The sequence below is a fragment of the Terrapene carolina genome, unplaced genomic scaffold (assembly GCF_002925995.2).
Source record: "Terrapene carolina triunguis isolate 2854851 unplaced genomic scaffold, T_m_triunguis-2.0 Scaffold238, whole genome shotgun sequence".
NCBI lineage: Eukaryota > Metazoa > Chordata > Testudines > Emydidae > Terrapene > Terrapene triunguis.
This window is the reverse complement of record NW_020664589.1, coordinates 13894552-13964999: the sequence shown is the minus strand read 5'-3', so window position 1 is coordinate 13964999 and position 70448 is coordinate 13894552. Positions and strand designations below refer to the sequence as shown.

The 70448-nt window shown below is 45.4% G+C and overlaps 4 protein-coding genes across 4 annotated transcripts in view; 2 read left to right on the top strand and 2 right to left on the bottom strand.

The window, feature by feature from the left end:
- LOC112111314 (protein CutA homolog) overlaps nt 1–942 on the bottom strand; it is a 16943-nt gene extending 16001 nt beyond the window's left edge. The window contains exon 1 of the mRNA XM_024206697.2: nt 859–942. Coding sequence (XP_024062465.2) covers nt 859–942 — 84 coding nt within the window. The remainder of the gene's footprint in view (nt 1–858) is intronic.
- A 2389-nt stretch (nt 943–3331) lies between these two features.
- On the top strand, nt 3332–12381 carry PSMD5 (proteasome 26S subunit, non-ATPase 5). The gene is made up of 10 exons (XM_024206680.3): nt 3332–3525; nt 4638–4782; nt 5040–5153; nt 5702–5830; nt 6595–6704; nt 7363–7505; nt 9021–9212; nt 10076–10185; nt 10932–11072; nt 11589–12381. The coding sequence occupies exons 1-10, from the start codon at nt 3353–3355 to the stop codon at nt 11844–11846; spliced, it is 1515 nt and encodes a 504-aa protein (XP_024062448.2). The 5' UTR covers nt 3332–3352; the 3' UTR covers nt 11847–12381.
- A 3481-nt stretch (nt 12382–15862) lies between these two features.
- LOC112111312 (putative UDP-GlcNAc:betaGal beta-1,3-N-acetylglucosaminyltransferase LOC100288842) lies at nt 15863–18415 on the bottom strand. The gene is made up of 2 exons (XM_024206694.2): nt 18318–18415; nt 15863–17192 (listed from the first exon to the last, which is right to left on the bottom strand). The coding sequence occupies exons 1-2, from the start codon at nt 18321–18323 to the stop codon at nt 16086–16088; spliced, it is 1113 nt and encodes a 370-aa protein (XP_024062462.2). The 5' UTR covers nt 18324–18415; the 3' UTR covers nt 15863–16085.
- A 10391-nt stretch (nt 18416–28806) lies between these two features.
- LOC112111305 (kelch-like protein 20) lies at nt 28807–43726 on the top strand. Its single transcript, XM_024206679.2, has 8 exons — nt 28807–28877; nt 30220–30311; nt 34135–34318; nt 38373–38516; nt 39174–39307; nt 39994–40202; nt 42036–42142; nt 43105–43726. The coding sequence occupies exons 1-8, from the start codon at nt 28855–28857 to the stop codon at nt 43169–43171; spliced, it is 960 nt and encodes a 319-aa protein (XP_024062447.2). The 5' UTR covers nt 28807–28854; the 3' UTR covers nt 43172–43726.
- Nucleotides 43727–70448: the final 26722 nt, after the last annotated feature.

Here is a 70448-nt window from a genome sequence, read left to right as displayed (position 1 = left end):
CCCTTAAATTTTGCAAAACAAAACCTAGGACTGGTTTTGGATCCGGGTTTGAAATCCCCATATCAATGTTTTTGATAAACAACTCTAGTGTTGATGCATCACTAAACGAAATCATCATGGCAGCCTTAAGTAGAGCAAGGATTCCTCAGCACTGGTGAAAGAAACTTTTTAAAATTGCCTTCCAATCAAATGAGAAGTCTGAAAATGTCCACAAGGGAATATTTTTCATATGTGTGTTTCTTCTCTCAGATCAATTTTTTGAAAGTCCCTCTGCCCCGCCCCCCAATCTCTACATCTGCATCTCCTAATCACCCACTGGATTAGATGTCTGGGCATCAGGAATTGATCTATATACAGACTGGCATGTGCATGGGTCTTTTTTCTAAACACTGAAAGCATAACTTGTCTTGGGATCTGCATTGTCCCAAGACAGAGAATTTTGTATTCTGCTAAGTGCATCTTTGCAGCTTTCCCACAGCTAGGGAGAAGTTTGCTGGGAAATGCACTCAGCTGGGTGCAATTAGTGTCCCGGAAAAGTGAATCTGTTGTGAAGTTACCCAACAAAACAGGAACGAATACACTGACTCGTCTGCGCTCTGCTCTGCAGCATGCGGGGAGTTGAACTGGGGTGGGGAGGGTGTTCAGGTGAGGTGCCGCTTGCTCACCGATTCATCTTCCCCTAAGCAGCTCCCCCGCTCTCCTTGCCTGCCCTGCTGGGCAGCTGGTGCCTCAGGGACCAGCGGAAACGATCCTTCCAGGTGAAATCGCCTTGCCCCGGGCACTGTCCCGTCCATGATCTGCACCCTGCCTGCGCCCACCGGGGCTCACAGCCGGTTGCAACGAAGGGAGCAATCTTACCAGCAGCCAAGTGAAACACCCCGGACGGGAGCAGCCCTGGGCAGCCGGCAGCTGGCAGCGCTGAGTTAGCCAGTCCAGCTTCATCCTGCAGGTCGCTCCTAGTCCAGGGCCAAGGCCGGTGCCTCCAGCCCGTCCCTCCACCTGCTCAGCCTCAGCCCAGAGCGCTGCTGGGGCCGGTGGCGGCGGGTCTGGCTGGGAGGGGTGTTTGCAGTGGACACGGAAACTCCTCCTGCTGCTGCTGCTGCTGCCAGGAGGGGCTGGTACCCGGCTCATGTGCCACCTGCCGCCCAGCTGGGCAAGGCGAGGGCACGGACCAGCCCGAAGTTAGAGCTGGGATTTGCTCCCTTGCAGGAAAGGATCATGGGCTGCCCAGTCTGTGCCTCACTCTGCAGAATGCATTACAGTCCCCCCCCCCCTTAGGGTGACTATATTTCCCAAAGGGAAAACTGGTGGGGCTAGGCTGAGGCCTCCGCTCCCTGCGCAGGGCTAGTGCCAGCCTCTCCCGGAGCACTGCTGCCCCTTCCCACACGGGGTTGGCGTCGCTGCTCACCTGCCTGCCCCCCACCCGAGCCCTGTCTGCCCCCCACCCGAGCTCTGCCTCCCCCACTCAGCGGGGCTGGCATCGCTGCCACCCCCACCCCCTGTTCCTCCACACTCCACCCTTGTGACAAAAGGGCATTTGTCCGGTTTGATCAAGTTGACAAGAGCAGACAGGACAAATGTCCAGTTTTGCCAAAAGTTGGGACGGCTTGGGCAGGGTTTATAAAAGGGACCGTCCCGGGAGGGATGGTCACCCTACTTACTGTGGGCTGGGGGCCGCTGGCTCAGGGAATGGTACTGAGGATGCACTGGGAGATGTACACGGCCATTCTTAGACACACAAGAATCGGATTATGGGGGAAGCTTTTGATTTGTAGTTTTAGGGACAGATCACTAATCTTTGGTCATTGGAGACTCCACAGTACTTTCCCTGAGTCCTGGCTATATTCCATGCTGGGAAAAGACATTCTGCCCCTTTAAAAATTCCCTTCTGTAGTTTATGTGAGTCATGCTATTGACTTCATTGACACTATTCAGGAGTAAATCAATCAGGGTTTGGATAGTTAATTAATCCTCAAAGCACCCTGTAATGTAGGTAAGTATTATTATTATTCCATTTAAAAGATGGGGAACTTGACACTGTGACGTTCGCTGACTTGGCCAAAGCCTATTATGCCCATCACTGCGATATCTGAATCTGAGTAAAACTAGGGTGTTTTTAGCTCCCGCCTCCCAGAATAAGATATTTGAATGTGAAGAATAAAATGTGCTGAAAGTGCACAAAACTAAGAAGCATTTAAAAAGAAAGTCTCCCTAGCTTTTAATTACAGCTTTGCCTGTTAACAACCTTGTAGGTTTTAAAAGTTATTTCAGGTTTAACAATCTCATACACTGTGTATCTGCAACGTTTCAGTCCGTTGGGACAACACATCTAGCCTGAATTGTTCCACGTTTATCTCTAGTCAGCTTCACTTTCTCCTTCCCATGCACAAGCGTCAGAAAGTGTTTTGGATTTTACCCTGCAAGGGATTGTTTTACATCTAATTATCTCAGCAGTGGATACATATTAGCTTCATTTTGCATTTATCAACACTTATTTATTTAAGAACCTGGTGCAAAGTGTCAATAAATGAGTACGTTAAAACAAAAGGCAGCTAGTTTGACTCTATGTCTGAAGGGAGATGATCAGGGAGCTGAGCCCGGGGAGGAAATGCTGTTGGAGGCTTTCCAGGAGGAGCTGAGTGACGGTGACTTTCCAAAAGTCCTTCCCGGGAGGAGCCGAGTAACCGGCTGGGGAGGCTGCTCTGTGAATACTTATTTTGTGTTGGACGGAGAGGATGGCAGAGCAATTCGGTTGTGGGGCTAAAAACCTGACTTTTATTGTTGAGAATTAAAAGCAGGGGTTTGTGGGGGGGGGGGGGGGGTTATTCTGAAGCATCCCGAGACGCCAGGGCGGGTGTGTTATGTGACCTCCCTGCGGGGGCTGCCATGATGGTGGCCACCCGGCCGCAGCCTGGGGTCTTTACCCCGTGTCTTTGCGCCACTCCCGGGGGCGGGCTCTGAGGGGGCTCCTTGCAGCCCCCCCCCCGGGAGGGGCCAGACACCAGCACGGCGTGATGTCACTAACACCCCACAGTGACAGTGGGTGGCTGTGAGACGTCTTCGTCCTCCCCGCACGGCCTGGCCACCGCCTCTATCGCCGCCCTCCCCGCGGCGGACGCTTCAGCCTGGCCCGGCCCGCTCCGCTCCCAGGAGGCCACGGGGCGGACTTGCCAGACTAGTCCCGCCCCTCGCCTTACAGCAGCCAATCAGCAAGGTGCAGGGGCCCGCCATTTTGTTTACATTGTGCCGGACGCGAAAGGAGCCTCTTAGTTACGCCCAGCGTGGTTGCTAGGGGGGTTCTCGCGATACTGCTAGCCCCACACTCCCTCCCTCGGTTGGGTTGGGTGCCAAGATGGCGGAGGAGGCGCTGGAGCTCTTAGCCCGCGTGTCCCGGCTGGAGGAGCCGCTGGAGGAGCTGCGGGCCCTGGGGGTGGCCGTGCAGGCCCTGCCGCTGAGCGCTCTGAGGGAGCGGGCGCCCGACATCCGCCTCGGAAGCCTCTTCGCTCTGCTCAACGTGAACGACAGGTTGGCCGGGCCGGGGGGAGGCCTGGGCCGGGGGGAGGCGGGCACCCGGAGGAGGGGGCTGGCGTTCGGGGTGAGCGATGCGGCGTCGCTGAGGTACGGGGGGCACCTCAGGCTGCCTCCCTGGAACTGGGGCGCTATGTGGTGGGGGCGGGGCAGCGCTGTCGGGTGGGGGGCCGGGCTGTTATGGGGGGGGGGCGTCATGGGGGACCAGGCTGCTGTGGCACGTGCTGTTGCCGTAGGGGTGATGCTCTGCTCCTCGCTGTCGTGCAGTCCGAGGTGCTGGGTGTCACTGGGTGATAGGGTCCTGTATGCAGAGCCCAGCGATGCAACAGCCCTGGGATCCTGGGGCTCCCTCTGATCATGGCTCTGTCACTGAATCATTGTTTGGCCTGTGGCAAATCTTTTCTCTCTGCCATGGTTTCCCCATCTGTAAAATGTGGCCGATACTCCATAAGGAGGTTGGGATTTGGTTTTTTTGGTGTGTGGTTATTATTTGTAAAGCACATGGGAGGAACTGTTTATTTACTGACTATAAACTATTGCAATTATCACTGCCAGGAAATAGAATCAGAACAGTACAAAGTTGTTTTGCACGTGCATAGGCCTGTAGTAGTAAAATCTAGATTATTCTGCAAAATTCAGAATGGTGACAAAACTCAGTTGGTGGGAAATAGCCACAGGGTTGTTTCTGTGTCACAGAGTTGTTTCTGTTTGCCTTAACTTGTTAAATTCTTTAGCTAAGGCTGAGGTCCCCAAACTGGGGTGTGCCCCCCTTAAAGGGGCATGGAGGAATGTTTGGGGGGCACGGTTGAAGCCTGGGCCAGCCCCCATGGGGAGTGCCCTTTGGCTGCTGGCCCCAGCCCCGTGCCCTGGCTGCTGGCCATGTGCCCAGGGCCCCAGCTAGGGCTCTGCTCCCAGTCCTGCCCACAGCTGTGGCCCCAGCCTCAGCTCCCTTACCCCTGTCCATGTCGTCCTCCCTCCCCGCTGGAGCTGCGGCCCCACTCCTGGGATGTGTGTGTGTGTGTCTGGGCGGACAGGGTAAGAGGAGGTGTGACTCTGAAATGTTTCGGGAACACTGATCTAAGGGGTGTTTTTCCTTCCCCTGCAAACAGAGAACAGGTTGCTTTATGTGTTTCTATCTTGGAGCGGTTTCTTCAGGCAGTGGATCCATTGTATGTAATCCAAAACTTCAGAGAAGAACTTCAAAAAGGACTCTTTCATCCTGATGATTCAGTTAAACTTCTTACTGTAGCTCAGGTATGGACCGTAACTCCTATATTCAAATAGTAGGTTAGATCTTTGACCATTCTTGGCTAGTTTTAATCTATTATCACTTTTTTTTATTACAGTTTAATTCTTTACTTCCTAGTACCAAAGTAGGACAAAAGCACCATATTGCTACTTGTATATGGATTCTAGTTAGAAATCCTACATAAACTTGTTGAAATTTTTCATGTTGGTGTTTTGTGTCTGGTGGAAACAGACTAATACTATATGTTCAACTGAATTTTTAGGTTGGAAGAATAGTTGAAAATTCAGATGCTGTTAGAGAAATTCTCAATAATCCTGAATTACTAAGGCAAATCATTTATTGCATTGGTGGAGAGAAAATAGCTGTAGCTAAAGAGGTAAGTGTTGCAAACAATAAATCCTTTTTTTCTTTTTCACACTAATTGAAAGGTTCAAAGTATCTTATGTTGTATCTACAGTGTCTGAGTTAGCAGCCTTGATTATTCTTGGATAATAGAGAATTGGGGGCTTGGATAGCCCAGGAGACCGGGATCAGCCTTGGTGTAAAAATTCCAAAAGCATCTAAATGTCTTAGGCTCTGGAGTCACTCTAGGTAAAATCATCTAACAAACCCGTGTCGTTGCTGTCTGGTAACTCTCCTCTGTGAAGTGAATTGATGTGGTCTCCTGTCTGATTCCTAAAGGATTTGTTCACGTCACAGAAACCAGCATAATTAGCACTTTTGCCAGTCTCAGCAGAGAGACCAATATTTTTCAGTCTTCTCCCACTGATAAAGCATAGCTCTAGATGTCTTATGTATTATTTAGCCTATTGGAAAAAAACAATTCAACTGACTCTTCTTGTCTTGCTTTTTCATTCTACAGTTGGTTCTGCTACTGTGTGTGTATGTGTCTGTATTATCACGAAACACTGCCTTTATTTGTAGGCTATCAAATCACTGTCGAGAATAGCACAGACTCAAGATGGGCTGGAGGCTTTATTTGCAAGCAATTTTTTAGTTGACTTGAAAAATGTCATGGCAACAAGTGATGTTGTACGATACAGAGTATATGAGGTAAGAGCAATGTACTTCTTGGTGTTTGTTACAGGGCACCACGACTCTAGTGCATTGTGATTTGGAATGAGATGGAACATAGCTGTCATTTTTAACTGACTTGCAAACTTTGTACATTTCTGGAGGGAAGAAAGATGGCGTGGGGGCGGGAAAGGAGCATACCATAATTCTTTATGAAATTATGAATCACAGTTTTCTTCCCCCCGCAAACCTCAAAGGGTTTTGAAATGGGGTGGGCTGAAGGTCTGGAGGATATTTATGGGCTGTCCTCTATTATATTTTGTTTTTAAATTATGGTGGATGGGGGCCCAGAGCCTAGGATGGACACCTATAGATATTACTATCAATCAAATAAAAAATACAGGTGCAACTCTTTAAAAAAAGAATGGGGAGTGGTGATGGTAAATCACTGCCATCTGTATAACTTCAGGTACGTGGGTGGCAAAGGAGCAGTCACAAAGCTTAAACGTGTGAGGAAGAAACAAAGGGAGTGGAGAGGCTGGCATTTTTAGCAGAGCAAAGGGGGGAAAAAAGCAGGATGTAAGAAGAAAGCAAAAGAACATACTGCAGTCTGAAGACTTATCAGCGAAATAAGCTTTTAAAGCAGGATGGGGGTTAATAAATAATGTTTTCAGGCAAAAATTCTGTTTGGAATATGTAACGTATAGGTCTGTATAACTTTATCAACATAATGCGGTGTGCAAGCACTCAAAGTCTTACACAAATGCTTTTATACACCTGTCCTTCCTGTGCTTACTTTGTAGTTAATTGTTGAGATTTCTTCAGTGTCTGCGGTTTCTTTGAATTACTGTGCAAACAGTGGATTAATATCTGAGCTAATTGAAGAACTGACTGGAGATGATGTGCTGGTCAGGTATGTTGACAGATTGTTTTCAAAAGTAGATTGTCTGGAAAACAATTTAAGTACAAGGATCCATAAAAAAATATTTAAAAGGCGTTGGATTACAACTGTATTCTAACTGGGGAGGGGGAAGAGGAAATCATAACTCTGTTCAAGTTTGTTTGATTTTGTACTGCTAGTCCAAACAAGCACAAGAGGCTGTACTGGAGAGAATTAAACACTGACAAAATATTGATTTAACTAAATTTGAAAGTAAAGTTGATTCTGGATTGGGGTCTCACTTTGATTAGCTTAGTTTGATCATTTAATCAGAGACGCATGCAGGTCCTCACGCCCCACACCCTCACAAGTCAGGTTAATTACTTTTAAAAATTTAGTTGGACAATTTTTTTTTTTTTAAGTGCTAATACTTCTGTTTTAAACTCTTTGGGATATGGCCATGTCTTACACTAGCACAGTACAACCACAGAATTAGAACTCTGCTCCTGATTGCAGTCTTTGGGTACTATTGCAATATAAATATTAGGAGCATGTTACCTTTAAAATGACAACTGTGAAAGATTAAAACATTATTTTCTTTATCGATCTCTTGAGATTATCTAGATATTTAGGTTACTTTAAACAGGATATGAAATAGGCCAGGTGAGCATTTATTCTTTATCTTCTGTAGAGCTACCAGTATAGAGATGGTGACCTCATTGGCATACACTAAGCATGGACGTCAATATCTTGCCCAGCAAGGAATCATTGATAAAATTTCCAATATAATCATTGGGGCAGATTCTGATCCTTTCTCAGGCTTCTATTTGCCAGGTGATGTTATGCATTGATTGTTTCCAACGTTGTGTAATGTTGTTCACCTCTAAAGAACTGATAAACTAAGGGCTTTGAGCCTTTTGTCCTGAGAGGAAATGTGTATTTTTGATAGTAAGAATGTTATAAATGTATATGTACCTGAAATGTTTATGAATGGTCTAAAACGTGATTGCCTTCTTTACATAAGGGCACTGGGAAAAGATGAGTTACAGGGATGCTGTCAAGTATAGTAGGCACGCAGTTGAAGAATTGCTGTTGTCTCGCTAAACAAGATATTAAAAGGACCCCAACAACTTGAAACCTAATCAGTTTAAAAAATGTAAATTCAAAGAAGTTTGAGGTACTCCACTGCCCAGATACATCTGAAAAACCACAAAAACTAGCGATTATATTTTTACTATTTTTTTTAAAATGTAAGTTTTCACCTCTGTTGCTGTGTGAAACTCCTGCACAAGTGGGAGAAACTCTGCATCTTACAAAATTTTGGCGTACAGTGTTTAAAAACAAAACAAAAAAACCCCTACTCCTTCATTTTCTCCAATATTTCAGTTTATAGTAATCTGAAGTGTTACTTGCAGTAAAAGAAGGTCTTTAAAAAAAAAATCTTCTGGTAGAAATAATTTTGTTTCTCTTAAAGTTGGGATATCCCTTTTAATAGAAATGTTCTCCTGAGCTTTTATTGGGAGTGAAACATTTTTTTGTGAAGGTTTCTTTTTTTTTTTTTTTTTTTGAGACTCAGAAAATGAGACTGACTAGTCCTGTTTTCATTGTCCAAGGTGATTGAAATGAGAAGCAAACATCATAAATAATTTTAATATCTAAGGTGTTAGTGACTTAAGTCACTGTTTTTTAAATATTACTTTTAAGCTGACAGTGTCTCTTTTAAAGGAGGTACCAGTCTTTTTAAATGGGTAGTGGTCAGGAAAAGAGTGGGGAATATGAATGAACTACATCCTGTTTGAATATTGAGCAACTGCAATTTGATCTGAAATTCAGGATCCAACCACCTATAAGTGTGTAACTTTTATGTGGAACTCGGTGGTGCTTGGGTCAGCCCATTTATTAGTAGACAGGTGTCTATTTCACACAAACAAGGAAGCCATTGCGCTGTTACAGCTTCACCAGAGAGGTGATGGAAAATGAGCTCTTGTAGAGCAAAGTTGAAGTATACTGTGGGGGCATGTCTAGGCTGGGATAAGAGGATTAAAAAAACACCACCACTTAAAAATCTCTTAGCCTTGTCTAGATATCCGTTGAGCATGTAGGAGTAGCTTGCACTACCTCTGTTTGTGCTATACACATTTGTTTTAAAAATACTGGCTTTATCTAGTGGTGTCCTTTCAGTCATATTACTTTTTTACAGCTGAACAATTTTATCTTCAACACATTTCTTTAATTATGCCATTCGTGTAAAAGTCTTTTTTGGTATCTTTTCCTGGTTATTGACTTGAAATTATGCTACTGACGTTATTTTTCTTTTCTGTTGAATGTTTCTTGCTTTGCTTTTGGTAGGATTTGTGAAATTTTTTGGAAATCTGGCTATTGTAGACAGCCCACAGCAGATCTGTGAACGATATCCCATCTTTATGGAAAAAGTATTTGGAATGGCCGAAGGCCATGACCCAACCATGATTGGAGTGGCTGTGGACACGCTTGCAATCCTGGGATCAAATGTGGAAGGAAAACAGGTTTTACAGAAATCTGGTTTGCATCAATTTTTTTTCCCTTATATTCTAATAGACAAAGGAGAGTTTACTGAGGGATTTTCACACGCAGGAGTGGGGAAAGGGACCTTAAAATATATTTACTTACCAAAGATTTCTATTTGTTTTAATAGCTGCAAAGCACCAGAATAATAATTTTTCTATTCACAGTCCCTCTTCAATTTTGGTAGGGTGTGGGAGAATAGGGGAAGAGGAAAGTACTACTGGTTCTGAAGAGGAGCCTAATATATATGGCATTACTGCCTGTGATCAAACCGTGTTCATGAAACACATGGCAGTATCAGAGCTGCAGCTTGGGCTGTCAGCTAAAATTCCTCGTATTGCAGTGAGCAGCATAATGCAAGTCCACAACCGCACTGTAATTTTAGGAGATGTTCATCTTTCTTCTGTGATATGCTTTCTTAAAAAGGATGAGGAAAATACAGCCATGTAATATACATCTTTTTGCCTACAGACATGGATGAATATGCTTTTTGTGTGTCTCCTGGTGACATCACTTTTTTTTGAAGATTATAGGACTACTTTTAGTATAAGATGAAATGGCTGACCAAAATGGCCCAGAGGATTCGAAATGTGATACAGAACCCTTTTCACTACTGGTTCAAAACTAACCCAGTTTGGTGAAAGTCCATACCAACAGATGGCAGCTATATGTATTGTCAGTATAGTATATCTAGAACTGCTCTTGCTCAGGCTGTGCATCCCAGCGCTCTTCTCTAGCATTTAATTCAGTCTACTGTAATACTGATAATTTGACATCGTACAGAAGTTACTGGAGATTTTATTAGTATGTTGGGAGTATGCATGACAAATGAAAATTTCTTAATGTTTTTAATTTCAAAGGGAGTAGATTTCAACATCTGTTAAACAGAATCGGGCACCAGGCAAAGAATCCCCCAGCAGAGCTAAGACTTCGATGTTTGGATGCCATATCATCGCTTCTTTACTTGCCAGTAAGTTGTTTGAAATGTAGAGAAATGACACTATTGTGTGTTTTGTAGAGGCTAAGTCAAGGTTTCTTAATAGTTTACTGTTTTTGTAATGAACTCTTTAAACTTTTATTTAAAAAAATACTGTATTTGCTAGTGGAGAAGAGTAACATTGTGGTTTTAATTCATGTAAGTGAAGTGTTTGTGCTTAGATACGTAACATTTCTGCTAAATAATAGCTGTTTTCAGTGTTCAGAATGCAAAGTTCTAAAGTTCCGTGAAATTGTCACTTTGCTCAGAATAGACAACTTTTACAATGAAAAGGAAAGTGCATGTAGTACAATACTTATGGCTTAAAGGGACATTGTAAAACTACTTGAAGACCAGAATGTTGTAATTGGGTTGTGTAACCCACCCCACTTAATGGAAATGGTTTCAAGATTTTTTTCACCTGAGTGAAGCATCCTCATTTAAACTTCCCCTGCAGCCTTGTGAATTCCAGCAGAAGTAGTAGTAGTGAAACTCCTAAGAATCCGTGAGAAAATTCTACCCTCCAAACTGAGTGAAATACAAAAAGTGAACTGCATATTTGGGAAAAGTAAATTTGATACTTAAAATTCTTTGTTTAAACTGCTGTTGGCTAGGTGACTTAGTTTTAAATTGATTTTTTCCTTTATAATTTTCCTGACTCTTGAGAACGAATATTAAAAATGCAAAAATTATTCATCACAATGTTTCTAGCCTATTTCATACTTTCTCTCCATGTGTAGCCAGACCAGCAAACAGAAGACCTGCTAGGAATGACTGAATCCTGGTTTGCTGCCTTGTCTAGCCAGCCATTGGAACTCTTCAGAAGTATTGGTACTCAGCCATTCCCTGATCTCCACTGTGGGGCTTTAAGAGTGTTTACTGTAAGTTTCCTTTTTTTTAAAATGAGACCAGAAGTTGTAAATTCCTTTCCTAGTGATAGCATCAAGTTGTAATAATGTGTGTAAATATTATCTTTGTAGACTGATTTCTGTATACAAATCTGTGTCCAACCCTCATACATCAGACCGGAACCCAAATAGAATCCAAACTAGGCACCAAATGAGTCTGGTCTGCACTTTATATCCTCTTGTAAACTAAAAAATGAATTAAGTTTTAGCCTCTCCTCATTGTTTGGTGCCACAAAAGTGATGATCCATAATTCATTTACAATCTAAAGGGGAAAAATAACTCTAGAATCTGTGTCTAGAATTAAAATACTACTGCTTGATTGGACAGCCACAATGTCTTCTTCTAGTCTCCATCCTCCGGTTGCCCAGACTGCATATCTGATTTCAGTTGTATTCTTGTCCCTGACTATTGCTTAACAATCAGTGTATTATATTAGCATATTAAAAAAAATCCAAACTTGATTATTTTTCTTCTTTCTTGATGTTTAGGCTATTGCAAACCAACCATGGGCACAAAAACTGATGCTTGACAGTCCAGGATTTGTGGAATATATTGTAGACAGATCTGTGGAACCTGACAAAGCTTCAAAGGATGCCAAATATGAACTGGTTAAGGCCCTTGTAAATTCCAAAACAATAGCTGAAATATTTGGAAACCAATACTACTTAAGGCTGAGGGCTTATCTGCAGGAAGGTCCTTATTACGTTAAGGCTGTTTCTACTACTGCTGTGGAAGGGGCAGAATAATATCAGCGTCATCACATTTTTTCCTTTTTAGCAATCCAGTGTTACTGGAGCAGTGGTTGGTCCAAAATGGCTCCAGTTTAGAGGCTCTAACCTCATGAAAGAAACTTTAGAAAGCATTTGACTCAGTTGTTTTAATCTGAAAACAACTACGAGTCAGGAGAGTAATTCTCAAACAGCCGTAGGGCACTTTAAAGCATCATGGTGTACATAAATCCGCTTCCTGTACATTTATAATGTTGTTTTGATATAACCTTGTCTAATGACTGACATAAGCAGTTTAGTTTATTACAATTACACTAGCTACTTTTGGGGGCTTTCATGCCTACAGGAGATGGTGCAAAAATAATTGTTTTTTTTTCCAGTTTGGTTTGCTGGATGTAAGTCTTGTATAAACAAACAGTTCTGAATGTTCTTTACATCTTATGGGGAAAGTGAACATGAAAAATCTTACATTTTTAAAGATACTGTCTGATAAAGTGAGTGTTAAATCAAATTGGAAGCTGCCTTTTTTTTTTTTTTTTTTTTTTTTTTTTTTTTTTTTTTTTTTTTTTTGACCTTCTTTGTACTGCAATTAAGATAATTTGTTTAAGAGGACATTGTATGAACCACAGTCTGTTAGTCAATCTGTTTGCTTAGAAACAAATTTTAAATAGATTTTACTGTCATTTTGATCAAAAATTGATCTCTCCATTTTAAAAGTTATCACTTTTAAATTATATCTGAACTTCGGTAATGTTAGTTATAGTAAAAGTGATAAGAGCATAAAGCCTTCTGTTTAAGGACATAAATTTAGCCGTGGAGGAAGTAACTCATGGCTATAGCCCAGGGATTGGCAACCTTTGGCACGCTGCCTGCCAGGGAAATCCGCTGGTGGCCCGGGACGATTTGTTTACCTGCAGCGTCCGCAGGTTCGGCCGATCGCAGCTCCCACTGGCCGCGGTTCGCCACTCCAGGCCAATGGGGACTGCAAGAAGTGGCGGCCAGCACATCCTTCAGCCTGTGCCGCTTCCCGCAGCCCCCGTTGGCCTGGCACGGCGAACCGCAGCCAGTGGGAGCTGTTATCGGCCGAACCTGCGGATGATGCAGGTAAACAAACCGGCCCAGCCCGCCAGCAGATTTCTCTGGCAGGCCGCGTGCCAAAGGTTGCCAGTCCCTGCTATAGCCTATTATAATTTGGTAAACCACATAGGTTTTACACATTCTCTGAAGAACAGTTTGACTACTATGGAGGACAGGATTTCAGACTAGATGGGCCATGTAATGTATTTTGGTCCACAAATCAAGACTTTTATATATATTTTTTCTTCTGTCTTATTTTAACCATGAATTACATATTATTTTAGTTCCAAGGATAAAAAATAAAATATGTGGAATACTCAAAAAATGTATTAAATGAAGATAACCACAGGAAGTAGTCATAAAAATATCAAGTTGGATATCTGTACAGAAGTAGCTTGTTCATTTCCCTGCCCCCCAAATCAGGCAAATGAATAGGATGCCTTGGTTGCACTGCAGCACCCCTCTGGCTGAGCCAGGGAGAAATGGCGTTGGGCTGCAGAGGAAACAACATCCAGCTGACTGCTGCCAGATCAGTGCTGTGGTGCAGGACCTTTTAATGGTGATGCGAGGTGCAAGAGGACTTCGAAAAGCTAGAGTGTTGGGGGCGGGAGAGGAAAGGTAATGAGTAATATACTATTTAAACGCAGAATAACTTTTTATGCAACATGTCTGTCACTTATTCTTATGAACTGGAATTTTAAAAAAGATTTTTTCATTCAAGATTATACCAGTAGCGGCGTCTATATCCTATGGTTGTAGGTGCCCAATAAACACCTTAGATAGCATTACCTCTGCACAGACTGTATTGGCCAATATTAACTGTTTCGCTTTTTACGTGGGAATGGCTAATGACTGTCTTCCACTGGCACAGTGCAAAAATGTCAGAAATCCTGCATGCATGGAAAAACTTTAAAACAGTAAAAATTATGTTGAATGTAAAAATACCTTCCACTTGCGCTGGCTAGTTTAACTTTAAGATGTTAAGTGGTTTTTGTATGCTGGTTGCTATCTGAACAGTGTACTGACATTTCAGTAAACTTTTCTACAATTCGTGAGTCTCTTCCTTTATGTGATAAGTGTGAACATTTGCAATTGTCACTTATGAAAACTACTATGTATAACCAATGTTTGGGAACGTTGGCTGCATATGCTACATTTGTCTATGCAACATTTTACAATGCCACCGAGGTGTTTTCATGTTTGTATATATACACTTTTTTTTTTTTATGTGAGCTTTACTGAAAGCTGCCACTCGCTTTAATTCTGAGGGGAAAGTGTGTGTGTGTGTGTGTGTATATGTATATGTATATATGACTATATATAAAATTTTATTTTTTTTCTCCCTTCTGACAAATGCAGAGACTGATCCTTCAGTGGGTTACCGCTAGCCACTTAAGCACTGTTCCATACTCCTTCCTCAAAGCCATGTGGCTTGCATGCTGTTGATAGCCTATAATGTGCACACATGAGATATAAAATAACTTTTTTTTTTTTTTTTTTCTCCTCAATGGTTAAAGCAATGAAGCAATCGGAATTCAGGAAAATGACTTGGCAAAATCTCAGAGGTTAAGAGCTTGTCTGCATAGGGACACTCTAGTTAATTCAGTTTAACTTTCTTAAGGTGTGAATTTAAAGTGGATTAATTAAACTGCATTAGGCCCCAGTGTAGAATTAAAATGGCCTTAATTCAGTTTAGTTAATTCACTTCAAAGTGAAATAAAATAAACTGAATTAAGGTCACTTTAATTTTGAAGTTTGTCCATAAAGGGGCTTAATTTTCTAGCATGTCCCCATGTAAATGATCCCTCAGTAAAGCACAAACTCCCACAGCCCTCTTCTTTCAACTGCTCCAAAGTAAACTAACTCCTGCTAGCCAGAGCAACTGCATTGAATTAATAGCTGAGGACTCAATGTGTTCTTTCACACGCTCTTTACCTGCTTATTATTAGAACTGTTCAGAAAATGTGTGTGTCTGAAAGGAGAGGAGTCCCCTTTCACCATCGAAAATATCAATGAAAAAAGAATCCATAGAACATTTTGACTTGGTTTAAAAAAAAAAAACAAAAGTTTTCGGCCCAAAGCAGATTTGTCTTGAAAATGTTTTGACAACAACCCAATTTTCTGTCAAAGCAGTTTCAGTGGAATTTTTTCACCAACTTATCATATAAGACCAATGTAACAAAACTGGCATTAAGTCCAACATATGAGTGCAGCTCTTCCATTAGCTTCACAACTTTTATCCTGCTGCTCTCTTTGGTCATCCCTAGGGCCCTACCAAATTCCCAGTCCATTTTGGTCAATTTCACAGTCATAGGATTTTTAAAATAGCAAATTTCACGATTTTAGCTATTTAAATCTGAAATTTCATGGTGGTGTAATTGTAGGGTTCCTGACCCAAAAAGGAGTACTTGGATGAGAGACTTCCAAAGAGAACTTAAGGCTTTACAGGAAGTGGTGGCAGACATTAGGTGGCATTCTTATTGCTGATTCAATGCTGACCCCCATATTCCAACATAATTGTGTTGTATAGGGCTGCTACAGGCTATGTCTTCTGAATGAAATATAAACAGGTCATGACTGCTTGTGTTCATTAAATACAGGGCAGTTAGGTTGGGTATTCTGTGTGAAATCTGCTTATCAAGCTGTTCCCCTGGTAGTTTCAACGGGGTGCTCTATTCTTCATTCTGTCCTACACTGTTAAAAGGATGCAGAGATAACTACATTTCACTGGAGAGTGATATGATTTCCATATTTTGCAAGGTAGTTTGGGATTGAATGATGCATCACTCAGTCAAATTGGATCAAAACTAGTTGCTGCATAGAGGGGCAAACAAGTAGATGACATGAAAAAACAGTGGATATACACCAATTCTTTAAAACAGTTTTTACTTAGAAAATAAGAATTGCATGCAGTTCTACATTCTTTATGTGAAAAAAAAGCACATCCGGTGCACGCATCATAAATTAAATCACTGAATTAAAACACACACATCCTTTTTTAGCATCAGGAATAATTCACTGTCAGAACAGGGTGGGGTGGGGGGAACTTTCACATGTTAAAAACTAACGTTGAGAGGAAATGTTCAAAGCAAAAGGTGAAAGATAAGATGAACTTTCTAACAGGAAAAATTACAGTTAAAGGTGTAAGTATAGAGTTTCTTCACATAAAGAAATGAAATCTTAGTTGGTAAAATGCAAAGCCTCATTTTTTATTGTTTCCATGTTAAAATGTTTAAACTTGTCAAAGTAGGTCAAGACTCTGCAGGACACCAGCCCATAATAAGTTTCCAGTAAAGTGCAGTCTCTTCCATCACTTATCTCCTTCCATTCTTTAAATAGCTCATCTTTCATTTCGGAAGAGGTGAAAATGAATTTGTAGCAACATCGATTGTATCTAATGTGCTTTTTCCCAGAAAATCTAGAACTTTGAATGGGTATGATGCCAGCGTTCTTAGCACAGATTCCAACAAAGACATCAGGAGGAACCAAAACTGGTGTTTCCTTGGCAACAATGTATATCTTCCGAGCAACATCCTGGGAAATGACAAAAGCCGTTCCACTACAGTAATCTGGGTAATACTCTTCTTGGTATTGACTGAGAGAAACAAAGCTCTGGCTTTGAGGGTCTCTGTCAGGCATATCTTGATGAATGACCCTTCCAAAATAAATATCCTCGAGATGTGTTCTTAAGCTAAGCAAGTATTCAGCCAAACTTGGAATGTTGACAAACATTTCTTCATTGGTTTTGAGAATAAACCTTGCGGTGGAACAGAATGTTACAGTCCACTCCATGCTCATCACAGTCTTCAGTGTCTGATTCTCAAAAGAATCAAGGAAGTTTCCTTCAATGATGTCTCCATGCTTTTGAGACTCTTCACTGATGTCTAACTGGATGGCTTCTGAAGCTGCCTTTCCTAAAGCAAACAAAACAAGCACAGCATACCCCCTGATGCCTGTCACATTTCCCCATGTTCGTCTGATCAGGTTACGCCTTGTGTTGTTTTCTGGGCTGCTGCACACAATAACAAGCAGAAATACCTCTCGATCTGAGCACACCTCTGAACTGCTGATGATGTAAGATTTGGACATATTGGTCTTTAGGGGATCCATGTCTAATTTCCTGGCCTTCTCCCTGATTTTGAGAATTTTCATGTCAGTGTAGGTGACAGGTAGCGAATGTAGAAAGTATTCCTCCAGCAAATCTCCTCCAAACAGCAAAGCATGGAAAAGCATGATGTTGAATATAATAAAACACCACTGATGTGTCCGAAGCCTGCAGAACATCACCTGGAGAAGAGATGGACATTCACTTCTACCTCTAACTGATTATACCGGTAGTCATTTCAGATGATACCGGGCTAATGTAGAGCCAGGACATCCTGGTTCTGTTTCTCTGCTCTGCTATTCTGGACAAATTACGTTTCCTCTCTGGTCTTTACTTTCTCCGTTTGTGAAATAGAGAATGATGCCCACATTTTGTGAAGGGCTAAAAGATCCATGGATGAAAAGTGTGATAAGCCCATTAGTCTGTCAGGCCTACTCTGTTCAGCATATGGAAATGGTAGCAACATACATTAACATGCTAATATTTTCTGAATTTGGTCTAATTTATTGGTGTCAGTTTTCCTAATGACCCAAGAGATTACACAATGTGCTCCAGCATAAGTTGGATAATTTTAAAAGCTTTATGCAGCAGAGTCTTTGTGACATTTAGGGATAGCTCAGTGGTTTGAGCATTGGCCTGCTTAAACCCAGGGTTGTGAGTTCAATCCTTGAGGGGGGCCATTTAAGGAACTGGGGTAAAAATCTGTCTGGGGGTTGTCCTGCTTTGAGCAGTGGGTTGGACTAGATGACCTCCTGAGGTCCCGTCCAACCCTGATATTCTATATTAAATGCCCATAACTTGAAGAATTATTGTGAACGAAAGAGGAAAGTCTCTGTGACTTGTTAATTATAGAGACTCATTCTCATTCAGAATGCCAGAAATTAGAGTTGGAAGAAATTGATCATTTCATCTAGATGATCTCCCTACTAATTAGGACTGTCCCCTGTTGTATGTCTGTTAATGTTTTGCCTGGTCTCATTTTAAATATTCCAAGGGATTGGGCTGCTATTTAAAATGATAAATGATTTTCCCAAGGTAGACTTCCACCTCGTAGTTTAACACAATTGTACAAGCTGTATTTAGTAGATATGGACTTCTTTTTTCCATGCTTTTTTGTAGTCATGGTTTCTAGCATAAATAACTAAAATTAACCGACTTTCCAGTTACTTTACTATAGGCATATTCATTAGTAAGTGGGTTGGAGTCAGCGCAGTCCTATTGTAGCTGATGACCCAAGGTAACATTTGCAATTCTAAATTGTCTCCTCCCCCACTGTATACCGTAGCTAAATGATAGAAAGCACTTACCTGCATGGTACCAGTAAATTCTATGTGCTGTCAGGATCACTGGAGCCTTTTTAGATGAAATTATTTTTTTACATTTATAAGCATTATTTCCACGTCTGAAACTGAAGCGGCAGGGTTGTATGTAGGTTTGTCAAGCTAAGGTTACCTGCTAGTAACCAGATCCACTGCACCTTTTACTTCCTCTGACTGTGAAAGGAAATACAATCCGGGACAATCAGTATGTTGCAGCTGCATAAAACCCAAAGTAATTAGAATTCTAGCCAGTCCCTTTATTAATTTCTGATACACAGAGGGAGGGGAGACCTGAATAGAAATATATTTGCCCTCTAAAAGGGACACCCTTCCTAAAAGAATAAAGCAACATTGACATTGATCTGCTTCACAGTGTTAGGCTACACTAGTACTAATACAATAAAGTTGTGTTATACATGCCCAACTTGTGTGGGTTTTATGTTTAGGGGGAGTCACTTGTACATTACTTTATTCTGCAATTTCTGTGATCAATACTGGGTCTGTGGAGGATGAGTTCATGAAAGGCCCATGCCTCTGTTCACACAGAGCTATTGTGGATCTGCATTGTGAAAACCCTTTTATGTTGGTGCTAGATTCTGTAAACAAGCTGATGTGGTCAATAAGATTTGCCCACCTGCTTTCTAAGCTTTACTCTGTGTAGTTGTTGCTGCAGAGCAAAACCTATGAAAGAAAGGGACCAACTTCACATTTCCTAGTTTACGACAATGCGAGCACAGCTTTGTGTTGTAGTTATCTTTTCTTACTTGGTGAAGAAGTTCTCAATTTCTGTCATTCCTGGGCTCTGGAGCCTTTGACATAAATGTCCACGTGTAGCTGTCTGTAGCTTCTGTTCTTGTCCTACCACCTGGTGCTGTGATCCTGTCTTACTTCCCAGGCTGGGCTGGGTCGGTGCTTGGACGGCACCTCTAACACACAGTGGAGCTGGTGACAAATGCTGAATAATACTGAGCCGATGTCCCAGAGTGGCGTTCAAGGGGCTCTGCTGCAGGTGCTGTTGTTTGATAAGACATAGAAATGAAACCTTGGCAGTTTGTGCTCATTGGATGATGCTTTTCACAAGGGTAACAATATTCAACCTTGTATCCTGGTCATAGTCCAACTTAGGGTGCCATGATTTCCTCGGCAACGTCTCTCTTTTCCTCAGCCCTACAGCTTGGGAATGTGCAGCATGGATATAAACTGGCTACTGCAGGCTTCATACACCCTATAAAGGCCAGCAGGTACCGTTCCTAACTATAAGCCAATTCTACACCCACATGCATGGATGCAGTTCCTAATGAAGACAATGGGAGCTGCATTAGTGGGAGGAATTTGACTTTAAATAATTAACTCCCCAACAATACTCAAAGGTACCATTTCTCGGTAATGCCATGTGAACAAAATGAAATGGGATTTTCCAGCTCAAGCTGCTCCTGAGAGGGGAGAAACCCAAAGAAAGTGAACCATCTTTTTTTTTTTTTTTTTTAAATCTTGGCTTCTCTTAACTCTCCAACCGTCTAGTTTGCTTCAAACCTTCCAGAAACTTGAGTCCTTCCCATGGTAATAGATGTTGCTTAAAGCGTGAACTAGGCACCAGCACTCTTGTCTATCCTGGTCCACTCTTGGCATGTCCTCTGTGTTAAGTCCCCATAATTTTTACCTTTGCTTTGAGTACTGTTCGATGGAGGGATACTTTTGATCGGCCTCTTCTGTGTGTTCCTCCAGCTGCCCAATGGCACTCCTACACATGCAGAAAATAATGTCTGAAATTTGGGGTGGATTTTTATTTGATTTTTGATAAAGGGGAGGGGAGCAGTCAAAATTGGGCATAGAATGGAAAACTTCCTGCAACATTAACTGTGCAAGAACTAGCATTTCTCCCTCATAATCTCCTCCAGTTTCTGGAATCTAAGATAATTGCCTTTGTGAGCACCACAGAAGTACATTACTTACTGCTCTCCTTGCAATTCAGGTGCCAATGCATTGGTCTCTCAGAATACGCTCTTCCCATGGCTATGAAAACACAGAAAACACAGAAAAAGACCTGTGAGGTGATTTGAGACATGACCAGCAGAGGGCAGTGTTTCATAATGCAGAGCAGAAAGGCTGTCTCAATGGAAAGCAAAGGTAAGCCCCCAGAGAGAGGTGAGGCTGGAATAACACCTAAGGCTGGAGATAAAGGAAAGTGTCTTACCTGGGTCAGAGAATGTGAGAGCGCGTCAGGCTGTGGAACCCAGGGTTTGGCTCATGGGAAGATGAAACTATAAGGATCCTAGTCAAGTCAGCATGGCTGGGATTGCTGCGGAGGGAGCTGTAAAGGACCCTGAGGCTATGTCTGCAACTGCAATTAAAAACTTGCAGCTGGCCCCGTCAGCTGACTCCAGCTTGCAGGGTGTGGGCTAAGGGGCTGTTTAATTCGGGCTCGGACTGGAGCCTGGGCTCTAGGACCCTGTGAGAAAGGACCATTAGATCAGCCAGTCTGGCCTCCCTGTAGAGCACTCCAGACTGACATGTCTCCTTTTAAAAATACAGCATCTCCTAGCCAGCATACTGTACATACTGCTTTGCTGTTGGGTTGCCTATGAGCTCTGGACTGTGTGCATCGCTCTGTTATCATAGGGTTGTTTGTGAGCATCCAGCTCCACAAATTGGTCAAAAGCCAAACAAACCCGAAGACACCACACAGCCTTTTTTCAGGCGGCAGGAAGCACGTTGTTACCCTAGTGCATGGAGAAGGGTCATCATCCATCTAGGAATCTGGTGCCAATCAGAAGGCCACTAGACTTAGAACAAAAGTGGCTTCTACTCCCACCTCCCTCAGGTTCGGTGTCTTGTACTAGAGGGGGGTTTCTTTAAATTTATAATCATCACAAGTTCTGTTACTGTGGCGAACCTCTTGCCCTGGGCTTGGAAGAAGGTCAGCTGGGGTATGCGAGCTCTCGTCAGAGGGTACGCAAGAAAAATCCTGTAATGGTGGACAACACGTTGTCTTCTCCTTTACAGATGCTTCTGCCCCCCCCCCCCGCCATTTTCATAGGTATGTTATGACTCTAGCTCAGATGTAGGTACACGGTAGACTACGTGGTTTGGAAGAGGTACACAGCCTAAGAAGTTTGAAAGCCACTGTCCTAGGAACTACATTGTGGAGGACATTCCAGTGCAGATCAGATATTTCTGCCTATGCGGAGGTGGATTTTGGTACTGCATGTGGGGCATCTCCCTGGCTTCTATGGTTCACAGTGCTTTGCAAATATTTACCATCACCAAGTCCCCTGGGAGGTAGGTCAATAGCATCCCTTGTTCTATAGATGGGGAAACTGACAGTGAGGGTGACTTGCCTAAGTCTGCCTGGTAAATCGGTGTCAGAGCCAGGATTAGCAGTTGGTGATTCCTAGAGTCTAGTCTTGTGCTCAGTGCCACTAGATCATGTCTCTAGATAAATCTGTAGTGACAAACTGAAGTGCAGCGGTAGCAGGCTGCCTCTCTACTGTCCTCTCTACTCACAGACATCCCTGTCTTACATCTCCCCAGGTTAAGCGCCATTGGGCTTGTATCCAAAGCTTTTAGCAAAGGTCAGGTTTTCCCCACTCACCCTTTTGGGGGTATTTTTAAATGGTTTGTCTGTTTTGCAACCATCTCTGAGACGGAGGGGAAAACTGACGATGGAAAAAGCAGAGACTGGCTCCAGCCTACAGTACTTCTCTTCTTGCTGGTGCCCTGTTTATGATGGGCCATTAGCCGTAAGAGAGAATTGATACATGGATGGGTTTTCCCCGCCCTCCCTTGTTGACTTTGATTTGATTTGACTGTACAGTTCACTGGGGCCCAGTGACCGGTACTCTGATTACTTCAATGCATCCTTGCATAGGCTTCAAGTTTGGCCTATTAGCCAAATCCAACAGTAGCACCCTGGAAAGCCTGCAAGGAAGGCTGGGCAAGACCTTTGCTTCCTTTATGCTAATGGTGGGGGAATATCCAGTTGCTCAGGACAACAAATGCCCTTGATTCCCACTGTTGCTAGCAGAGCCTCTGATGGCTCAACACCATCCCTCCTGATTTGGTCCCATGGATGGAATGGCTCGGAGAGAATGTCTGGGCCTCTTGGAATGTGGAAGAGATCTTTTCCCACAGGTGCTCTGGGTTTTTTTGGGTGTGCTCAGAAGCCTTGATGATTTGTACTTTCCAACAGCTGCACGGGGTCCTGTGGCATTGACAGCAGAGCCCCTGTTGTTTATAGTTATGACGAGCACAGGCAAATGGAGGTGGGGCTAGAACGACATGCCCAGTGTTAACAGTCTGAAAATACCTACATCTTGTGAAATGTGTTTTTATGTTGTAACAAGCTGCGCTGATTGCTTGATTGATCTCCCCAAAAGTGCTCTAGTGAATGATTCCTTCATGGTTCCCCCATTGTTAATTGCTATTTAATTAGGCCTATTATGTATTCAATCTAGGAACGGGGCGAGGCGAGGTTTGCAGGGGAGGAGAGGAGTGAAAAATTGAAAGTGTTTTAAATTAGGGGATGTCTTTCTAGTGCTTGTAAATGCAAGAAAATGAACCGGGGAGGAAGGAAGCAAGGAAAAGGTTCTCAAACTTGTGTACTGGTGACCCCTTTCACATCGCAAGCCTCTGAGTGCAACCCCCCCTTATACATTAAAAACACTTTTTCATATATTTAACCCCATTATAAATGCTGGAGGCAAAGCGGGGTCTGGGGTGGAGGTTGACAGCTCGCGACCCCCAGTTTGAGAACCCCTGGGCTAAAGCTTCACAATTCTGAGTATTTCCCAAGCACTTTCAGTCTTCAAAGCACTGTCCAAATATTAACTAGTTAATCCCCAGAAAATCTCTGTCAGGTGAATGCGTCTGTATTGCTGTCCCCGTTTATAGATTGGGAAACCAAGGCACAGAGGTCCAGTTATACTCAGTAAAGTGAGTGTAACCATGCCCCCCTCTTGCTCCTCTGCTCTGTTTCCTGGGAACATTCGGTCAGACCTGCTGACTTCAGCAATTTAAAAAAAAAATAAAGTGGGGAGGGAGTTATGCCTATTGTTCCTACCGAGCCACAAAGCTTCAGGTGAGGGAGCTGGATCCTGTTCTGGCTCGTGCATCGGTGTCACAAGTGGGCTTAGAACCCCAGGGTTGCTGGCTCCTAGCCTGAAACGGATCACACTCCTGTGGCTGTTTCTCAAGATCTATGGATTCAACATGCAAAGCACAACCTAAGGGCTTAGTAGCCTTATTTAATATTAATAAGCATTATATATCTTGCCCAATTCTGGGTAGAGCATTCAGGCAGCGAGTAGGGTACCGTGGGGCGGAGGAAAAATAGTCATTGTTTTCCCACCTTCAGCTGCATAGGGCAGGCTCCTGACTTGCCCTCCTTGCCGATTATGTGGGTGGATACTGCCATGCCCGGGCTCTGGGGAAGTCTCTTACCTACTGCATGAATCTGGACTGAATTTGTCCAAGAGACTTCAGTGGAGCTGCGATGAACTTGCACAAGCTCATGGAAGGGTTGCTTGAGGATCTGGGTAAGTTTAGCAGCTCCTGCCCCTCCACGTGGTTCTCGATTCCCTGCTACAATTGCCCCCCTTCCTCCCTCCACTAGTGATGCTTTCTGGCATTCGGTCTCTGATCCTTTCAACATGTTTTGACTGTCGCTGGTGGTGAGTTCGGTAACAGCAATAATACTCCCATACCATCAGCTCTTGCAAAGGGGCTGTGGGAACATGTCAAACAACCCAAAATGTAGTAATGTCAATAGCTAAATACATGTTGGCAAGGTCTTTAATGTATCTTTAACAGACTTCTTTATATCTGAGCAGAAGCACTTCAGGAGATAGGTTTCCCTCATTAGATTTGAAGACAGGCCATCAAGGATTATGGCCCATTCAGGTCACCTTCTGGCATGGAGAGTTCCTGCATATTTGATTCCTATTGCTGGTCCTTTGGTCTTGGATAACCCTGTGTAAACGTTAGGCCAGCTTAGCGGTACGTTCTGGTTCATGAGCTGGTGCTACACCAGGGAGGGTGCAGGGGCATTGGCAGTAAATGGATGATTAAACAATCTGACTCCTTTAATGGGGAAAGGGACAAATCTCCCCTTACTGCTCTACGCAAGGGAGCTGCATGAGTTCTGAGTTGGCCAAACGTGAATCTCTGTTGGCCCGATTATAGAGGTAACACCTAGGGCTCAGGTGGCTTTGTGGTTTACCATATTCATCGTTGGTCTCTGCAGAGCTGCCTTTGGATCTGGTTAGGCTTATAAGGCCTAATGAATTTGGGGGCTCGCTGTCAATTGGGTGTATGAACCCCTTACTAGGCAGCAGCCCCTTGCAGCACCCCCCGATCACAGGGTTAAGTAACACTTAGGGGCTAAAGGGGCCCCACGCCCTTGCCGAGCATGCTCAGACTGGAGGAGAGATTTAAAAGCCAACCAGGCAGCTCAGTCTGGGGCTGACAAGCCAGGGAGCAGGATGTGCCCTGGGAACTCTCACGTAGGACTGGAGCAGAGCCAGTATCGAGCCGGTGAGTGAAGGAAGCCACAGCACCTAATGGACGAGACACGGACCAGAAGCCTGAAGGCAATGTTCCCCAGGGTCGGGCGGTGGTCAGATGGGAGGCGGACGGGAGTGGGACGTGACCCAGGGAAGCTGAACACCACATGAAGACAGATGAGCAGCCGAGTCAGCCTCACAGGGCCCGGGGTCAGAACCCGGTGGAGTAGGGGAGGGCCCACTTTCACCTGCTTCCTCTGCGCCCACCCAGGCAGCAACCACTAGGCAGGACTGCTGCCACCTTGGACTACTGCCACTAGGTGGGACGGTCACTATAGTGAACCGTGACCACTAGGCAAGAGCCCCATGCAACACTCCCCGATCACAAGTGCCTAGTGGATGTGGGTCCACAGCACCAAACTGCCACAGAACTTGATAAGAAAGGCTACTGTGAACCTACCAGGCCTACCTGTGCTGCAAGAAGCATTTCCTATTGCCAGTCCCTCACTTCAATGCTCCTGGCCAGCCAGCCAGCCAGCCCACATGTTTTTCCTCTTGACTCTTAGTGGTTTAAATTGAATTAATTACAATGTAAAAGAATAGTTTAGAGAAGACGGTTTCTTACAGTGAGAGGGCATTGGCTCCCAAACATGGCTCTGATCGGGGTAAATTTCCTTAAACTTTACCAGCAAAGTTCTCTCTCAGGGATAGCAGAGGTAGTGGGGAGGGAGGACAGATGGAATTAACACACAATACAGAGGAGGTGGGGGGAAGATACTAAAGTACCAGGTAGGCAATGCTCCCCATGGAGGAGCTGCTGGTGACAAGAACTGCATGGGACCGTCACTAACACAAGGAGCGGAGGTGCAGCCTGGATGAAATGAATATGTCTGCTTTAAGCCATGTCTGAAAGATGGCACCCCCCAGCAACTCAGCGCCCCTTAATATGCAGGCACACTGGGGTCAGCATGGGCTCAGAGCAGAGCGACCAACACTATTTCCTGCCCGTAAAAGGTAAAACTCATAAAGTAAATGGCTCCTTCCCTGCTGCTTGGACCCAAGCAGTGATGAGGGCTTCAGAAATCCATGAGTGTAGCTCAGCTGAATCAGAATGTGATGTCCTTCTCGCATTTAGCAGCCAATAAGGGGTGAGTTTCCCTATCGGAATACCCTGGTGACCTCAAACCTCCTACTGACCTTTTAATTACTTTCCCTGTTTTGCAATGTATCATGTTATCTAGAGCTTGGGCTGATCTGTTCTGATGCTAATCATACAGTCCAGTGATCACTTGCTTTGCAAGTGTTTGCTTCTAAACAGCCTGATGTAGCTGGTCTGGAAATCCCCCAAGATTTTTATGGCTTTTAGCTTCTGGAATCTATTTGCTGGAATTCAAATCTGACACTCATAAACAGAAGGTTGAAGCACCAAGTAATGTGTTCTGTAGCCGCTGAGTAGAGATAATTCCATGCCATTTAATTTTATGTTCAGTTTTGTCCGTTAAGAGGTTTTGGAGACATTCACTGCAGTTTGACTCTTCTTGTGACACAAAGCCCATCATCTGCACTGATCTCTTACCTCTTAGAGCAATGAGTCAAACGGCTGGTATCTAATAACATTCATCATTGGGTAGTGAACCCCACCGTGACTTTCCTCTAGAATCTTCTCTCAGCCCTACTTAGGGCAGCAGGAATGTTCTTTTTCTGTCTTTGATGCGGAGATAATATTCTGCACTTGCACGATGCATTTCATCAGAGGGCTTCAAAGCATACTATAAACTTTACTTAAGCTTTCCAGATATGTCGTGCACCCCATTTTACAGGTGTTAGGAAACAGAGGCTCGGAGAGGATAAATGACTTCTCCAAATCCATAAAAGGCGGCAGTGGTAGTGCTTGGATTAGAACCCAGGAGCCTCCATTCCTAGCCCTGTGACCTAACCACACGTACTCAGTTTCCATCAGAAAAACTCTTTGGGATTAAGTGCAGCCAAAGGGCAAAATACAAACCCCAACAGGGTGAAAGTCCGTCACAAGTGAGTTTTAATAGGAAACTTACTCTGAACAACACATCAGCTGCACTCAATGGGCAGAGGGGGTAGATCAAATGACGCGTCTCTTTTGCTGCATTGGTAAAGTCTTCATCCTGCTTCTGAGAGTTTTTCCATTGATGGGAAGAGGGTCGGACTCTGTGACATCTTATGGAGATTCTGCTCAGTAATTCATAAGCTACGCGCTACCTACAGCAGCTATTGTGGGGAGGGGTTGGGGAAGAGAAGAACACGAGTGTCACAATATAGTGTCCTGTCTATAAAGATACTGACAGCATGTGAAGAAGTAGGTTCATGCTAGGCTTGGTCAGGAATTTTTTTAATGAAACTTTTAAAATCAAAAATGCTAGTTCGTTGAAACTGAAAATTTTCACAGGAAATAGTCAAATTTGATTAATTTCTCAACTTGGAAATGTTTACATTTTTTTCTCTTTAAATTGTCTAATCATCTTGTTTCAATATTTTGAAAATGAAAAATTCCAGTTTTCTGGTTCAAAATGACTTTTAATTTTGAAATTTAAACTAGTTACAGTAAAACAAAATATAAAAATTGGTCAAAATCTAAACAAAACTTTTTGATTTTTTTAACCACATTTAAAAAAAAAATTGTTTTGAATTTTTGGTTTGTGAAAAATGTTGCGATTGACTTCTTGACTCATCAAAATATATTGAAAATTTTTGTGGGACGGGAAAACTGTTTCCCACCCAGTTGCTGTTGATACCCAGCCACTCTCACGATGAGCTATGCAGAGAAACTGGATCCTGGATCAGAACCATCTCTAATCTTAGTTTTGACTGATAACATTTTGCTAAACCATAACTTGGCGTCCTCTGCTAGTGCGAGTGGTATACGGGAGTAACTCCACCAGAGTCAGTGTGGTTACATTGGTGTGAGCCAAATCATGCTGGGGGTTGCAGTGGAGTACAAGCCAATGTTTGTGGGTGGGGGAAGTGATGAGATCTTCTGTATTAGCACTTCAAAAATGCTCCTAGCTCAGAGTGATTTGTGAATGTGCTTCTTGGAAGAGAAAACAGTAAGGAAAGAATATATTTCAGTCTTGGTACATAGAAAATAGGCGACTTAGCAAATTTTCTTCCTTTAATATTCATTCAGTTCCAAGGATTCTTGAGTCTCCTGCACTGAGCGACTTGGTGTATGCAAACGTTTGCACAATTTCATTCTTTACCAGTTTGGATTTTGATTGTGTTTCACCCTGGGTTGGGCAGCAAATGTCTTAAGGATTATTCCTTTAAATAGTGTCTCTCTTTTTGTATGCTATAGTCTTGGAAACAAGAATTCCCAAAGTTCTAGCACCTTGACAGTGGATGTTTAACAGCGTGTGTTTGCAAGTGTTCTCAGTGGTGACATCATCGGTCACTTCTAGTCTGATCATCCTCCGAGGTTCTGAAAGCCCTCAACTCAGAGCTTGACAAAGCCCTGGCTGGGATGATTTAGTTGGGAATTGGTCCTGCTTTGAGCAGGTGGTTGGACTAGATGACCTCCTGAGGTCCCTTCCATCCCTGATATTCTATGATTCTATGATTCTATGATTGATGTCAAGCTGAAATAAGCCAATTTAAGCCATTCTGTCTTTCATTTTATGCAATGTATTAAGCATTGTTCAGTTCTCCCCTGCACCTGACTTGCTTAAAGGAGAGAGGAAATAATTGCAGAGCTCGGTTAAGAACTAAATTAATGGCAAATGAGGAAAGTAGTTGGGATGGATACTGTTGCTGCTTGATGCCCAAAGTCATGGTGAGCAATCTTCCTGGGGTAGGAGGACATCTGGTTTTGTTGCAAAGGGGAACAAAGGATTGAATGGAATTTCAGTGCCGTCACATGCTCTATGGTCTGAAGCATGCAAAGTATTCCTATTTTTGGCTTGTGGGTTGACATATAAGTCTCTAGGCTCCATCTGGACTAGATGTGGTCATCCCAACCCTCTTCTTTGTGCTAGGAGCTCCTTCAGTGCTCAGGGATGGGTGTGTATGAAGACAAAGGGTGAGTACCGTACATTTTATGAAAGGCTAATGTGGGAGAGGAGCACACAATTTGCACATTATTAATTTGACTTCAATACTTGCCTTTAAAGCAGCCATAACCCTTCCCCCTCCCCCCCGCCCAATAATCTTCTCTTCTGACCCCACTTACTACAGCTCTGCACATTTGAAAGGCACTGGTGTTTTAGCAATAGTAGAATAAACTCACCTGGGGTAAATTTGAAGCCACTCACACACACTGTTTGAAAGTTTGTCTTGGGTTTGAATTTTGTTGGGTTCCTATTTCTGCTTAGGATTAGAGGGGAAAAAATCAGTGGAAAAACAGGGTGAAAAATGAACTGAAGACTGGGGCTGAGTGACAAACTACAGAACAGTTGTGACGAAGGGAGTAGGTAACCAATGCAGTCTATATAGTGTTATATAAGGCCTTCATTCATACAAACCTAGTTTTGGGGTTGGGGAAGATTCTTCTCTCCCTTACTACAAAAACCGGGCTTCCTTTTTGGTTAAAAAAAAGTTTTAAAAAAAGATCAAACCCCTTTTTGGAAAGGGAGGACAAGAGAGATTCGTCTACAAGACCAAAGAAGACATGTTAAAGTCCTGTGGAACAACAGAGAATGGGAACCTTTTTATAGGCTTCCATTAAAATGCTATCAGATGGTTGAAAGCGAATGATCTCCCTGCTTTAGAATTCTCTAGGAAGGATCTCATTTTCTATACAGTTCTATAGGTTTTTGAACAGACTTAACAGGTTTTTAACAGACCCCTGTTAAATTTCCATAAATTAATAAACCATATTAGTTTCCTCCTTACTAAATACCATAGTGAGTTTTCTAGAAAGGGTTAAAAAGGAACTCAAACTCTTAATTAATTTCGCAATCCTGAAAAGAGCTTTAGGTTCAGAAAACCTCAAACTTGACAAAGCTCACCCCTCAGCAACATTTGTGATGCAGGCTTCGTTGTCCAGGTCAGGGATTTTCATGGACTTCGGTTTGCTCGGTCTGTGAGAGGGCACCTGACTCCAAAACTCACCATCTGCAAATGAAGCCAGTGAAATAAAAAATAAACCCAGATCTATAGTCCTCAGAGAAGTTCTCCCTCCTGGATCCTGCAAGACACTTTAAGCCCCTCTCTGGATCATTAGGGTTGTTTGTTTGTTCTTAAAGCAGTATCCGAATGGATGATGCAGCAGCTGTTTTGAAGGTCTCCTAATGCTATTTTAGCTCTCCTGTATCGTGTGCTTGCCCAGCACTAAAGTTTCCCCCAGGATGTGGAAGTGCCCTGTCCCCATTGCAGAGCTGTTCTGGGATAATGTTGTGACTGGGGAATTTGCATTGCCTCAGGGAGCAGCTTGAATTGCAAAGGAAATCGGTTACCCAGGACTCTCAGTCTGGAGCTTACAAAGCAAGCAGGCAAGTCGATCTCATTTTTGCTGGTAAGTTTGTCCCTGTTGAATTTGTCTGAGATGCGTTGAGTTGGCCACGGTGTTTTGGGAAGGCATTAAACCTACAAAGGCAGAAGAGGCCTGGAGTCGAGCCAGAGCTGAGCATGTAGGGTGAGGTGTCAGTGTGAGGCTACAGAGTACAGCGTTTCTGAGAGTGGGAATGGACCTTGTATTCTAAGAGCCTGATCCAACTCCCACCAGAGTCAATGGTGCTGAACTGAGTCCTAAATATCCTAAGCTCTAGAATGGGGGTGGCCAACCAGCCTGAGAAGGAGCCAGAATTTACCATGAACATTGCCAAAGAGCCGCAGTAATACGTCAGCAGCCCCCCATCCGCTGCCCACCGGCAGCCCCGCCAATCAGCACGTCTCCTGCCCGCTGCAGTCAGCTGTTTTGCCGTGCGCAGGAGGCTCTGGTGGGGAAGGGGAAGGAGCGAGGGCATGGCAGGCTCGGGGGAAGGGGCAGGAGCCTTGGGGGAAGGGATGGAGCGGTGGCAGGACCTGGGGCAAAGCAGGGGGTTGAGCAGTGAGCACCCCACAGCAATTAGAAAGTCAGCATCTGTAGCTCCAGCCTCGGAGTCGGTGCCTATGCAAGGAGACGCATGCGGCTCCGGAGCCACAGGTTGGCCACCCCCGTTATAGAAGAAAAGGTAGTATAGGGACATGGGGTGCCATAAGGAAAGGGGTTTCTATCTTAGTGCGTGTATATCCCTAACTCTACAAATATAGCACCAGGGACTGATGTGGCTCATAATCTGCATTGTATATAATCATACTTGGTACTAAATATTATTACTGCTTTTCATGTCCAAAGTTCTCCATAGCCACGAAAAACTTCCAGTGCTTAACTACCCTGACAGGAACAAATTGCCTAGGGAAGTTGTGAAATCTCTGTCACTGGAGGTTTTTAAGAAGAAGTTAGACAAACAACTGTCAGGAATGGTCTAGTTATTACATAGTCCTGCCTGGAGTGCAGAGGACTGGACAAGATGACCTCTCAAGGTCCCTTCCAGTCCGACACTTCTATGATTCTCTGACCTAACTAGTACTCCCCCTGCCCTCCTGGAGGAGTTGGGTGTTTGTTTTCCTGGGGAAACTGAGGCACAGAGTGTTGATTTATCTAAGGCCACAGAATGGGTTTCTGGTGCCTGCAGGCCTGAATCCCAACATTGTCTTCATTTGGATTGTGAGCTCGTAAGGGAAGGGACCTGATGCAGCCACTTGCACTGTCAGGCACCCAGCATTGTTCTTGGCATGTAAAAATAAACATCATCTCAACTGTGGGTGCATTCAGAGTGGATCTGGCTTTGGAGCTCCCCAAATTCTGGGGTGATTTTGGATCCAGAGCTCAACTGTTGATCTAAAGCTCAGGTAGGTCAGTCCTGTGTCTAACTTCTGTAAGCACTGAATGTGTTCATCCTGCTTATCTAACTGCAAGGCAACACTTGTGTGCAATTAATGTGCCGGTGGAGTTGGTGTGCAGGTGAGTCTGCCTATTTAGGAACTTCAGGAGTGGGCTTGTGATGTTGCCTGAACTGTTTTGTTTTTTCTTGATTGATGTAACAAATCCCCCAATAGGTGGGTAATGCCCAGATCTCTGCACGCAGAGGACCTGTAACATCTCTTGGGGAGATATTTTAATCCTAAATGAAGGACCGTAAAGAACAGGGTTTCAGGAAGATGCTTTCTCTCCATCTAGCTAATTCTTCTGCTCTAAGAGTTATCTGTGTCCCAGGTTCCAGAATGAAGAGATGGCTCATAGCACAAAAGGGTGTAAAAAGTTTATTAATGTAACATTTCCCCTTGGTTTTCTGAGAGGAGGCAAAGTGTATGCAGCAGCTATATTGTTTCAATGAAGGTCCACTTTAAAGTGGAGATTTCCTAGTTCTAAATACTATTTAGATACATCTGAGTTGGAATGGCTGCACTTAATAGCTCAATCTTAAAAACATTCATAATGGTTAGAGAAGTTTCACTTTGTACCTTGGCAAGCTGGCAATCAGCATGAAAAGTGTCCATTAAATTCTGTCATTAAAAATAAGCAGCTAATAGGAAAATCTTTTCCCATTTAAAAAAAAAAATCAGAATATATTCTGAAAACCTTTACTCCTCCTTGCAGAAGTTCCAACCCCCTGCTAAACTACGCGTTGAGCAAATGAAGAGTAGCATTCAAAACCATTTCCATGAAAAAAAATATTCACACTGCAACTTATGTATTTATAAAACATTAATAATCAAACTCACGACTGAATCTTCCCGGTTGCAATTGGTTCCAATTATGCTCAATGTGGTGTTTGCAGTACTCAGTGGTGAAATCATTTATTTTAAATTGCCTTGTGATTGTAGTAATCATTCCAAACAGTTACTGCAATAGTAATTTAATAACCCAAGTGAAGATGCTGCTTCAGGCCTGTCAATAAACAGCTGCTGATGGCCCATCAGAAAATGCTGTAGATGTAAAAAGTCAATAAACTGACAATGTTTCCTACCTGTCTTTGAATTGTCCCTGGCTGTATAGATGGGAGCCAAACTAACAGTCAGCAAAACCCACCCCAAAGCCCCACATCAAAGCAGTATTATTGCCTCTATGCTTTTCCCTAGCTGAGGCATCAGTAATTGGTTTAATTTGGGAAAGAGAATGTTAGTGTTGTGGAGTTTTTATGTGATGGTTTATTTTCCTGGGTGATGATATACCCATCCCCATGACCGCTATGAACAACAGCAACACCTTTGGGAGCCAATGAGGCCCCTTTGATGACAACAAGTTTTAAAGCTGTGCATGCGGAACCTAGATACCATGGCGGTGGGCATGTTGTAAATGCATAAGAAAGCTAGGTGACCAAGAGGTCAAGCTGTGCATTCAGAAATGGAGAACAGTGGCACCTGCAGCTGTACCCATGGTGCGTACCATTGGCCCATTGTGATGGGGTGGCAGGACCAAAATTCAGCGAGTGGCATTGCGACCTGGTGCATGGGGGTCGCAGAGCCCCTCAGGTTTGGCCCCTGGCCCCTCCATCATGATGGGGCCAAACCAGAGCCACGCTGCAACTCCCGTGCACCAGATCACAACGACACTCACTCCATTTTGGCCCTGCTGCCTCCCATCATGATGGAGAGCCGTTGGGCCAAATCTGAGAGGGCAGTGGGGTGGCCAGCACTGCTGCTCCTCGCCTCTGCCGTGGGGCCAGCTCCTGCACCAGGGCTCCTCCTGGGGGCCTGCCCGGCCTCCCCCCGCTTCCAGCAGCCAGTGTCCCCTCTGCTCTGCCCGCAGGAGTCACTCAGAGACAGCCTCAGCCTACAAGTATGGGGAGAGGCGAAGAGTGCTTGCTCAGGGGAGCTGGCCAGGTGGGGAAGGCAGGGAGCCCTGTGGTGCATCGGGTGAAAAATGTCTGGGGGAGCCCCCGATGGAGAACTGGTGTGTGTGTGTGTGTGTGTGTGTGTGTGTGTTCTGTATATGCCCTGTTGATAGCTGTCAGTAACAGGTTGAGTGTGAAGTGCATTGCATGCTGTACGTTTCAGGGTCAACTCACTTGGACTGAAGAGCGTGGATTGGCAGATCGGCACTGCAGTGGTTTGGATGCGATGTTCATAGCCCGTACTGTGATTGGTCGGCATGCTGGCGCGAGCTTTGAGGTGGGGAGGGGGAGGAAAGGGAAGTGAAACAGAGGGTGGGAAATCCATTACAATGCAGGGCTTGACGGTTTGATGCAGGCCCTGCACCTCCACTACGTAGATCATTGTTTAATTCTCAGACTTTTTTAATCCTCCTCAGTCCTATTTCTCCTGCTCCTGTTGTGCCATGTCTCTCTTTCCAGTTGGAGGCTGGCTCCCCAATGACCATATCGGTGGTGTGGAATGTTATAACCCCCTGGAGCATGAATGGAAAGTGCTGGGACCTGTCTCTAGACATCGCTGTGGTGTTGGTGTGGCTCCTCTTCATGACTTCATCTATGCAGTCGGTGGCTATGATGGCACAACCTGCCTCAGTAGCGTGGCGAGGTAACCCTGCATCCCGCAGAAGTCCTGTGCTATGAAACAGATGAGTAGAATAGAAGGACTGGGAAACTTCGGGTTCTGCAGGGTTAAGACATTTTAAACTTGTCTGTGCAACAGAAAATCTGCCGTGTTAGGCACAAAAGAATGTATCAAAGGGCTGAAGCCTTGTGTTTGTTTTTGCAGATACAAATGGCCCCCTGCAGATTTTGCCCCTATAATTCTGCAAATGAATTTCTGGTGCAAACCAGGCTATGTACATCTTGCATTCCCTGCTGGCACCTGACCCTGTGGTCAGGTAGGCAGAGGAAGCACTCGGGCTGCCATCCACAGTGCACCTGCATGTGGAAAAAGGCAGGTGTCCATTATGCCAGAAAATGGAAGGCTGCCCCTTTTTGAAAATGTGACCCAAGATGTTTGTACATCAGGAAGGAGACAACCTTGAGCCACAGAGTTCAGATCCAGATTTGGTCCTGAGCTTTCCCAAAGTTTGAGAGATGCTTGACTCTTGGTTCAGCCCCTTTCACAAATGAGGTCCATCCACAAAGTTCTGATCCAGACAGACCCAAATGTGGTGGAACTTTCAGATCTGAGGGTTTGATTTGGGTCTGTCCCTACAGGTCATGAATTCAAATCCTGCTGCAAATTAGAAACGAAAACTGTGTGGCTCTCAGACAAAACAGGCACTAAATGACATTCCAAGTCATCTGTTGGTTTGAAGTCACGGTCTTTTTTTACTAAAATATAAAATAAACACACATCTGAGTGTCTTAACTCTTCCTTTCACTCTCTGCTATTTATTTGAACTCTATTTAGCAGTCCCAAAAATCTTAGTAGCAATTCACTTTGATGCATGGCATGTCAGGTAGAAATGTAAACATTAATTTGGTTCTTCCTGGCTGGCTTCTATATTTTCCACTCTCTGTAAAGAGGCTTCATCCCAATTGGCTGAGAGAAAACCAGAAGTTAAAGTACAGTTCATTTCTCAGCTCTCAAATGTCTCTTTCTCAAAGCTGAAAGATGACGCTAGGAATCTACAGCTCCTCTTGCTCACATGTTGAGCTCTTAGAATGTGGCGATTCTGTTTATCTAAATAGTCTGGCAGAGCTAGTCCGTTAGAAATCTGAGGAAGAGCAGAAATGAGTGCTGAAGGGTAAAATAACTGTTCTAGTATGATACCAATAGTGTTGGCTTCTGAGGATTAGATAGTTTTGAAATCTCTCATGCCAATCCAGGGTTCAGACTAATGGAGCATACAACTCACATGCTTATTATAACAATAGCATCTTGCTTTTCAGCTTGCAAAAGTGAAAAGCCTTTAGCGTTAATGGAAAGACTTTGATCCCATTAAGATTAATGGAAATGAGAGGGAACTTTAATCTGTGAAATGGACAAAAGTCAGGCCAGTCTGGAGCCTGAACAATCTCAATTCCCACAAGTTAACTCAAGGCCTGAGCCACTTGTGGTGGTTCTCAGGATTAGGGGAGATGGAACTGGAATCTCTTAGAATGCTCCTCCTGCAAAGTGGAGTTTCGATGTAATATTTGAAAGTTGTTTTGGCTCAGGCAGGAAGGTGTTAGCTGCTATATGTAATTGCCCTGGAACTCTAAAGCCTTTACTCTGTTTCACTTTATTTCTGGGACTGAGTAAGCATCCACCAACAACAGATGGGTTGGCTCATTAATATGCTGCAGTGTTGGAGCAATCCCTTTGCACCTCGGGTATGTCTACACGGCCCCTTTTTATCTATTTGTATTACAATGGTGCTTAGAGCACTCACTGAGATTGGGGGCCCACATGCACTAAGTATGCACATAGTAATAGACAGTCCATGCTCAAAGAATTGACAATCGAACTAGACAAGACAGACAAAGGGGAGGGGAAAGAAGGGGCTATTGCCATTTACCCAGGGGGAGCTGAGTCACAGAGAAACTAAGCGACTTACCAACAGGGGCGGCTCCAGGCACCAGCGCAGCAAGCGCGTGCCTGGGGCGGCAAGCCGCGGGGGGTGGCCTGCCAGTCGCTGTGAGGGCAGCAGTCAGGCGGCCTTCGGCGGCGTGCCTGTGGGAGGTCCGCCGGTCCCGCGGTTTCGGCAGCAACTCGGGCGGCGGGTACGCTGAAGCCGTGGCACCAGCATATCACCCGCAGAAACGCTGCTGAATCTGCGTGACTGTGGACCGCCCGCAGGCATGCCGCCGAAGGCCGCCTGACTGCTGTGCTTGGGGGGGCAAAAAGCATAGAGCCGCCCCTGCTTCCCAAAGTCCCACAGGGCATATAGATCATTAAAAATCAATATATTTCCCCCTGCAGTGCTTGCCGCCCAAACTTTGCAGCATGTTGCTAGTGGATAAGAACCAGTAGGTGGAATGGACTTAGAAAGTGACATGTCGGAAGCTGTTTGCTACATTTTAGAACAGTGGTGATAAATACACTAGACAGTGAAAAATGATTTCACTTGTAGTCAGCAAAGGTGTAAACTCCTTACTTAGAACTGTGACACCGCCTCACTAAACAGTTCTGAACACACAGTTCTCCAGCTGGGTTGGGAGACAGTGGAAGGAGATGGCTTAATTAACTGAATTTGTACAAAATTTGTCTTTCTCTTGCAATCTTTAGAATTATTTTTAATGGAAATTGAAGACTTTTTTAAAATGTATCATTAATAAAAAGTGCTGACATATGAAAGACGAGTGAGTTTGAGATTGGTAATATACAAAGGAGATATTTCTTCTGTTTAATGAGTGGCTAGGGCTGAGCTGACAACATGCTTTTATAACCGCATGCCTTGCATTTAACTGCACTTTGCATACAGGGTTCTTGGGAATGGAGAATCTCCCTCATATCTGTGATGGTTGTAGTTACTACTTGAGTTTAATGACAGCGTTGACAACCAGTTACCGCTTGTTAAAGACTACTTTAAGCCCTCTGCTCATTCCATAAGTGCTACATTCAGCTTCTGAAACACATTGCTAAATATAAGTTGAATTGAGAGAGTGCTAGCATGTGAGAAATGTGTTAAGTTGTCTTTCCAAGGCTGCAAAACCCTTAAGGTGAGTTTATTCCTGACGGGCTGTCTCCTTTTTGAGATATCAGTTTGCCAAAAAACCAGCCCACCTAGTGATATACAGTGAGAGTTTTCTACTTCTTATGTTAATTTGCACAACATACCAAGCATCCCACTTTGCACCCTAATTTCCTCATCATTGCCTTAAATTAGATCCATACCATATGCTATTAAATCTATATTCCATGTAAGTATCTTCTTTTAAATACAGGATCATTTCTTAAATTAAGAATTTTTAAATTAATAAAACTGAGCTTTGTTGATAAAATAATACCACCTAGCTCTTGTAAAGGGCTTTTCATCATCAGATCTAAAAGCACTTTATAAAGGAAGTCAGTATCCTATCCCCCATTTTACAGATGGGGAAACTGAGGCACAGAAAGGTTAAGTAATATGCCCAGGCCTGATCACTAGGGCACACTGCCTGCATTATAGATGCACTGTTAGGGACAGCAATATACCCAGCACATGTTAAAACAAACATTACATTCCCTGTGGAAAATGTTGCTGTATGCATAGCAAAGAGATGGACACCTACTGACTGGCTGCTTCATGTACACATGTGACCATCTCCCAATCAGCACAGTACCCAAGCCCTTCGCAAGCTGTACTGAATTCATCATTCTCACCAACCCTGTTTTTCAGATCTAAAACTGAGGCACAGAGAGATGAAGGGACTTGCCCAAGGTCACACAGGGAGTCTGTGGTAGGGCTGGGAATTGAACTCACATCTCCCGACTCCCAGTCTAGGGCCTTAATCCCAAGGCCATCCTTCCTCTTGAATTCCCATTCCGTGCAGGCACCTACACAATGCTCAGAATAGTCAGTGCAAGAGACTCGCTCCCGTCTGAAAACAGAGTCCAAACTCAGGCACTAATTAGTCTTGAATGTGTCGTTTCTAACCCCACCTTTCCTCGCACGGCATGTGAGACGTTTGCCACCTTGTCACCTTTAAAAAACAAAAACAAAAACAAAACTTTCTTCACCCTGCACAAGGTACGACCCCACGACGCAGGAATGGAGACGTGACGTGGCCCCCCTGAGCGAAGGCAAACGAGACATGGGCGTAGCGGAGCTGGGAGGCTATCTGTACTGTGTAGGAGGCCGTGACGGGATCGTATGCCTCAGCACCGTGGAAAGGTATCATAACCCGTGTGCGGATGCACATCACTTTCATGGACTGTGCTCCGTAGGACTGCCAATATCTGCGTTCATAGTGAACCACTGGGGTTAGTTACAGCCACCGAGGTTGCCGTCTTGGCTTGAGAGGTTTTGTTTAATATGGAGAGAGGTGCCAATGTTGCCTCGGTACCCTCCACAGGCATGAGGCACCCCGGCTCTGCCAAGCAGGGGAGCCGGGACCTGGAGGTTTCTGGTTTGTAATTCACAAGATGGCCAGCGGCCTGCTCTCCTGTCAGGGTGCGGAGCATTGGAAGGGGGAGTGCGGGCGAAGTTCGCGCTGCCCGTGTCTAGTCGGAGCCTGTTCTGTAGATGGAGGGCTTCAGTCTCTAGGCCTCTTCAATCTGACTCCTTTCGCCAGCGCTCAGTTCGCACGTTTTGATTTGTGAAAGGGCCCAGATCTACCAGCCAAAGGACCGAGGAGGGCGAACGGGACTTGTCTGATAAGGGTTGTGCGTGGAAACGGGTGTGTCGTGTTCTCAGGGAGCCTTGCATAGAGACAGGCTGAATCCCAGACAGCCTGCTCGTAACTTAGCCCGGAAAGCAGCGCTCGTGTGCCGTACCTGGGACAGTCCGTGGCATTCTCCCGCACTCCTGACTGCCTCCCCCTGGCTTTAGGTATGATCCTCGTGGGAACAGGTGGTGCAGGATGGCACCCATGACCTGCCACCGTACAGGCTTAGGGGTGGCAGTGCTAGACGGCTACCTCTATGCTATCGGTGGCTCGGATGGCCAGTCTCCGCTGTATTCAGGTAACGGAAGAGTGAAGTTGGCACAAAGATGAGCCCCTGTCTAAGATGAGTGTACGATTCCCACACCAATATATTCGGCCTTGGGCTCTATGGCAGGTTAGATTCTCTCCACTGCTCTGCCTCCCTCCCTTACCAAAGCAGAGGGAGCCCTCTGCCATCTGGAGAGAATGAGGAAGCTGTCCCAAGCAAGCAGAGCCCCCTGCGCCACCCCCACCTTCCCTCCAGTGACACCTCCAGCATGGAGCCGGAGAATGGTTCCATGTTGCCCATGCTCAGACCCGGCCACCCTTTGCTGCTCCCCAATCATGAATCCTTTCCACTCTTCAATCCAATTAACTAAGGCCAAGGCGGGCAGCCTCCTAGCTGTCTGATCCGTGGAGGTGTGACATTTTTTTATTAACTTCTCGTGTATCAGTAACAAAGCTCAGCAATTGGGTGCTTTTAATCTTCAAAGCATTTTGCCGCCATTATTGACTCAGCCCTCACAGCACCCCTGTGAGGTAGGTGAGTTTTATTTTCCCTGTTGGATACTGGGGAAACTGAGGCACAGAGCGATTGCGAGATTGGCCCAAACTCACAGAAGTAAATCCAAGATTTACCAAAGGGTCACAAAGGTCAGAGGTGGGATTAGAACCCAGGATCTTGTGGCTCTTTCCTGGGCATCTTTCTTCTGGTTTCTCTCCCAGTGGAACGTTACAATCCTGAGGAGGATTCATGGTCCTCTTGCCCTCCCTTGGGCACCTGCAGAGAGAATTTTGGCTGTGCTACATTCCAAGGGAAAATCTATGCTCTCGGTGGCCGGGATGACCTCACGGAGCTCTGTAGCGCTGAGCGGTTCGATCCAGTCACCAATGAATGGTCACCGATGATGCCCATGAAATCAAAGAGGAATAAGGTATTTCATGCGAACAGTCTTTTACACGCCTCAAGCTTCCATCCAAGGGTTCTGTAGTGCTTTACCATGGGGTCTAGTTCATTATTCCTCCCACATCACAGTGATGGGACAGTATAGGAACCTAAGTGCAACAGATGGAGAAACCAAAGCACAGAGCAGGGAACTGACTTGCTCAAGACCACACAGAAAGTCAGAACCAGAACCTCTGTTTCCAGCCCATTCGATTGTAACACAAACACAAGAAGACAGACACAAAACTGGATCAATGTCACCCAACTCCGACGCCCCTCCTCCTCCATCCACCCTGCCAGACATACTCTCCTCCTCAGGAAAAGGCTGGGGAAACAGACAGGGTGTGCAGCATGATCTGAAGGTCTCCAGATCTGGTCTGTATACCAAGGGAGCTGGAGGAATGAATTCCAGAGTTGGTTGCCCCTCACCAAGAGCACCTTCTCATCTCTCATTGAATTTGGAGACATGGTAGCTCAGGTAACCTGGACCCAAATAATTCAGGGTGCAGATAAACCCCCAAGTTCTCAAATTTCATTCAGAGATCAATGGTCAGCCAGTTTGGGACACAGAGGGCAGGTAGAATGTGTTCCCAATGGGAAATGCAACTGAAGAGTTGGGTATGGATTACAGTGCCCAGGAAGAAGCAGCAAGAAATATTGTGAGTTTAATTATTTATAAATTTCTTTTGTATTAGTTACCTCATCCAAATGAGGTTACTTTGAGGTTTTCTCCCTGCTGGGGAAAGGATATTTGTTCCTGTGTATTTTCTCTTCTGCCTTTCCCCTGCTGATGGCAACATATGCAATGATGAAGTAAAACGAACTCTGATTAATGTACTGTAGCGAAGATGAGAGGCTTTGTCGTTCTGAAAATAGGCACGGCATCACCCTCATGAGCACGTTCTTAGCGTTCTCTGCTAGTTGCATGTTAATTGTGTTTGAAAGTGCCACCTTCAAAGAAGCATAATCTCTTTGCAATTACAGAGCTACACAACGGCTGGAATTTGATTATTTAAAAAACCCCCTGAAAAGTGAGGGGTGGGAAGGGAAGAGGCATCTCTGCATCCAGGGTCATCAGAAGATGGGCTGGGCAGGCATTCAGTGGTACTGTCTGGTGGCTTCTCATCAGCTTCTGCAGAATTTAAGCTTCCCTTTTCAGAACCAAGAGGGTCTGCCCACCTGTCTGTGAAGAAGCAGGGTTGCTTTGCTGAGGCTGCAACTAGATATAACCGTGCTAAGAGATGGATGAACTGCCCTATTCTGCTCAATGGAGTCGAATGCCAGTAGTTCTGATGTTAATGATTTTACTGCTGATCATCTTAATAGAGATGCCAGATTACACAGGCACTGTAGGCAGATCTCGAGTAGATTCTGCCCCTTTTCCTCCATCCCAATCCCTGCCCTTGTCACTTCCGCACCTTTTTCCATGAGCTGAGTGGTTTGGGATATTAAACTCCATTTACTCCTAGCAAATGCCAAGCCTGTTTTGTTTTCCTTTTCAAATTGCCAAGCCGGCTTTTGGATGATTTCTTTTCTTTCCGGGCAGAGAAGCTCGAATATACCAACAGAGCCAGAGTGCGTTGCTAGGCTGATCCCGGGCACAGCACTGACAATCGTAATGCGGAAGATCAACAGCTGTAAGAGTCTCTAAGGATGGAAACAGCCCAGTTTTCAGGGTCTCGTCCCCTCCCTTTCCATTTATTGTTGCTCACAGTGTGAAAATATTCTAGAGCTCTTCAGCCCATGAGACCAGATTAGTTTTAAGCCCCTCCTGACTTGTTCCTTTCATCCTCAGTTCTGAAACCCGTGGATTTGTGTTTAGGTGAAAGCTGCTGCAGCCAATGGATACCTACTGGCCATCGGGGGGTTCGATGGTGTCACGCACGTTACCACTGTGGAAGCATTTGACCTGGATGTCAACAAGTGGAGGTAAATCGATGCCGCATTGATTATTTAATCAGCCTTTGCTGCTCAATTAACTGCCCTTGCATGCACTCAATTGCATTTACAGCCTGGGTTTGTTAATCTGAATCACTCCGGAAACCCCGTGGGTTAATGACCCTGCAACCCACAGATTAAAAAATTAATTACAGCCTGTAGATGGCCCAACACTAGCTCCAAATAAACTAATTAACTATCTGGAGCTGATTGGATCCACACTGGATTTTAAAATAGTCCCACGATGCACATGGGTCATTATTTTTAGTGGTCATGAAAGACACGTAATACAAGAACCCTGGAGTCTTCTCTGTGCAGAACAGGTACAGCACGGGCAGTGGCACATAGTGTTCCCCAGCACAGGCCTCCGCCTTGTTCCAGGTGGACCCTTGCAGCCGTTGGAGGAAGCTTCACGCTCCGTGTGCCATCGCTCTGTGGGCCTTTCTGGGGCCCCACTCACTGGAACAGCCTGGCGCAGTGCAGCAGCTTTTGAATGCTATTTATAAGGGCCAAATATGAACTCTCGTAAACGTGAGCTGCATGGGAACGTGGCCTTGCCACCAGTGGTCATTTAAACCGGGGTGAGAGAGAAGCACCATCCTGACTCACTCCATTACAATGATGCGATCTGTTTTAGGACAGACGTACCATCAGCTTGACACCACGTTGATTGTGATAACACACAGCTGAAAAGTAGGTTTCAGGTGCGGGACTTTGTAACCAATTTGGGAAATAACATCAGACAGGAGCCACTTATTCCAAGAGCTGCCCAGAACAAATCACGGCAAGCAGAGAGTGCCGTTCTCGCTGAAGGCCCTGGTCCTCGGTTGCTGTGACTAGTCACGGCTCCATTGACCTGAGCTGAGGTTTCTCACTTTACACAGGTTGAGGATCTGGCCTGTAGTTTCTTGAATAGAGCGTCTGTAATATCCTACGGCCTCTTCTTGTTGCAGACCCTTTGGAAATACCAAGACCAGTCATGCTGGTGGAGGTGTGGCTGTGCTGAAAATGACCATCTAGGAGCTGAGAACTTTCCAACCATCCTGTGCTGCACTGAACACTAACGATGAAGTCTGGTTTTGTGGGATGGTAGTGTAAGCCGGAGAGGAGGAAAGGGAGCAGCAGCAGAGTGGATAAGATGGGGAATGGGATGGTACCTTCAATGAGTTACTTAATCCTTTTGTGCTTGTGTGAATTCCATAAGACCTGGGGAGTTTATGCATGGGGACTGCAGAGCACAGGGTCATCTTGTTATCTGAATGTGAGCCTCCATTTAAAGAGTTCATGCTTTGATCACCATGCCAGGATGTGGTGTTAGCAGTTTCCTTTGCAATGTATCTCCTCATATACGGAGTGTAGCTGTTTGGTAGGAAGAAGAGCCATGTGGTTAAAGCTCTGGACTTGGTCCTCAAGTTCTGGGCTTGGTTCCCAGCTCTGCCACAATTTTCTGGTGTGATCTCGGTCGTTACTTAATTTCTCTTCAGCATCTTATCTGTTGGAACCCCTGATCTTGGCATGGGCCTCTTGGTGCTACTGTGATACAACTAATAAATAATACCGACTGGAGCGCTTCAAGAGCCCCCTCCCCCCACCCCTCTCCTCTTCTGTTTAATTTTTACAAGGAAAAATGCCCCCTCATGCTTTTTATACAAACAACTATTTAACACGCTTGGCTTTATTATGGTTCAACGCTATTCTGATTCCGCGGAGAGCCAGATTTTTTTAAAAGCAGGGAGATGTTTCAGGAACAAAAACCTAATGTATCACTACCAGTGTGTGCGAATATCTATCCATCTCTCTATACATGTCCCTGCCGGGTGGGGGCGGCTGGATAATGTGTAGCAGGGGGAGGCTAACCTTGCAGTATTGGCACAGCGTGGAACTGGTGCAGGGACCGCGGCAGAGGTTTTTCTCCCTGCAGAAAATCTCTACCTGCTTCACTGTCACTTTCGTGGACATGATTAACCTGACTGAATGCCCCAGGCTGCTGTCCAGGCATGGAGTATGACTTTGAGGAAACAAATCTTCCTCTCTCAGGAGACATATGAGCTTCCTGTCCCCCATTCTCCTTCAATGACATGCTGCAGGTAAATGGTGCTTTGGAAATTCATGTTGTAAAACATGTGCCTAGGGAGGCGGAAAAGATCTCCTTGGATCGCTGCTGCACTCATTAGTTAGCTGAAATCGGAAGCCCCGCTGAGCCCAGCTAAGGAACAGTTCCGCTGGCCTTTCCTTCTAGCAAAGCCTCAGCATTAAGCTCAGAGTTAGTGGAAAGCTTTGTACTGCTATTCGAGCCAAGAGCTCATCTGGCCCCCCCTCCCTTTGCACGAGACTGGCACGTCTTTCTCCTGTCAAACACGATGGTCAGACACTAGCTCCTTCCTTGTGAGAGGAGAAAGGACAATATGGTATCTGGGTAAGCTTCACCATAACCCCCCACAGGAATTAATTACACCAGAATTAGTGAGGTTAATGAAACCATCCCTATACGAGTAGTTAGCCAGTTCCAAAGAACTCGAAATCTGCATTTTCCAACAGCATTAATTAGCTCCCCAGAAAATTACTTTCACTCCTTCCCTGCTGCCTCTGACTCATCCTGACTGTTACCTCCCACAGGTTTATCTATTTCTCTTCCCATACATAGAAATGAAAAAACACTGTCCCTGCCACTCTGCATGAGGCATAACCTAGTTGGACAGCCTGGGTGAGGGGATGACCTACTTGTTTGAACTAGAGGGAGGCCGTTTCTTTATTATCACAGCTCTGCTCTTTGCCTTCAGAATGTTTTACAAAACGAACTCCTCTTTGACCCTTCTCCGAAAGCTGCAAGCACGTGCCACAGAACTTGTTCCACCAACCTTCCGTGGACAAGCAATGTCTAACGGGAACCCTGTGACCTGGGCTTCCATTGTGCCTTAGCCCGGTTATATTTCAAAAGTAAACACAGCTGGGAAATCCATCTCTGTCTTCCTGAGAAGCCGGGTGTGCAGGGCTGCATTGGGCTGCCCAGTTTCCCATTCGATTATCGTATCGGTCCTTAAAGAAAGGGCCAGGATCTGTCCCGAACCCTGGATTAATCCTGCTGGCTGCTATGCGGATTTGAGCTGGGCTGCAGTAGTAAATGAGTGAGGTTCGTTTCTGGAAAGCGGCTCACCTCCTGATGCAATGTGAACCCCAGTTCTGGAAGCGGACATTGAAACTCCAGTTAGGTGGCAGCAATATTGTGATCATGTACCATTATTAGCTATACGGGGGGTCCCTGGTATACGTCTCCCCTTATCCGTCGTCTCGCGTATCCATTGCTCATCAATAGGGGAACGTGTTCCGAATCACATATCCGTCACTTCACCTTTTGCGTGGCTTTTCTTTGGGTGCTTCCCCCAGTGTGCAGGAGGTGCTGGGAGGGAGGGGGAGGTGCGGGGACAGGGTGCGCTCAGAGGTGGGGGTGGAACTGGGCGGGAAGAGGCGGGGCAGGAATGGGGGGGGGCACTATTTCTTACGGGGAAAACTTGCCCAGTATCTGTCGTTTCAGTATCCATTGCCCTTTTCAGGAACACAACCCCGATGTATACCGGGCACCCCCTGTAGTAACCAAACAGACCCATTTTAGAGAGCTCAACCAAAGGGCAGACCCAGAGAATGAACCCCTATGTTGGTGCTAAGTCTAGTGCAGGGACGGAGGGGAGAAGACAGTGCAACTCCCTCATCCTGGGGGAGTGGGGAGGGGGGGGGAAGCAGCTTCAGCGACTGCTGTCTTTGTGCCTTAGCTGCACTAGCCCCTGGGGGCTCTCTGGCAGCTAGGATGTAGGAATGCCCCAGCTGTGCGCTGGGGGGTGGCATACAGTTAGCTACATTGGCTCTACTCCGGTTGGGAGGCCCCTGTGCACCCCACAACGCACTACATCTCTGCTGTGTCAGTGTGACGCCAGAGCAGCTGGTTTGCATGGAGTGAACCTGGTGTAACCGTAATCGAAATCTGGCTCTTGAGAGTTCAGATATTAGCCTCACCGTCTCTATGCTCCACACTAGCCCGGTGGAGAGCTGTGCCTTGTTCACCCCACCCTGGCTCAGCGTCGATGCAAGGAATGCTGCACCAGCATGGCTCAGGCTTGGTGCAAGGTATTTCACACTTGGACTGCGATCTGAAACACAATCACATTTTATGCGGCTGTGATCAGTTGTAAGTAAAGTCAGAGGGCCAGATCCGCAACCCCTTTCCAGAAGGGGTGGAGCAGGGCTGTGTTGGTAGATACTGTTGCCCTGGGTCTACTCATAGCTGTCACGGGCACTAAGTTCACTGGGCGGGGGGAGGGCAGAGGCCTCTCTCTCGGGAGAGTTCTAGTGCAAGGGTTCTCATAACAATGTTTTTGGTGGCCTCAAAGTGTGGCTACCAGCTCTTGCTGGTGGCGCCACTGACAATTTTTCTTAAAATACTTAATTAACTTTAGGAAAAACAAATGAACGTGCACCTAGACATGTTCAAATCATTGTAATTTATGGCTGTAGGATTTCTTTTTGCAGACTCAATAATAAAAAGAACGTGCAGTTGTCTCTATTCTTTGCTGGACCTAAACAAAATAAAAACACAAATAAGGTGCTTTGCATGTTCCTGTCTTTTTTTTCTTATCGTTTCTTTTGCTTTGTTGTTGTTGTGTTTTTTTTTTTTTTTAAAGACTTGCTAGCTACTAAGGGTATGTCTACACTGACCATGTTACAGGCTGCCTGCTTCTGTCTCTCCAGAGAGGGGCCCCTGCTTTGCCCCACCCAATAACAACCCAGGAGGCTGTGGCCACAAGAAAAGCCTCTGATGGCCTCCTGCAGCCACGGTGGCCACCTTTGAGAAACGCTGTACGTGGCAGCTTGTCGCCTTCTGATACTTCATCAGTTTAAAGACTCTTAAAGCGACGGTGATGCCAGGATTAGTTCTTCAAACAAAAAGGTGGATGTGATTCTGGAAGGGGTTGGGCTCCTTCAGCTCCTGCTGATCTCAGTGGCTGCTGAGGGCGTTGGCACCTTGCAGCCAGTGCTCAGCATCTCTCAGGATGGGGCCCAGTGTTTGCTGAGCTAGGTTCAGGAAACAGTGCCTACCGCAGGGGAGAGGGCTAAGAGCACGTGGTCTTGATGCTTTACCTGGCTATTCATGTGTGCACCTGACGTTTAGCACTGGGGGCATCAGTCCACAAAGAGCAGATTTCCTCAAGCCTGCTGCTGGGTTGAAGGGCAGCAAATCCTCCTCTCTAGCGGATTCAGAGGTGTGCTGAGAAGGGGTTAGTTACCTCTGGGGTGTTGCCCTCAGGAGGGGCGACTGCTCCTGCAGCGGAGAGGGCAGAGCAAGTTCTTCCAGCAGGCTGTAAAATGGCTCATGTTGCTCCCAGGCCCTCGGGACGCTGAATACCAGAGGGGGTTTCATCTGAAGTGCAATTGCGAGGCTTCATTACAGAGCAGGGAACTATGCCAGCAAGAACCCTGCTTTCATTGCAGCAGCAGAAGTACTACCTGCTCCTCCACTAACCCTTTAGTGTGGCTTTAAAGCATAATGGAGCCCGCAGAAGTCAGAACAATAGTAGCTAAGGCTCGTGCCATGGCTATGGTGGACAGCATGTGAATCCAGTAAATGGCTGTGAACGATTCACCCAGTTTACAGCGATCCGTTTTGAAAACTATTGTCCTACAGTGACTAAACTCTGAGTATAATGAACGCTGGCTGCATGCAATACAGCTCCCACCGCTGGTGGCTGGCTGCACATGCACACACTCATGAGAGTGGGTTTCCAAAACATAGGCCTCTACTTGGGCAGCTAAGCCACAGAACAGTCAAGGAAACTGATTAGCAGCTGAGCAGCCCTGGCATCTTCAGCCCACGAGAGGGCAATAGTGCCCTTACACACACATCAGTTCTATGGGACACATCGGTACAGTGGGACCCAGAAGGACAAGCTGAAAGGGAATGGCCGTTAGGCTCCCAAGAGCAGATATCTTCTCTGTGCAGCTACTCGACTGGTTTGGTGTGATTTTTCGAGCTGGAAAACCAATCTATTCAGGCTCAAGAGAATTTCTGCTAATTGTCATCCAAAAGAGCCATGAATCTCAATGTTTGTAGCTCTTAAGAACCAAGCTGGGTTTGTTTTATGGGGACTGAAAATATTTGTGGCTGTGTGTTGTACTCTGAAGATTTTTATGAACTACGCTGCATCACAAGGGTCTGTATTAATATCTTGCATGTCAGAGTGCTTTACTTAATGATGTTCAACGACTCTTTCTAAGGTGGCATAAGTATTATACACCTGAAAGTGAATCAAAGTGAAGCTGAAATACTTTAAATTAGCAATATTATTCCTTTCACCCACTCCAAATGGGATTGCCGATTCACTCTACTCTTTCCAGAGATGTTGCTTCAAATCCCAGTGCAGGTCACAAGTCAGTATGAGTGAGCCAAGTGGTTCTATGCTACTCCACGTTGCAAAACCACTATTCAATTTGGCAGAATTGTCTGTCTTTAGGCAGTAGACGCCTAGGACTAAAAATTGTAGGCACCCGTCAGAGCAGCGTAGGTAACATTTGACCTATCTCTGGCTGTAGCTACTCTCACTTTTATGAGTACTAATTTTATACAGTAATTATGTTTTATGTATATTTATATAAAAAGATTCGAACTATACTTTAATTCTGAGAGTAAAAAGCTCCAAAGGCAATAACTTTTTTGATCGTGGTATTACAAGCAAACATATGGATTTATTGCAAGACTGTCAATGTGGGTAAAGTTAAACTGCTGTCCTTTTGGTTAAACAAACCCAGTAAGAAATTAAAAGTGCTGTTAATGTCACTGCCCCCTCCAGAACAGCCTGTTGCTTCCTGTTAATCGAGTACCAGTTCTACCCAAGGACATCTTATAGGATGAACAAAATGTAGTGGTTAGAGCAGGGAAGATGCTTGGATTCGACTTTCCCATTGGCTTATCCAGTGTTGTTGGACAAGTCTCTATGCCTCAAGTCCCTAATCTGTATCAATACAGAGGTGTCTGAGATCCACTGAAAGGTACTCTACACATGCAGAGTATTGCTAAAACTAGCATTAGCTATAATGTCTGGGAAGGAAGCCGAACATGAGTTTAATTAGGTCTGGTCCTAACTAGCAAGAGATCAGAAAAAACAAGCTAATACACTAGGGGGGGAAAACATAATGATCCTACCTTGAAAATTTAACTGCTCTAGGTCTGGAAACAGCTGATGTAGAGAACCAGCATCCAAAGCTTGCTCTTCGGCAACAGCCAAATATCTAACTGGGTCATTCTTTTTTAGCACTAACATGATCCTTACCTGAAGCTAAAAATAAAACTATAGAGCCAGTTAGTTATTACATTAATAATGAGGAGCTGAAGGAGAAGGAAATGAGGTTAGCACAGCAAATACATTTGAAATCATTTTAGGAAACACTGATTCTATAAAGCTGCATCTACAGGAGACAGCTAACATTGCTGAAGCACAGCACAGCTTAGACATCTGTCTCAAATTCATTTTAGCTGAAAGTTCCTACGAAGAAAAACAACATGTTTCATTTGATATTTATACACCAGTTACACTGTTCTGGGCTTAAAATCTACAGCAACCAAAAGTAAATAGTGTCAATGTATCCAAAGCTTGCAACTTGCTAGCAGAAGCTGTTTGTTCTAGTTTCCTGAACAGATCAACCAACTGTGCAAAGTTTACCTGCAAAGGGCCAGATGCTGTTTGACTGAAGTCAAAAGAAGAATTAGAAAAGCAGTGTGCAATTTAAGGGAAATTGGTGCACTGCTTAGCAATCATTCTACATCCCTCATTTGGCCCCCATATTCCCAAGGTGATGAAGAAATCTTATTTTGAAAAGCAACTGGACAAACCTCTCTCTAAGGGGCCTCTGATACCAAGTCCTGGGCCTGCATGGATAGTCTGCTATTCACAGAAGCTGCTGGGGTATGACTTCTCCACTTCTTTTGCCTGCACAAAGATAGAAGTTGGCAACAGGTACTATTTTAGACCAATTTTACTGTGGCTTCCATGTGAGACTATTCAGTACATTTTAAGGCGCAGGGAACTTGGGAATTCCCAAACTCAGGAATTACAATATCTCACTGAACTCTTCAATTTATTTTGCAAAATTAAATAGCTCCAAAAGTGTGTCCAAAATCGTTATAACATTAGCTTGCTAAACTAAATGTGATTTACTGTGCCCCGTGGATTTTTACTGTACAATAAGAAATTCTTACTAGTCATTGTATAGAAAAGTTATACTCACCCATATGTATTTGTTTTGGGTTCTCTTCCATCTCCTCCTGGAACGGGTTTGCCAATATTGTCAGTCATCAGCGTTCTTTGCAATTTATGACACATCTCCTCAGAGGGAGCTAAAATCTGTCATTTAAAAATACACATAATAAAAGTGAGACCAAGGTGCTAACAGAGCCTGTCTATGTTAGAGAAGAGCAATTCTTAGCACTCACATTAGCACCGTGTCCTTGAAGCACTGCAAAAAGGTTAATTGTACAAAGGTGTCTAAATCTTAACATTTTCCTTGCTCTAACTACCGGTAGAAGGTCGTTATTGCCCAGTAGACAGTTTGTTGTCCATTGCTTTGCTGCTGCTGAGCAACTCCCTGTCCTGCCCCATAGCCTAGAAGGGGCTTTGCGTGCATGCAGGCAGCCAGTTGTGTTATAGACTTGGGGTTCAGAGGCCTTTGCTGAGCATAGGGGGGTCTGAGTCCAAAGAGTGGAGACCCCATTATAACCGATTGCTTTTGTAAGGATAAAAAACCAAACCCCAACAAGACCAAGACACTGAGGCCTCATCTACTTTGGAAAAGTGGGACCTGGAATTGCCACATGGTGTTGCTCCTCTGGGGAATGGCCAGCAGTGGAATGGCAATGGTGAAGCTGCAGGGCAGTGAACGTATGTGCGTGTGTGGGGTGGCGGGAGAGGAGAGGAGTGGGGTGGTATTGTTGCCTCCTAGGATTTTATTTGCTAGCACATGCCTGTGTGGGGCCAGCAGAACTAGGAAACTTCTTGTTTTCCCACTCACAGTTGAATGTTGCTCTGCTGGGAAGAGCTTGTGAACCAGCTGCAGGTATTTCATGGTCCTCTCCAATGCGAAGCCATGTCACCCTTTCATCCATCAACCATGGGAAGAAGTTTGCAGAGGTGCTCGCAGCTGACGGCATTCATTTCCTAATGCAGACCATGTGCAGGATGTACCTATAATAATCGCCCCTGCCACTATCCATGATTCACTTACCAGGGGATTCAGGCCAGGAAAGTGTTACTTGGACATGTGCCGCCTGCTTCTCAATTGTCAAGAGAGAACGTTTATCCGTAATATACAATATCTCATAACTTTAGCCGCACTGCTGCTAATCTCCATCTATGTCCAGCTGGGTTGCCTGTTTTTATAGCCTAGAGTAACAACCAGCCCTTCCTGAGGGTGTTTTTCAAAGTCAGCGAAATAGCAGGATAACCATGGTCAGCAAGACAACGGCTCCCTGCCCTCTGGGCCTCCAGTAGGGCCAATGTGCTGTTAATCACTCTGGTTTTTAATGAAAGGCTTTCATAGATTTGTCAGAAGTTTATTATTTTCAAAGAGAAATACTCAGCCGGAGATTCTCTTTCTGGGTGTTGCTAGTGTAGGGGCAGGGGTCCTTTACCTCGATACAGCACTGGCCAGGCAGAGGCTGGCTTTCGAATAAACCCCTCAGGGATGGAGATTCTCTCTCTCTTGGGCCCCCACAGTGTGCAGGGATGAGTGGCGGGGTGTAGGAGAGTCTTGCCTCCTGTGTCTGTCCTTGACCTCATTCTGCTTGTTGCTTTAGAGCTTGCTAGCCTCCAGGGACACCTCCTTCTGAAGCTGGTTCAGCAGAAGATCTCCTATTTGGGACAGCCTCCCTTTCAGACCAAGAGCTGGGCAATCAACAGAAAGGGGTAGCGAAAACAAGAGACCACCATGCGGGTCACCAGCAGCCAAGCAGCATGTGTGGACATAAACGAGAGACAGGCAAGGAAGAAACGGAGGTGTGTTTTTTCACCTCTCAAGTCAGTGCTGGGTGGAGGGTGGGGATGGTTGCCTTAGTTTTTTATTGCTGGTTCTCCATTCCACCTCCTGGCTACCAGTCTCCAGAGACACACAATTTGAAACACCAGTGCAACCCAGTACAGTGCCTGATACCGTACCTTTGATTGCAGCCAGGATGGTAGGCAAACTGGAGAATACTTCACTCACATTCTGAGATTACTCCCCCAATTCCACATACAAAATACTGCAATAACCAAAACACTATCAGTTACATTAGGGTTTAGGCTATTACTACTGGTGGAGCAGGTAGTCATGCCTATAGTTACAGTTACCTAACACCTTCCATTATCCCACACTTTTTAGTTGCCTGTAATTTTGCCAAACTATAACTGCTTGGGCTGTAGTTTTCCATAGGAGGGGTCTGCCTCAGAATGAATTTTTTTTTTTTAAAGTTTCAGCAAAAAAATAGTTCAGCCATTTCCAAAAACAAGATTAGGGGAAAATACAAGGTTTTGCCCATGTTAAAAAAAAATTCTTACAACGATTTTGTTGAGAAGCCTTGGAGCAGGGACCTGAAATCTGGCAGAGTGGGGGTGGGGCATCACCCTGGTGTCAGGGATGTGCCTTTTGCCAACCCTAATCCATCCCAAATTAGTTAAGTTAAAATCTCAGTTCAGACATGCTCAATAGAGCAAGATTCTGTCTGCACTGAGCATGCTCCAGCCATGCAGGCTTTTTTCCAGGCTATTGCGCCTCCTGGCTACCACCACGATGCTGAGCATAGCAATTGAGAGGGGAGAGACTGGCTCTCTCCTGTGCTCTTAATGGCCCTTGGCTGGTTCCAAGGAGACTGGAATGCGGAGGGGTGAGGTGGGGCAAGGACAGCCTGGAGAGGATGGGCAGAGACAAGCTGCAATGGGTCTGGGGGTAGGGGCTCAGACAAACTGGTGGTGGGGGGAATTGAGGGAGCACAGAGTCAGGCTGGGGAGGAAGGATGGGGCAGAGACAGGCTGCAAGGGTATGTTGTAAGAAAGGGCAGAAGGGGAAGACAGGGTGGTGGGGTCTAAAGGTTCAAACTCTGCTGATGACCCACTTGGGGGGTCAGTGTGGTTCTAAGTGAGGCCTTTTGTTTTTTGAGATTTTTTTTAAATCTGGAAAACTAAATAAAAAACCTACAGTTAAAGAATATAAAGGTTGCAAAGTCCAAGCACCCAAAAACTAGGAAATGTCAGAACTAAGGTTACCTGTGTGACCATAAATCAGTACTTAGGCATTATGAGAGAGTCTTATGTGATCACATACTATTTCCCCCACAAGACCTCTGCCTCGTTCAGCGCACAGAATAGCTGGTGCTCAGGAAATGAATCTGAGTTATTTAATGAAGGAGGCTATTGTATGTAGGACTCCTGCCTCATTGATGACAGAAGTTTATGCAGGGGAATTGTTGCAAGAGAAAGATGGTCTAGTTATTTAGGCAGTTGGAGAACTGAATTCTATTCCTGCCTCAGCCACAAACTTCCTGTGTGATGTTGGGCAAGGCATTAAAACCAAAGCTTTTCTCAGGTGGCCGCTGCTTGTGTTCCTCATTTTCGGAGACCCACTTTGGGGTACCTGGGGTCAGATTTGCAGAAGTACTGAGCAGTCACAGCTGCAAGTGAAGTGACCGGGAACTGTGCATTGAACGTATAGAGTGCGATGGAATGCGAAACACTCTGAAAAATCAGGCCCCAGGTGTCTCAAATTGGGCACCAAAATTAGTGGTGACTTCTGACAGTTTTGGCCTGCATCGCTTGGTGCCTCATCTGTAAAATCAGGATAATCCCACCTCCCTGGCTCACAGAGGGGGTGTGAAGAGAAGTTCATTTATGTGGGTGAGGAAAAGGGAAGGAAGGGTGGGGTGAGGGGGACAGGGCAGGGAAGAGAGGGTAGGAGGGGCAGGTGTGGAGCTGAGCTGAACAGTCGGGGGGGGGGTGTGTGGGGGGTGGGGGGTGGGGCTGGAGCAAATAGCACAGGACAGAGAAAGTCACGGAACATTCTCCAGTTTTGTGTCCAAAGGTCCCAACTTTGGCTGCTTCTGTTCCTACCAGCTGGAGCCATTTAATTCCAAATCCCATTTTGCTCTTCTCGTACGTACCCTGGGATAGACTGTCTACCGCTGTGCAGCGCTGTCTGATGGGTTTCCATGTGTTTTATGACGTGCTGGTTTGCCTGGACCTAGAGTTGTTGTTGTCCTTTCCCTCTGCGTATTTGCTAAAATGCTTTTGATCTTTACAAAAAACTTGGGTCAGTTGTGAGTTGTGGCAAAGTTTAACTACTACCCCGACGCTGAGGAGGCAAAATGTTACTGTGAGGCTGCAAAGCAGCCTTTTCCTAACCGCCATCTTTCAAGGCATGAGGGAGCAGATTTTTAGATTTTTTCTGATGGAGAAGAGATGCACAGATTTGGAAATGGCAACAAATTGAAAGACGGAGGCTCAGCATGGAGTGGGCAAAGTAAATACGGCAAGTGACCTGTTTTTTATTTTATTAATGAGATGCCTATTGTTCAGAAACAAGAAGCTGTACCATCATTACTGTTTCAAAGAGCTTTTACAATGATGCCGTTGAATGCATCCACTGTTATGCCTCAGCTTGAACAGTTTCTATAAAGACTTTGAACTGTGCTTTCACCACATGCCTTTTGCCTGCTCTCGTCTGAGTTTCCTAATTTTAATGAAATGACTTTGAGAGTTGTACTTGGACTCTATAGGTATAGGAATCATTACGGCCAGAGATGAAATACATCCAGAAGCCCAGAGGATCTTAAATTATTTAAACAGGGTAATGATAGTAATGTGCACATACAGTAGTCCTTTCATCTTGGGCTTTCAGAGTGCTTTACAAACATTAATTAAGCCTACCTACTTGTGAAGTAGGTAAATATTGTAATATGTAATGGGTAGTGTGAAGATGAAGTGCTTTCCAGTTCATTAGTAATTTAGGAGGGTGTTAAACAACATCTACTAGGGATAAACATGTTTAAATTGTCAGGCCCAAATAACTGGTCTCCAAGAGTCCTCAAAGAGTTGGCTCAGAAGATCTCTAGTCCACTGATGTTAATTTTGAACAAATCTTGGACTATCAGGGAAATTCCAGAAGCCTGGAAGAGTGATAATGTTGTGCCAATATTCAGAAAGAGCAGTGGGGTGGCCTGGGTAACTGTCTGCCAATTAGCCTGACATCAGTCTGGGGCAAAATAAATGGAAAAACTGATACAGGAATCAGTTGACAAAGAATCAAAGGATAGGTATGTAACTAATGCCAGTCTACAAGGTTTTATGGCAAAGAGGTCTTGTCAAAGAAACCTGTTTTCGTTCTTTGAGATTACAAGTTTGGCTAATAAAGGTAACTAAATGTAATATACATAGACTTTTGTAACGGGTTTGACTTAGTACCACACAACATTCTGATTAGAAAGAGTATTACACAATATCAATAGAGCACATGTTAACTGGATTAAGAACTGGCTAACTGATGGAACTCAAAACATATAGTGCGGTTCCACAGGGCCGGATGCTATTCAACCTTTTCACAATGATCTGGATGTAATTATAAAGTCAATGCTGATAAATAATCTCTGCTGATGACGCAAAGCTTGGAGGAAGGGTAAATGATTGTGAGGACAGGGCAATCAGACACAGAGGTCAGGATTGCTTGGTAAGCTGGGTCCATTCAAACAAAATGTGTTTTAACAGAGCCAAATGCAAAGTTATACATCAAGAAATATGAACTACAGACCAGGCCTGTAGAATGGAGGACTGTATCCTGGAAAGCAGAGACTCTGAAAAGGATTTAGGAGGTCAGGATGTCACACAACTCAACCTGAACTCCCAATGTGATGCTGTGGCAAAGAGGGCTAATGTGATCCTTGGGCGTCTAAATGGGGGATTAGTCAGAAGGAGCTGGGAGGTGATTTTACTTCGGTGTACAACATTGGTGAGACCGATACTGAAATACTGTGTCCAGTGCTGTGTCCACACTTTAAAAAGGGTGTTAAACATGGAAGGGGTGCAGAAAAGAGCCACATAAATGATTCAAGGTCTGGAGAAAATGCCATTGAGTGAGAGATTAAAGAGCTCAATCTGTTTATCAAAAAGAAGATGGAGAAGTGACTTGATGTCCGTGTATAAATACCTTCATACGGAGAAAACGCCACATCCTAAAGAGTTCTTTAATCGAGTGGAGAAAGGCATGACAAGAACCAATGGCTGGAAGCTGAAGCCAGACCAATTCAAATTAGAAATGAGGCGCAAACTGTAAGGGTAATTAACCACTGGAACCACTACCAAATTAATTGGTGGGTTCTCCACCCCTTGATGTCTTGAATTTAAGTTTGGATGCCTTTCTGGAAGTTATGCTTTAGCCAAACACAAGTTATTTAATGGCCTGTGGTATACAAGAGGTCAGACAAGGTGATATAAATGGCCCTTTTGATCTTAATTCATAGATTCATAGAGTTCATCTCCATTTGACATAGAGGCAAACCGAGGCACAGAAAGTTTGTGTCTTGCCCAAAATTGCTCAGTGAATCAGTGGTAAAGCTGAGACGGGAACCCAGAAGTCCTGATTGCCAGCCCCTTTTCCAAATAACCACACTTCCCAACTAAACAAAGCCCCAAATGATTGATTTCAGTCGATAATTTTATTTTAAGTTAAAATCGAACTCTTGCATATAAACAACTACAGAAATAACAAGTAACTATAGGACTATTAACTGAGGATACAGTGGTAATTGGCCAAACAATTAAACAGAAGTCAGGATATAAATATTTACCAATGAATCAGTCCTCTTCACACTTTGGAAGTGCAGTATCATGGAATCACTCAAGAATGTATGCCGCGGTTTTCAGTTACTGTCAGTTTTAGACCTATTCTGTCCAAGTTAGTTACCATAACAAAACCATGTTATTTTATGAGAGCCAAAATTTGTGTAGAAAAGTTTTGACAGTGGAGAAACAAACTGATTCTAGGGGCATGGGGGATGGGTGGGAAGGATATCAAGCAAACCACAAGGCACGTCTGAGCAAGACAGGGGCCGAACTGTCCAAAGGAGGAGTGGATAGATGGGAAGCTGCTAATATGAAGTCCCATGGCTCTCATTGTAAAGCAAGCGGCTTCTCCTGTTGAAATTCGATTCCTGGAGTAAATTGATTAGCTAGCTGAGTTACTGTCACTTAGCCTTCTTCGAAGGCTAGGGACTGGTTCTGGGAAGTCCCCTGGCTTTTAATTTTCAGAATCATGGTCAAGTATGGTTACGGGCAAGACCTGTCATGGGCAGGGGACTGACTTGCATACACCATGTGTGGTGTTAGGGGCACGACCCTCCTTCTGGCAAGTGGACTTTGTGGGCCAGTTCTGCCCTTGGATGATGTGCACATGTGGCTCCTGTTGACTTTGGCCCCAGCACTGCTACAGGCTCCGAACAGGTGGCCCTGGCATCTGTATGGAACCCCACTAGAGTCCGTGAGTTTGGGTGCAGGGATCTGCCCATGCAGAGCAGCTCGCAGGACCGGGGCTGTCACTTTTAATGTTTACTGTGCATAGTGCTTACAGAACAAATGAAAAGGTAGGTGATTGTCCAGACAAGTTCATAATCCTCTTTCTTAGGTGCTTGGTTGGTGCATCTTGCCCACATGCAGTGGCGGCTCTAGGCACCAGCACACCAAGCGTGTGCCTGGGGTGGCAAACCGCGGGGGGTGGCCTGCCGGTCGCCGTGAGGGTGGCAGTAAGGCTGCCTTCGGCAGCTTGCCTGCAGGAGGTCCGCCGGTCCCGTGGTTTTGGCGGCAATTCGGCGGTGGGTACGCCGAAGGCGCGGGACCGGCAGACCTCCCGCAGGCATGCCGCCGAATCCACGTTACCAGCGGACCGCCCACAGGCATGTCACTGAAGGCTGCCTGACTGCCATGCTTGGGGCGGCAAAATACATAGAGCCGCCCCTGCCCACATGCTCAAGGTCACACTGATCACCAGATTTGGAGTTGGGAAGGAATTTTCCCAAGGTCAGATTGGCAGGGACCATGGGGGTTTTTCGTCTTCTGTGCAGCATGGGGCATGGATCACCTGCTGGGCTCATCTGGGCATATCTCACCTAATCAGTTCTCTGCACCTGCAGTGGCCTTAGGCATTGGTGCTCCTCGGTGTCTCCTGGTCTCTGCCTGGGACGTGTAACAGTTTGGTCTCCTAAGGACTGAACTGCTTTGGTCTCAAGTTATTTGGCTCAGTATCAGGGTATCTGGGTGGTATTGGAGGCCTGTGTTAAACAGGAGGTCTCTCTGGCTTTAAATTCGATGAAACCTAAGTGCCCAGTCCTGCAAATACTTCATTAGGGGATTGATCCCAGCAGTAAACACTGCTCCAGTTAACAAGTGTTTGTAGGCTCAAGGCCTTATTTCACTGGAATTTGACAGGGAGGCCAATGTAACCATCTGAGAACAGAATTTGACCCTGTTCTTCCTGCCCCTATAAGAAAAGTATTTATTTATTGTATACATGGGTGTCTCATCCCTACTGTATGTCACTTGTTTCCAACCGAAGTAGGATACCGACAATCTAAACTTCACCTACTTTTTGGCAAAGCTTCCAAAGCGCCATTAAAATGCACAAAGTGATTGACTGCTTCTAATTTAACATAATTGTTTGTCCTACTGGCTGAAATTAAACATGCAGATTTCCATTAACATGTTAATACAAAATCAGGACACAATCCTCTTTAGATGGTTCTAAATGTTATAATTTAAAATAATCATCATTTCCATGACAAGGAGGCTTTCCTTTGTAGGTTGCATATTTTTGCAGAGTCCGTTCTCTGAAATGAATCATTTTCTATTGTCTGCTTGGTAAATTGGTTTTGTTTGTTATGTGGGTCGTGCCCCAAGGTGCCAGTCAGGAGCAGAGCCCATTACCCTGTACACAGTCTTATGGAGACATGCCCTGATCTGAGAGCCCTACAAGCCCCGACACCTTAATCCTGGACCAGGGAACCCCGGCCCGGGCAGCCCTGCTGGCCCTGACCCTAACCCTGGCCCAGGCAGCCATATGGCTTCCACCCTTACCCTGCACCAGGGAGGGTTCCCTGCCCCGATCCTAACCTTATCCCCTGGAATGTGTCCTCTCTTTTCATGGGGTTGTCATTAGCTCCTTTTCCTGTGGGATTTTGTCATTCATCTTTTCCTCGGCTTGTTTGGGGCGGTGGATTTGGATTGCTCAACTGAGTCCCCTGGCAGGTTTATTTGTAGGAATAATTCAGTCCTCCAGCCCCCAGGGCGAGACTTCTCTCCCTCTAATACAGGCCTAACTGGGCAAGTCACAGCTTCCCTTCCCATTGGTATGGAACAGGCAATCTCCACCCATTGCTACCCTATATCTGTGTATGAGCACTCTAACCATCTCCCTATGCGTGAGCCCTCCCCTCCCACTGTTCTGACTCTGACCCCCTGCAGCTGGCATGGCAGAGCTGCTTGGGGCATGTGGGGAACGTGGGGAGGGGTGCGGAGTATCTGGATTCACTGCACATCCAGGGCTGGGAAGGGGCCGGTCTGACTTGACACGGTGAGGGGAGCCAAGGCTCCTCTGAAGCAGCCCTCACAAAATGCTAGGCTCGTGCTGCAAAATGGGGATCTGGGATTTTGGATGGGTTTTGGCTTGGGACCCTTTCACGAGAATGTTCCCTCCCTGGATCTCTTTGGGTAGGGAAGGAGGGGTCTGAGGTGCGTTTCCACACAACAGACGCTCGACTCCTTCCCTGCACTGACAGAAATGAAGCCGTTCCTGGACTGGAGCCGTGCCTGCTAGCAGCCCGATAGGGCAGAGATGGTGACTGTTTTCACTGCACTTCCCCAGTGTAACACTTTAAATACCACCCCACACCCACTGCCTCCCTTCCTCAAACCACCTTGCAAGCCAGGCTCAATCTATCTCCCCCTCTTCCAATTGCACCGCAGAAACGCACTGCTCTCCACACAGACTGTCTACAACGGCACTGTCGCTCTTTACAGAGCACGGTGCATGGGTCAGTGAGTTCTTTGATGGCTGCTGAGTCCGATGCGTGAGTGACAGTCCCGGCCACGGGTAGGGGGCACACCCACTCACTAACGATACTCTGTGACTCGGATTCCGAGCATTGCTAGTGTGGACAGGATACACTACAATCCTATTAGCACTTCTCGTTGTGTAATCCTCTCGTATAGGTCAGTGGGTGATTTCCCTTTGGATTCTTAACTAAATTATGTCTTTTGAGGTCTGGGTGGCAGCCAATTCTTACAGCAAGGTTAAAGATGTTAATGGAATGGGCTGTGCCTAGCACCAGTGCATTCTGAAAGCTGGGAGCGTGATGGAGTCTGGGTGTGACCTTGCAATATGAAACAAGAAGATGCCAGAAAATGAAAAGCAGGAAGGAGGTTTGCTCTTTCACTGCAAAACAACACAACTTACCGTGCTGGAGCATCTTTCATACAAGCCCTAATGCACTTTATAGCCTTAAAGAATAGCAGAGTGGGAGAGACTACCCAAATGACAACGAGAGAGTCTCAGACTGAGGGAGAATAATGCTTAGCGTTTTTACAGTGCTTCTTGTCCAGATATCTCAAAGCACTTTATCAGGGAGGTCAGCATCATTACCCCCATTTTACAGGTGGGGAAACTGAGGCTTGGAGCAGGGAAGTGACTTGTCCAGGGTATCTCAGCACCCCAGTGGCAGAACTGGGAACAGAACCCAGGTCTCCTAAGCCAGTGTCCTGTGCACTGGACCAAGATGCCTGTCTGTGTAACATGGGATTTTTCGCAGTCAAAAATGATCATAGGGATAATTCATAGCAGGGAGAACCAGACCCCACCACCTGGGTCATCCAGTTTGTCTGCAGCACAAGCCTCTAACCTCCTGCACAAATGGTCTGATCCAGCTCCCCCTGAAGCCAGTGGGCGCCTTTCCATTGACTTCAATAGGAGTTGGATCAGGTTCTAAATGCTTTACTTAAACTGTATCTAAATCCAGTTAGAGCTGCTGGCTCCAGGATCTGTGTAAGGTTTCTCTATGGTACCTAAGCAACCTGCCATGGGAGATCATTCCACCGTGTAACTGACCTGATGACTTGAGAGTCAATATTCTAGTGCAAGAGTTTTCTGGGTTTTTCTTGTTTCCCCCCCCCCTAGTTTTCAGCCATTAGTTCTTGTTCACCTAGCCACCCCCACTGTAGCCATTTAAAATAATTCCGCCTCCGCTTCTGTGTTATCACCTTGCACGTTAATAAGCCATCATGTTACCCACCTCCTCTCCTTACAGATCAGCACATTAACATTTGGCACTTGATAATGTGAAGCAATTGGTGAATGAAGAATATTGTCGCTATTAGCAAAGCACCGGGAAGGACGTATAAAAGCATGATGGGGCAGGAAGTGTCACATGGCTGGACTGGCCACGGAGCATTAATCCCCTCTCTTTATCTCTCTCTCTCATTATTCCTAGTGTCAGAGAGCCCATACAGAGGGAAAGGAGGAAGAAGAGAAGTTGTGATGCCTTTTCCTTTCTGACCCAAATTAGAGAGAAACAATGTACAGTCCGAGCAAGACTCATATACCCAAGAGCATTTGCGTGGGCATTTCCCCCAGGAGCCAGTGGTTGATGCATGTTCGGAGTACGGGACGGCTGCCTTACTAGAAAACTCAGGAACGAGGATGATGACGTGTCTCTCTTGATAGGAAGCTGATGCTCTGAAGCTGGACAAGATGGCCGGGAGTGCATGGTCCCACACTATCTTCATGAAGGCAATGCAGGTAGGTTTAGGGGGGTTGCTGTTGCTTCCCAGACATTCTGTTCCAAGAACGTTAGTTGGATGTCTCCTGAAGCCAGACATCTTTGGTACCGGCAAAAATCTACAAGCAATGACAGGCCCTACATGCTTTGGGATTTTCCTGCGGCCTTCACCTTAGGACATTGCCGCAGGTGCAGTGGGTTGCAATGCTTTAGCCGGCAGTCCATCGGGGGAAATGGGAGAGGCATGCTTTGCAGGTAATTTGCAGCCGCAGACCCGCAGCTCTTGAACTTGCTCAGAGGCCTAGTTCTGTCTCAGCCTTTTTCTCTTTGGGTGTAACTGTATTGGGAAGCAGCGGGGGAGGGAGGAGGGGGAAGGAGGAGTGTTGTTTAAGCTGCTTTGGTAGTTGAGTGGTTGTCGAGCCATTCTAACTTTGTGTGGGCTTTTTTCCTTATTATAAATAAGCTACAGTTTGGAATGGACATTGCTCGTCCTCTAATTGTGCACCCAAGGATCTTACAGTTGTGAACTCACCCACGCTCCTGGGAGAGTAACTGAAGTAGTGTTAGCCCCTTTCTTACTGGTAGGGAAACTGGCACAGGGAGGGGAAGGGACTTGTTTGTGCTCGAGACAGAAATAGAACCTAGCCATCCTGTTTTCCTGTCCCCTGCTCCGACCACTAGACAACATCACCCTCCTTTTAGAGCTACCTCTGCAATGGGCTTTCTGTTTGCCTTCTATCTCTCACCTCTTCAAATGCCCTGACACCCTCTCCCTTCTCTGACTACTTGTCTCTCTCACTCCCCTGGCTTTGTGACTCCTACCCCTTGACAGCTCCTGCCCCCTGCAGCCGTCTTCCTCCGTGCACAGCCATGTTATTCCCTGTTGTCTCCACATGTCATTCCAGACAGCTCCCTGCGCTTCACTCCGACACACCGTAAGCAAGCACTGGAGCAAGCGCCTTTCGCGGCCGGCAGCATTGGGAAGGTTCTTTTCCTCGCAGCTGCTCGGGTCCAGCTGTGAGACTTTCCATGCTCTTAAACGAGGGGATGAGTCTCAGACTGTAGGCTCTTTGGGGCAAGGACCCTCTTGTTGATTTCTGTTTGTACATTGCCTAGCCTCGTAGGGCTCTGAGCTGTGATTGGAGCCCTTAGGTGCTACCTGAATACAAATAATATTTCTCCCACAGCATCTACAGTAGTAGGGTCCCTTTTCACAAGGACTTAGAATCTGAGTGACATTACCATGTAACCAGCTGCAATTCCTGTGCTCATATCCATGTTCTTCATACTTCTGGAACAACTGCTGCCCTCAACTGCACCTCTACAATGCCATTGGCCGCAGCTACCCGCTGATTTCAGCCAGGTCTCACAGGCATAATGAGGGCAGGATTTGGCTGACTACATCTAAACGCCCTTGGATTTGAAGCCAATTAGACCGAGCAACTTCTCAAAGGTGGCTTTGCTCATTGAGTGTCAGTATGTCAGTCTGGGCATTGCAGCAATGTTCATGTTAGTCTGAACTTCGACTGGAGGGAAAGTGCCCTTAAATCGGAGCCTTTAACCCTTTCCTGATCGAAAGTAGCTTCGTTTCCAGGGTTTCTTTTTTGTGTGTTCACACAAAGCACATAATTCGAAAAGGGATCCTCTGTCTACATCCCACAGCAAGGCAGCGACGCTCTTCAGGAGTCTAGCAGCTTTTTGGGGGGGATGGGGACAGAGTGGTAACCAAATGCTAGGCTAGGCTCTAAATAAAAATCTACCTTTCTCAGGACAGTGTGGAGCGGCATGGAGACACCATTACACCAGCCCCTTAAGCTCCGCTCAGCTCCCCAGGGAGAACCGTAAGCAGCCCCAGGGACAACAGTTCCACACTCTCCGGAAAGGAGGGGAAAATGGAGCTGATTTCTGCAGTCCTCTTCCTTCCCTGTCCCCTCAGCAACCTCCACCCCGGAGGCCGGGGCCAGGGCTACAACAGGCCACTCTCCACCCCCACAGAGAAGGCGGCAAATAAAAACCACCCTGGAAAGGGGGGTGATTTACCAGAAACCTCTGTCAATATATTAAAATGGGTCTATCCTGAGCTGGGAAAGGCCACTGCGCTCTGCATGGCAGAGATGGCAAAGGGAGGCTGGCGTTGTTGCCTCTGCGATTCTCACAGTGGCCCGCAGATGGTGCCATCGTGCAGGAGAGAAATGCATCTGAAAAAGCTGTGAAAACAGGAGGGGAGAAAAATCAATTTTGTTAAAAAAAACACACACAAATATTTCAGGGAAAAAGGAGCAAACTGGTATCTCCCGCCTCCTTTCCTGCTTTGTCTGGTTAGAGCAGCTGCTTGCAATGGACTTTCTCTCCTGGCCGAGCCTGCAGCTCTCTCAAACACCCCAGGGGAAAGGGGAGACAAGCTTGGGAGCAAAGATTTGGATCATCTCTTGCATTTAAGGCAGTGAAATCAACCTGATCCCTGCTTTGTTTTTTTGTCCATTTTTTTATTTAAATGAGGCTCAACTTTATGCTACTTGTTGCTTTGCGAAGAGAAACCCGGGCAGGAAAGAGACCGGGACTGTACGAGCTGCAGCCACAGGCACCATGAAATCTACCGGGCGAGGGGGTAAGGTGTGTGAGTGACCAGTGTCAATGGCTCGCCTCCAGCCGGACTCTCCTTGTAAACCGTAGCCCTGGGCAGCCTCCAGCCACACAGCACTCCCATGCTTGGCTCCGCGTCGCCTTGCTGGGCACCCTCGCCACTCTGCAGATGCCTTTCTCGGGGGAAGAGAGGAGCCTTCAGGGGGTCTACAAGTCGACGGCTCAGCAGCAGGATGGGCAAGCCCTGGCAGCCGGGGGGGTGCCTGTGTGCGCCGAGTGCTACACTAACCAGACCTTCGTCTTCGATGATGGCAGCTCCCACAGGTAGCCTCTTTAATGCATCCTGCACCTTGGCAGGGGGTCAGACTAGATGTCCCTTGCAGTCCCTTCTAACCCTACGGTTCTATGTGCCGCTCCCCTCCCACCCCGTTTCCCTTCTGCTTTGGACACCCGGGAGATGGGCGAACGGTGACCCCGGGAAGCCACATCAGGACTCAGAGAGACCCTGCTAGCCCAAGAGCCATGCCTGGTTCTCTAGCTCAGTGATTCTCAACCTCTTTGATACCAGGGACCGGCTTGCTGCCTTGCTAAACTATGGCAGGGAGATCTGAGGGACTGGTGCCGGTCCACAGACCGGTCGTGGAGAAACACTGTCCTGAGCTCTCGACCTCCTTGGAGTGAGCCCCTCTTCTTTGGAAGGAGTGCTGCAAGCCCCTGCTGGGGGTGTATTTAGTTTGTTTGGTTTGTTGTCTTTTAATTTGAGCGTTTGCTTAGCCAGACTCATGTGGCTTGCAAGAGGAGGCAGAAAAACTAACCCCCTCCCCCAACAATAAGCACTTTCTCTGCAACAACCTGCCCTCAGACATGCATGTCCTGAGGGACATGCAGGATGTACTCAGGGTTTCAATGCAAGGGATCTCTAACTGTCCCTTGGTTCCTAACCATTGCCTTGGGCTGCAAAAGTTGCCTCAATTGTAGAAAATGCCCCCATCCCTTTCCACCTTTCTGCCTTTAGTGTTAATGTTGTGGAGGCATTGGTTGCTGCCCCATAGCTAAGGCTGAGTTGTTTTCTATTTAAAGCAGAGATTTGCAGTCTTACATTTATATATTAGACATAGGGATATTTTTGACTTTTAAATATGTAAACAGCTGCCATGTTCCATAGCAGAGGTGGCTGCATTTCAGTGGCTGGAGAAGTGATCCCTCATACAGAACAGTCAGAAAAGCACTTCAGGGTGAAGGGAGCTAGAGGAATGGACAGTTGCTGTTTGCTGTGGGCATTCATGTACTTAACACTAAGAATCAGGGTGAAAGACTGAGCCATCACGCTTATTTTGTTCCTCTGCGCCTCAGAATTGCATCTGGTGAGGATTAATCGTTGGGATTTGTATTCTGGTAGCACTTAGAATGGACTGAGCACTGTCCACACACATGAAAACGAAAGCTTGAAATCCAAGGGAGTTTAGCTGTAGTGCGCCAAATCCTGCCCTCCATTATGCCTGTGAAACCCTATTGAAATCAGCGGGTAACTCCAGCCAGAGGCATTGTATGGGTTAAATTGAGGGCAGGATTTGTTCCAGTGGTATGAAGAACACGGGTGATATTAGCATAGGAATTGCATCTGGTTACATGGAAATATCACCCAGGTTCTAAGTCCTTGTGTAAACGGACCCTACTAGCTGTAGATGCGGTGGGACAAATATTATTTGTATGAGGGTCGTGCCTAAGGGCTCCAATCCCAGATCAGCTGTAGGTGCTGTGGGACAAATTCTATCCTTCATTACCCCTGTGTAACCTTCTTGCCTGCAGTTACACCACTGACCTCCAGGGGCTCGTGTGGGTGTAAGGGAGGGCAGAATCGGGTCCAGTGCTCTTGGTTAGCAGCAGAGTTTCAATCTTAGCTGTCAGCTCCTTGGCTTTTGTTGGCTTAGGGCAGAATGAGGACATTTTTTTGCCTCTGAATTTGATTACAAAAAAAAAGAGAGGGGAAGGAGGGGGCTGGAACGCTGTGTAAAACAGATTGCAGACTGTTTCTGTAAACTCCCATTTAGGGATAGGGGGTTATTTTTAAGGCCGGAACAGAGCTCACAGAGTGAGGTGATGGTGTATACCTTGACTTTTTAAAACCCATGGATTTTAACCATCCGGCTAATGCCCATGTAGACAATTTGTATAACAAAGGGTATGAAGAACTTTCAGCTCCTTCTCATAAAATGCACAGAGTGATTTATTCTACTGGGGACTCTTAGATGATAAGAATCCGCACTCCTCTACTTCAGTGCTCAGACAAGCTATTCTGGCAGACTGTTACATACAGATGAAGTAGGAAAGAGTCTCTAGGGATCCTTCATATTAACTCTGTCCTTGGCATCATTATGGAGAAAGTTGCTATTACCGTGTGTCACAGTCAATGCTGAATGGTGAATTAAAAGCGTTGGTCTGTATTGCGAGCTAATGGCCTGCAGTACTTTATTTAAAGGCGCTGTTTGAGCTACAATATATCAGGAACACAGAACATCCCCAAAAGCCAAAGTAACTTCCTTTTTGGGGGCATCCCCACAATTTAAGAGAACAGCAGCTGTTAAAATCCACGGAGGGGGAAAAATTGCAGCCTTTTTTGCCAAAGAGTTTCTGTGCCAGGTTTTTGCTTGGAACAATTTTTATGCCAAGGTATAAGGTGTTGTAACACAGAGGGGATATGATTTAAATGTTGAAAATTACTCAACTATGAAACGGTTAGAGGAGGCTACGCTCTGTGTGTGTGTGTGTGTGTGTGTGTGTATGTGTGTGTGCAGTAGTATATATGTTCACTGGAACGGAAGCTTGTTCTTGATGCATTCTACCTTTTCCTGGTAGATCCATTCTGATAACATAGATGCAAATATTTACCGGCACCGCTATTCAAATTGCCTTATACTCATCAGATGACAGGTTAAATAGGCACATTAAGCTTGCATATAAATTCATTCTAATTGGACAAGGAAGTCTGGATGTGTTGCGCCTCCTGGTTTATCATTAGTGAGGTTATATTTCTTCATATCCACATCTGCTCATAACAAGTCAGGGAGATTTTCTTTCGCTCTTAAAAGGTTAAATGGGGGAAGAAGAAAAAGTATTAAATAAGAAGTCATTAATTTTCAAAGCACCACAACTGAGCAAGTAAATTGTAAATGGGCCTGAACTCTGGATCACGTGAACGACTCATTAATTATCTCTCCCCATGTTTTTCTCCCACCTAACAGCAGAGGTAGTATCTGATGAGGGCAGGATACCCATCATGTATTAGAAAAGGAGAAATACTTCCCCTTCTTCTCCCCACCATCTGTGTCTCGGCAAATCCATGGTAGCTTGGCTTTCTCTTGCAGCTTCATCATTTAAAATGTTAACAAAGTCAGTAAAATGTGTGGGTTTTTTTCATTCTCTGGAAGGAAAAAAGTCTTTCTCTGCTTCTAACCATCTGAAGGCCCAGTTCAATTGGTTTGCTCTTTTGCAGGTGGGTCTTATTTTTCCCTGTGGCTCACTGACCTGTCAGGATGGTTGCATTGGCCATGCTGCCTTTAGTAAAAACAGATTCCTAAATTTGCAACCGGATTCTATGTTTGCAGTACAGACCTGGATGGAATATTAGAGGTGCGTGTGCGTGAGAGAGAGATTGGGGTGCCCCTCTAGTGGCTGCAATTTATGGAAGACTTAAATCCTAACATTACTTGCCGCTGATAAGACTTGTACCTCAAGAGATGGAATCCCTTGCTGCTGTTTGTATTGCAGTAGCACATAAAAATGGCCATACCGAGCCAGACAAATGGTCTGTCTAGCCCAGTATCCTGTTTTCCAACAGTAACCAGTGCCAAATGCTTCAGAGGGAATGATGAAAACAGGGCAATTTATTGAGTGATCCATCCCCTGTCATCCAGTCCCAGCTTCTGGCAGTCAGAGGTTTAGGGACATCTAGGGCATGGGGCTGCATCCCTGACCACCTGGGCTAATAGCCACTGATGGATCTATCCTCCATGAGCTTATCTATTTTTTTTAAACACAGTTATACTTTTGGCCTTCACAACATCCCCTGGCAATGAGTCCCACAGGTTGACTGTGCGTGGTGTGAAGAAGTATTTCCTTATGTTTGTTTTAAATGTGCTGCCTAAAAATTTCATTGAGAGATCCCTGGTTCTTGTGTTATGGGAACAGGTAAATAACACTTTCTGATTCACTTTCTCTACCCTATTCATGATTTTATAGACCTCTGTCATATCCCCCCTTAGTTGTCTCTTTTCTAACCTGAACAGTCCCAGTTTTTTAATCTCTACTAATATGGAAACTGTTCCATACACCTAATCATTTTTGTTGCCCTTCTCTGTACCTTTTCCAATTTTAATATCTCTTTTGAGATGGGGCGATCAGAAGTTCACGCAGTATTCAAGGTGTGGGCGTACCAAAGATTTATATAGTGGCATTATGATATCTTCTGATCTATCCCTTTCCTAATGGTTTCTAACACTATTAGTTTTTTTGACAGCCGCTGCACATTGAGCAGACGTTTTCAGAGAACTATCCACAAAGACTCCAAGCTCTTTCTGGAGTAGTAACAGCTAATTTAGAACTCATCTTTTTGTATGTATAGTTTGGATGATGTTTTCCAATGTGCCTTACTTTGCACTTATCCATGTTGAATTTCATCTGGCATTTTGTTGTCCAATCACTCAGTTCTGTGAGATCCCTTTCCGCAGTCAGCTTTGGACTTAACTATCTTGAGTAATTTAGTATCAACTGCAGACTTTGCCACGTAACTGTTTCCCCCCTTTTCCAGATCATTTATGACTATGTTGAACAGCACAGGTTCCAGTACAGATCCTCGGGAGACCCTGCTATTTACCATGTTCCATCGTGAAAATTAACCATTTATTCCTACCCTTTGTTCCTATCTTTTAACCAGTTACTTATCCATGAGAGGACCTTCCCTCTTGTCCCATGATGGCTTTCTCTGCTTAAAAGCCTTTGATGTGGGACCTTGTCAAAGGCTTTCTGAAATTCAAACAGCAGTGTATCAACTGGGTCACCCTTGTCTGCAGGCTGGTGAGGCATGATTTCACTTTACAAAAGCCATGTTGACTCTTCCCCAACATATTGTGTTAATCTATGGGTCTGATAATACTGTTCTTTCCTGTAGTTCCACCAATTTGCCTGATACTAAAGTTAGGCTGTAATTGCCAGGATTGCCTCTGGAGCCTTTTTTAAAAAATGGGCATCACACTAGCTATCCTCCAGTCACCTGGTACAGAGGCTGATTTAAGTGATAGGTTACACACCACACTTAGTAGTTCTGCAATTTCACAGTTGAGTTCCTTCAGAACTCTTGAGTGAATACCATCTGGTCCTGGTGACTTATTACTATTTAATTTATCAATTTGTTCCAAAACCTCCCCTACTGACACCTCAATCTGGGACAGTTCCTGAGATTTGTCACCTAAAAAGAACGGCTCAGGTGTGAGAATCTCCCTTGCATCCTTGGCAGTGAAGACCGATGCAATGAATTCATTACGCTTCTCCACAATGGCCTTGTCTTCCTTGAGTGCTCCTTTAGCACCTCTGTCGTCCAGTGCCCCACTGACTGTTTGGCAGGCTTCCTGCTTTTGATGGACTTACAAAAACTAACTGCATTTTTGTTTGGCTTTTTGATAGTTGCTCTTTAAATTCCTTTTTGGTCTGCCTCATGATACTTCTACTTAACTTGCCAGAGTGTATGTTCCTTTCTATTTTCCTCACTAGGATTTGATTTCCAATTTCTAAAGGATGCCTGTAACTGCCTCTTTCACTCTGCTGTTTAGCCATGGTGGCATGGTTTTTTGATTTTGAGTCCTCTAGGTTTTTTTCCCCTTTGGGGCATATATTGAG

What these genes read in the sequence shown, in the direction of transcription:
- PSMD5 (XM_024206680.3), top strand. Translation starts at nt 3,353, where the DNA reads ATGGCGGAGGAGGCGCTGGAGCTCTTAGCCCGCGTGTCCCGGCTGGAG. An exon ending in AAATAGCTGTAGCTAAAGAG is followed by an intron (nt 5,154 to 5,701) that starts GTAAGTGTTGCA and finishes CTTTATTTGTAG; the next exon opens with GCTATCAAATCACTGTCGAG. An exon ending in CATCGCTTCTTTACTTGCCA is followed by an intron (nt 10,186 to 10,931) that starts GTAAGTTGTTTG and finishes CTCCATGTGTAG; the next exon opens with CCAGACCAGCAAACAGAAGA.
- LOC112111305 (XM_024206679.2), top strand. Translation starts at nt 28,855, where the DNA reads ATGGGTGTGTATGAAGACAAAGG. An exon ending in GGTGTGTATGAAGACAAAGG is followed by an intron (nt 28,878 to 30,219) that starts GTGAGTACCGTA and finishes GCATTGCCTCAG; the next exon opens with GGAGCAGCTTGAATTGCAAA. An exon ending in TGCCTCAGTAGCGTGGCGAG is followed by an intron (nt 34,319 to 38,372) that starts GTAACCCTGCAT and finishes ACCCTGCACAAG; the next exon opens with GTACGACCCCACGACGCAGG.